At 42.5% G+C, this 69,469-nt stretch overlaps 1 protein-coding gene and 3 long non-coding RNA genes across 6 annotated transcripts; 2 read left to right on the forward strand and 2 right to left on the reverse strand.

The window, feature by feature from the left end:
* The first annotated feature begins 26,366 nt into the window (after positions 1 to 26,366).
* Positions 26,367 to 45,865, forward strand: LOC132453773 (uncharacterized). The gene is made up of 10 exons (XM_060046710.1): positions 26,367 to 26,648; positions 26,780 to 26,958; positions 27,033 to 27,123; positions 27,590 to 28,363; positions 28,698 to 28,789; positions 28,966 to 29,083; positions 31,472 to 31,576; positions 31,789 to 31,989; positions 45,351 to 45,527; positions 45,641 to 45,865. Exons 4-10 carry the CDS (start codon positions 28,189 to 28,191, stop codon positions 45,844 to 45,846), a joined length of 1,074 nt encoding a protein of 357 aa, XP_059902693.1. The 5' UTR covers positions 26,367 to 26,648; positions 26,780 to 26,958; positions 27,033 to 27,123; positions 27,590 to 28,188; the 3' UTR covers positions 45,847 to 45,865.
* Positions 38,594 to 41,312, reverse strand: LOC132453772 (uncharacterized). 2 transcript variants are annotated; one of them, XR_009524797.1, is made up of 7 exons: positions 41,204 to 41,312; positions 40,967 to 41,089; positions 40,601 to 40,871; positions 40,243 to 40,348; positions 39,971 to 40,076; positions 39,719 to 39,804; positions 38,594 to 38,869 (listed from the first exon to the last, which is right to left on the reverse strand). It is a non-coding gene; the product is annotated as an uncharacterized LOC132453772 (long non-coding RNA). The 2 variants fall into 2 exon arrangements; XR_009524796.1 differs by having other exon boundaries at positions 40,188 to 40,348; positions 40,967 to 41,306.
* LOC132453652 (uncharacterized) lies at positions 42,988 to 43,629 on the reverse strand. Its single transcript, XR_009524751.1, has 3 exons — positions 43,499 to 43,629; positions 43,145 to 43,347; positions 42,988 to 43,059 (listed from the first exon to the last, which is right to left on the reverse strand). It is a non-coding gene; the product is annotated as an uncharacterized LOC132453652 (long non-coding RNA).
* Positions 45,866 to 55,327: 9,462 nt separating the features above from the next.
* On the forward strand, positions 55,328 to 57,847 carry LOC132453654 (uncharacterized). Of its 2 annotated transcripts, XR_009524753.1 has the most exons (4): positions 55,328 to 55,673; positions 56,166 to 56,324; positions 56,437 to 56,629; positions 57,095 to 57,847. It is a non-coding gene; the product is annotated as an uncharacterized LOC132453654 (long non-coding RNA). The 2 variants fall into 2 exon arrangements; XR_009524752.1 differs by lacking the exon at positions 55,328 to 55,673 and having other exon boundaries at positions 55,911 to 56,324.
* Positions 57,848 to 69,469: the final 11,622 nt, after the last annotated feature.

Genomic DNA, 69,469 nt, shown 5'->3' on the forward strand with positions numbered 1-69,469 from the left:
GAGAAGTATTTCCTGAGATGTTTAAACTTTGCAAAATTGCACTTGCACTACCTGTAAGTACTGCAGCTTGTGAGCGTAGTTTTTCTGTTCTAAAATTGGTCAAGACTGTCTTAAGAAATTCGATGAGTGATAAGCGACTGAGCAACTTAGGGGTGCTAAGTATTGAGTCAAAAAGATCAAAGGCCATAAATCTTGATGACTTTGTGGATGTGTTTGCAAAAAGACACAACAACAGGAGAATAATCCTACTTTGAAAAGAGTCTGACAGGTGCAGGAATATTAATTGTGAATAGTTAAAATGCAAAACCCTCTCTAAGTTCATCTTCATGAATATGAAAAAATGTAGTTGGTTTTTATAATAATTTCCAAGAAATCTCTATCAAAGTGCAATCTTAATTTTATTTTCAAGTAAAAACAAAGCAATCCAATTTCTGTAAATTCATTGCAAATGAATGTATCTGAACTGTTCATGTATTGTCCATTGTTTTTTCAATGTTTCATTTCTGTTCATACAGATTTTGTTGAAAATGGCAAGCTTGTGAATATATTTAGGCAATATTCTAAGATGGAACTGTTTAATTGTTTTAATAGTTTAACTGGACCTATTATAACCTGTGCTGTAAATCTGTGCACTGCACAATAAAGCAATATTAAAAATATTTTTGGGGTGTTTTCAAATGTATTGTTCATTTAATCAAAATTAAACTACAGTAATTGTCAAGGAAAAGTACAGTTATATAAATGGTACTACTATTTAGCTACTGTGAGATAGGCGATAGTATACGTACACATGTAAAACAAGATTGCTTGTTTGAGAGTTGCCATTAACAGTCAAGAGATCAAAATATGTCTGTATACACCATATTACTTAGATATAGATTTATCAGAATAAATAGTAGATTATTAAATTGGGTTATGTTTTTTTTTTTTTTTAGCATGCCACCCTAAGATTTGCTGTGGCCCCCACTGGCCACCCCTGGAATAATTTTCTGGAGGCGCCACTGGGACAGTGGTACAGTCTTAAATTTGTTAGCCACCTGCGGTCCACATAGTATTTCAGCCATTTTAATGCAAGCAGGTTTAATCAGTGTTTCCCCAATGTTGTGTGGCTTTTTGGCTTGCGCAATAAGGAGAGAGCACTCCAAATATGCAACCGTTGCCTGCTTCTGGTCGCTTCCTGCTTTGGCAAAACTGTCCTTAATGTTTTGGGGCCTGTTTGTGACAACTAATTCCCTTTTTCTGAGGAAAAACTCTTTTGGTTTACCCACCGTCTCGGGGTGTTTAGTTGTCTGGTGTCGCTTCAGCTTGCAGGGCTTCAAACTTTCATTCGCCAGTTTCTCAATGCAAAAGATCCATTCTGCTCTAATTTTGTCCATTGCTTCTATGAAGCCAAACTCAATGTAATTTTCTTGGTACCCCCTCTTTTTCTTTTTTAGAGATTCAGCTTTCTCTTCTACCTGACGTTTCGCCATTTCTTCATCAACTCTTTGTTTATGTTGCAAGGTTACCACTGTGTTTCAGCGGGAGGGATGTTCAGGTTACACACACCCTTACTCTCGCGATATATATTTTTAAACCTTTTTTTTAAAAAAACCTTTATTTGAACGTAGAATGTACAAGAAATCTGCTTCTATTTCCTTTAGTTTTAAACTTTTCTATCGGGGCAGACGGACACAGTGTGCTCACCTGTGTGTGCACGCAAGTGTCTGTGTGTGTGTGTGTGTGTGTGTGTGTGTGTGCAAGTGTCTGTGTGTGTGTGTGTGTGCGCACGTGTCTGTGTGTGTGTGCATCCGGGCGGAACTCCGCTGTGCGCCGTGATACAGAGACCAGTAGAATTGTAAACGTGCGACTATGTAGAGACAGAAATGACATTCCATCCTGTAAATAAGATGAAAAAAAAAAAAAAAAAAACTTGGATCTTTGGCGCCCGGTTGGGAATCACTGATTTACTTCACACATTTCTATCAATCTTCAAATGTTATGAGTGTATTTGAATGGACATTTGTTATATATTTTTCTGGATAACATGACTGAATCAATATAATACATTCATTCAAGGGCACCACATAACTTTTTCTGTACTTTTTTTCACATATTTAAAGTACATGGAGAGTTCCAAGCACATGGACAATATATAAACTTACAACATAGAATACTATGAAAGGACATGAGTGGCAGAACATAACACATTGCCTTTGTAACTGGTATGCATGTCAGGTAACTAGTTTGAACTGTAATGTAGATTATATTCAGTGAATGTATAAGCAACGCACATTTTTTTAATCTTCACAAAAACCATGAATGAATTTGCAAAACAAATATATAGAAAAAAGAAAATGTGAACGCATAGGTAAAAGATGTACCTGTGTGTGTGTGTGTGTGTGTGTGTGTGTGTGTGTGTGTGTGTGTGTGTGTGTGTGTGTGTGTGTGTGTGTGTGTGTGTGTCTGTCTGTCTATGTGTGCAGTCATATTAGTGGGAGCATCCGTGCATGGAATAAGATGAGCCTTTAAGAACAGCAGACCAATACAACAATAAAAAGAGTTTGCAACATGTAATAGGTGTGCCTGTGTGTGTGTCTATGTGTGCAGTCTTATTAGCGGGTACATTGGTGCATGGAATTAAATGTGAAAGACCTGCTTAGGTTTGATTCACACAATGTCCATTACCCAAACTGAGCTTCTCAAAATGAGGTCAAAGTCTTTACGGAGGTCTGGGTAATTCTGATAATTGATCGGCAACATTAGCTGGCACCCACACGTGTGCCCCTGTGGGCGACACTGGAAATCAGACGTTTGAATAAACTTCACCTTAATTCTCTGTCCGAAAAGGACATCTGCTCCTGTGCAGAATCTAAGAAATGATTTTAGGGTTGGGTCATCGCATTCCCCTACATACCTTTTCAAATTTCTTGCTGCTGAGTTTTGGACGGCCGTCATTTGTGTTGGGAATATCAGGAGGTCTTTGACTCGTTTTGGAGTTGGGTTATGCATGTCAATTACTCCAGCAAGTCTCCGTGGGCACAAGGTGTCTGCCAGCGTTTTTAAGATTGGTCTCCAACATTTGATCACAAACATCGGCGTCTGGATCAACGTCTTGTGACCCAACTGTGAGATAAGTACTGTAATGCTATCTTCAGTGGCCAGGTGGTGGCAATCGTGCGCATCCAACACATCTAAAAGAGCATCACGATCAACTGATTGGAAGGAGCTCAGTGCTTGCTGAAGTACTCCTCTCTCCTCTGTGACACTGCTGTAAATGGTTCCGTACAGTGCTTCTTCCAAGAATGGGAGTGGGAAATAACTGACAGATGCCCATTCTTTGTCCAGGATCCTTGCGATTGCTTGCCATTCCTCCGCTTGATATTCATGCCGAATGTAGGGTGTTTTGACGTTGGTGCCCAATGTACATTTGCTGTAGAAGTCTCCCCAGAATTCTGTCAGGCAGTCTCTAAGTACACCCGAGCCCTCACCTTCTTCCAGCTGTCCATTTGGGAGTTTCCTTTTCACATGAATGTCTTTATTCATTACTTCAGGGTCCACAAACGCCATCATTAGGTCTGCAAGGCAGTGACCCCTACGCACAACAATGACAAGGACTGGCTTTGAATCCTCCCACGGCAAGGTGTCCTCCAAGAGAACAGGATCTGTCATTGAAGCTTGTCCCATAAATGTTACTTCACGATCATCCTGGACATCGGTGGGGTTCTGCACATCTGAAACTGTTGTTTCTTGGTCTGGTCTGTTGTTTTGGTTGTCGTCTGTTGTGTTGGTTGTTTGATTTTCTTGTTCTTGATATGTAACTTCACTATCATCCTGGACATCGGTGGGGTTCTGCATCTGCACATCTGAAACTGTTGTTTCTTGGTCTGGTCTGTTGTTTTGGTTGTTGTCTGTTGTGTTGGTTGTTTGATTTTCTTGTTCTTGATATGTAACTTCACTTTCATCCTGGACATCAATGGGGTTCTGCATCTGCACTGTTGTCTGATTTTCTTGTTCTTGATGCATCACTTCGTGTGACTGCTGCCTTGGTGTTGTTCTCTTGTTGCATAGGTACAATCTAATTATCTTTAGCTTATTTTTTTCATATAGTTCTTGAATTGAACACTCTGAGACAATCTTGTTCTGGGCAAAGTCACACATATGCCGGACGCATTCTGTCAGTTTAAGAGATTTGCAGGAACCATTTGGAAAAAAAGTATCTCTGCATCTGTCTGGAGGTCTCAGATTGTTGCAAAACTGTCTGCACAGACATGCTGGGTCCCACCCCCTCTTTTGGTTCGCCCCTGTTTAAAGGCATTCTCATTTTCAGAGAGGTGAATCCAACCAATTTCTACTCTTCTGAGTGTTTTCTTTGCATTTTTGTTCCCCTTTAATGGCCCCCAAGACAATTGTCTCTTCTTAGTAGGCCTATCTGGGGAAGAGAACTTTGCTCTTACTCTTTCTAGAAGTCCTTGTGTAGATGTTCCAGCGGCAGGTTGTGAATGTGTAGATGTTCCTGCGGCAGATTGTGAATGTCTGCGGCAGAACGCGACAGCAGCCAGTCTGTCCCCATAATGGGGGATGAACTTGGAGAGATTATCCTCTGACATCAATGTCAGTACTGAAGAATCAATCTGCAAAATACAAAGTGATATGTTAAAAGGATTACAATTCTACTGGCAAAAGTGCAATGAAACCTGCTGCGGGACGAATGAAACATGGCTATAAAATCCCTCCTGGCTGAACTAAAGAAAATCCAACTTCAAACATGGAAAACTGGTCAGTAAATATTACAGTCACAGATTCAGAGACAACTGACCAGATATATTGAGGAAATAACTTCCACATGATATCAACAATCGACAATGTCATCATTCTTACAGTACAAACATTATATGAAACTATTAAAGCAAGCATGATTTTCCATTTACATTCCTAGAAAATAGCATATATGTATATACACAATTTGTTCTTGATTACCTTAAAGATGTTGGATGACGTAAATGAGAAATGGGCCACTTTCAAGAGTAAATCGTAGCATGTGACTTTCAAAAGTAAATCGTTCTATGTGACATGTAAGTTTTGTACGTTCTGGCAGTAGAAATATTTCATAAGCCTTTTCTATTTCGAGGACGACAGGTCAAAAATAAAAAGGTTTACCACTAGATGTCCTCCGTATACTTTCTAAGACTTTGTTAGTAATTTAACAGTTCATAAACGTAACAGAGAAAGCAGTTTATTTATTTACAGTTTGGTCCCAGAATAAATTAACATTTTCTTCAGAATACCTTGTCTTTTTTCAGTTTATCCAGAATGTCTTGTTCAATTCCTCTGTCCTCCAGAAACTCCAGCAAGCCATTTTGTCCTTCCATGTTCCCTGAGTCCAAATGTCCTCAGACCAAAAAACAATGGCTGTTAGGGAGGTGATAGGATTGTGCAGGTTCAGGGTAGGGTAATGACACTATACTAGATGGTATATCAGTAAGAATATATGAAGGAGGAGAGATGGGATTGAACTCTGTATTTTTTCAGCATTGATATTCAGTGTTGCAATACAACAGGTAGATAAATAGAAAGTATGAAAGGATAAATTAAAAATATGCTCTTTGCAGTTGTGCACTTATGTATGGGACAAATACACTTAAAACTATTACTATTATAGGAAGGTAATAGGTTTGCGCTGGATCGGGAGAGTATATACACTACACAGGATAGGATAAAATACAAGAAGGATCTCATTTTCTAAACACTTAACATTTCCTGTAGTTTTACCAACTACAGGAAGTAGCCAAATCTACATACGAAAATATTTATTTATATAAATGCATTACTATTATCATATATTTATGATACATATTATCACATTTTGACTAAGCTGATATCAAATACTGGAAAGGCACAAAACACACAGTGTGTTTACAGCTAGATCGGATTAAGCCATATACAGATTTTGCTACTCGAACGGACCGTGTCACTTGTCTGAATGTACATGGCCTTTCAGAGAATCGAATAATGTCCGGAGCTTGGCTGACTCCGCTACGCTAGTTGGCACTGTAGCCCTTTCAACAAGTGGTAGTAGAGCCATGGGCTGACCGCTTTACGTCACCAGCAACAACAAACTCAGCATTCGAGAAAGATGTTTTCAGTAGACAGTTGTAAATTCATGTCATTTCTCCAATGATCCATTGTTCGGACCGAGGTATGCGGACTCCTCTGGCGGCGGAGCAGCGGGAGGAGTCCAGCCAGAGGAGTCCGCATACGACCCAGAGGCCGGAACTCCGGTAGTGAACTGACAGCTGTCCCGCATACGACAACAATCCCTTTCTCCTCCATGTAGTGTTTCAATCTGGACTTCAGAGCAGTAGCGTGCGGCGCCCCTTCATTTCGGTGGGGCAGAAGTTACTGGCGTATGACCACACCCACAATATTTTTAATGTATATTTTGAGCTACTATTGTGAGTAATAATTAAAAATAAACTAATAGCCTAATGTTACTGCATGCTTTTGAAGTGCCATCTGCAACACTCGTCATATGATGTCGGGCTAATTAGAATAGCCTATGTGCAATGGAAACACCAGTCAAGGACAAATTCGACATTATAGGGTTATTTCCTATACATGGGTATCATGTGACGTCACAGCGTAAAGCCGGCGCCATCTTTAGGACCGCCCAGTGACCGAAAGTAAACGGTAAAAATGCCTTCTATCTGCTGTGCCGTGGGCTGTGATAACAGCAAGTCAAAAAAAACGGGACATACGTTTTATAACATTCCCAAAAACACAGAAAGGAGACATAAGTGGTTAGCTGCCATTAAAGGGGTCACTGGACTCCGACAGAACACTCCAGGCTGTGCAATGAACACTTTATTTCGGGTAAGTTAACTCCTTAACTGACGTTAGCTATCAAACCTAAGATGATACAATGACATGCCACACAACAATGTTGATGATGACAGTGATTCACAAAATAAGATCAGTCACAATTATTTTATCTATATTGCATTATTAGATTTTTGGTTGAGTAACATTACTTATTTCTGGTAGAGATGTAACAAGGCTACACGAGGCACGTAACTGAAGTAGTCCGTTCGCGTTGCGTCTGATGTAACAATTACCTTCTGCTATGATCAGATGTGATGAAACTAGTTTTCTAAAACTATTTTTTGCGCGTTGCAAACGTTCACTTACCCTGTGTAGCCCACCTGTTAGTCTCACACATGGTTCATTAATCTGTCTAAGGGACAGATACAGGAAATCGTTCCTGCCACATGCCATCACACTGTACAATAACAGCTAAAACTCTTGTCATAATAATAATAATAATAATAATACTACAGTCTCAAAGCACCTTATATGTTTTATCGGTTCACTTTCACCTTATATTTCTACTTTGCACTACATTTATACTGCTTATTTATACATTTACCTATCTATGTATCTATCTAATGTGTCACTATATCTCATTCTACCACTGTAGGTCAGAAGAGTGAGAATCCATTGCACCCCGACTATGTGCCAAGTTTGTTTGATTATCTCACACCTGAGCAACGCAAAAGAAAAAGAAATAGCTACAGCAAATTTGAGCAAATCCAAGCTGTCAAAAGAAAGAGAAGGACGCATGATGTTGGACCTGTGGCACCCTGTGATGACACCTCAGCTCAGGAGGGTAGAGGTCAGACAGCTGATCACAACTACTGTAACTCCACAGTCGATGCTGAGAGCAGTGTACCATGCTCCAAAGAAGCCTGCCAAGAAACTGTGAGGAAACTGACAGTGTACTGCACTGAGGTCGGAAGTTTATCAGCTCAGGGAAAAGGTTAGCAAGTTATCCTTCAGCCAGGATCCCTTCAAGGACAATGATGACATGGTGCAGGACTTAACTGGAATTCCATCCTTTGCCATGCTGATGGTTGTCTTCACTTTTGTGTCAGAGATCCTCAAGGTGGGACCTGGACTGTCTCCCTTTCAAAGCTTTTTAATGACTCTAATGAGAATGAGACTGAATTTACCACTGCACTTTGTTTCATTTATATTTCATCTGTCAAAGCCTACTGCGGGCCGAATTTTTAACAGTACATTCAATGTCTTGCATGATAGGTTGTCTAGATGCATACTGTGGCCCAGTAAGGAACAGATTCAAATTAGTTTACCCACGTGTTTCAAAAATAGTACTTGCAGAAATTGTGCATCCATAATAGACTGCTTTGAAATTTTCATTGAAAGACCTAAAAACCTAAGAGCCCGAGCACAAACATATTCACAATACAAGCACCACAATACTGCGAAGTACTTGATATCAATAACTCCACAGGGAGTCATATCGTTTGTGTCTCGTGACTGGGGAGGGCAAGCAAGTGACAGGCACATTACAGAGAACTGTGGCTACCTGGCAAATCTGGTACCTGGTGATTTGGTCCTAGCAGATCGAGGTTTCACAGTAGGAGATGCTGTGGGATTGTAGTGCTCATCTCAAAATACCTGCCTTCACTAGAGGTAAAAAGCAACTGCATCCAAGTGAACTTGAGTATTCAAGGGGGCTAGCAGCTGTTCGAATTCACGTTGAACGGGTGATTGGTCTTGTGAGGAACAAGTACACCATTTTACAAAGCACAATACCCATTTCTCTCTGCCAGACTGCAACTCCAGGAGAGCTTACATCTCTTGACAAGATGGTCAGAGTGTGCTGTGCTCTGTGCAACATTTGCCAATCTGTTGTCCCCTCGCAATAGCATGGGTGTCAGATTGTTTTCCTTAGTGTCAAAAAGTTAAACAATTGTGTACAAATGTAAATATATCTCAATCTTTGTTTTGTTATACAAGCCTACTTATGAGTTTCCTGTAAAATTGTGTCTAGTTTTGCGAAGTAAACTATCAAGTGTGTGTATATATATATATATATGTATATATGTGTATAAACTTAGTTTGGAAATAAAAAATATTATTCATTCAAATACAAACACTTGTGATGTTTATTGTACATGGTCACATTGTGGTAACAATAAATGTGCAATTACAATGCATACATAATACATTTTCCCATCCCATTGGCTCCCCTGTCACAGACTGGTAATCCTAAACTTGTTTTCTACACTCCACACATCTCCATGTCTTAGGTACCCTGGTCAACTTAAGGCAGGTCTTGTGAAAGTGCTTTCGCCTACAGTTTCCAGATGTGCAAATTATGACATCTGTGCCTGCAGGTTGACCGCAGTAGCATCCCGCTTCATGTGGCTGTTTTGTGGCTGTGGTGTCTATGGGAGTAAGGCGTGGTGCTGTATACCATTTCCCCATCAGCTCAGGTAGCACTTTGTAGCACTTCACAAGTGCAGGAAACCACACCATCAGGTGATGCTCCAATCCAGGGGAGTTCTGGGTTGATGATGAACCCTGATGCCCTCACCTGGAAGTCGTCATGGTGGTCTTGCATCATAGCAACATAGCTTTCCCTTGCTCTTTCCTTCTTTTGTTGACCCCATCTGACAAAGATTGGAATGTAAGATGTGTATTAAAATGTGAGCATGTCTATCATGGCCTATCATTTACCAGAAGGTGTTGCATTATGACAATTAAAAAAGATTGATTTACTGGCTTATAAACAAAGGCTTCACAAACTTGCAAGCACTATTGTATGCAAGCTGTAAACCTTAGAACAAACTAGGCCAATTAATTCAGCTTTATGCACGGTTGTCTAGCTTGAAATTCTCAAGAGATGCACAGTAGGCCTATGCATAGATCTCCTATGAAACTGTTCTGTAATCAATGTACCTTGTTGCCTCAGTGGAGAACTGAGAAGCACGGGGATAGCAAATTATTTTGATCAAGGATGCAGATGTGCCTGCTCTGGATGCCTCACTGAAAACTGACGCTGTGACTCTTCCTGCCCTCTGATCAAACCATACTCTAGATTTACTTTGCTCCCTGGTCTCCTCCTCAACTATCAAACACTGGGGGAAAAAAGTTAGTGACACATGACTATTTAGAGATTAACCTACCACTGATGTGTTCATATTGACTAAAACGTATTACGTTCAGGAAAATCATCCATAGGACTACTTTCAAAATGGAAAGGCTTATCATTTATTTCACCTGAACTGATGGAAATATTAAGAGGTGTACCAATACACAGCCTGACCATTAAGGATATTACAATACAATGTAATAAAATTGAAGTAGGCCCATGGCAAACTAAAAGGAGAATGTTTATATTGTATACCTGTTGCTTTCGTTAGATGTAGATCATCAAAGACCTTGGTACTCTCAACCAGCAGCAAGGAAAAGTCCATCTCCAGCTGGGTGCTTGAGTACAGGATGGAAAGAGGAGTTGGCAAGTCCAGTTGCATCACCTTTGGGATGTGCCTGTGAGAGAGAAACAAAAACAAGACATCTTAAGTGACAATATAAAGTGTCCAGATTATTTAAACTGACCAAAGAAAAAGTGTGCAATTAAATATTCTAGTCCTGTACTAATTACTCATTATAATTAGCCCATCTGTTTTCCCCCTGTCATAACTAAGATGAGTTGTTAAGTTGTATGTACAAGCCACTAAAGAGCTTTTAGAGAGTCTTTCTGTGGAGCAGAGTATCTTACCTCTGGGAGTGGCCCTCAATGACAGAGAGGATGGCACTCTGCTTTGGTTTGGACTCCCGCAAATCACTATTATGAAGCGCCTCAAAGAATTCCTGGCAGTCTTTATCTGATGGTCTGATATCAGGAAGACCAGGACCTTGATTTTGGGAGCTTGATCATGGCTCTTGTTTATGAGAGAAACTGATGTTGCAGATCTCTTCATATGGGACCCCTCTGACAGAGTTCATACTTCATACTGACAGAGTTCATACCAAGCACAGGGCTTCTCTGTGCAAGCCTGCCTGTTTTTAATATCAGCAGCAGCCAACACAGAGTACAGAAGAGCTGCTGCATGAGAGCAGACCGCTCCTAGGCCTGCCTTACAGGTGCAATGAGCCATGAGTACTGTCCCATCCTCTTGGACTGTGATCCAGGGATGTGTTGGGGTCACAGAAAGGTTTTGTGAATGCTTCACCTTTAGTTTGGAACACAAATCGGGAATTATAAGTTTAGCAATATAGCCAGATCAATGATGTTTAAGTTATACATAGCATTATCTAAGTAGGGTGGCCTTTTCCTTCACATAAAAAAGGAGGACACTTTGCATACATGGGGTCACGCAAGCAGATATTTGTTTGGTATGATCCGGTTTTAAATTTTAATATGTTTTTACACCAGATTAAATAAAGGTGCATACACATACCACATAGCTAATAATTAATATACAAGATATAGCTCATGAAAACGAGCACTTCCAATTCAGATTACATAGGTCTAATACACATCATACAGAAATTGTTCTTAATGTTTTTATCTGGATAGTGTATGTAATATGTTTTCGCTAACAAACGTAAGGTCAGTTTTAAAAAACGAAACACCATTGGCAATTGTTAATTATAGAGAGATCATCTGATTAACGTTAGCAGAGCCCGTTTCTTTGACGTTACCGGTAGCCAATGCCATTTCCCCTGGAATCGGTTGTTGGCGCTATGGTCCTAAAGATGGCCGCCACAACAAAAAGGTCACGTGATTGATACCCATGTATAACCCTATAATGTGGAAGAAATAAGTTATTTCTTCCATATTTTATTTTAACAATCTAACAACAATTTAACAACAGGCTTAACAAGTGCATTGCAAATACATGAAAAGTAGAAATACAAATCATCAATCAAGCAGACCTTCGATTTCGAACTTGGCCCGACGATGTGTGCAAATCACTCAATAACAACACTTTTGAAATCAGGTATGAAATCAGTTAAACCATTTTAATACCTGCTGAAATAAATAAACAAATAGGCTTCAATGCCGAAAGATACAGGCGGAGTAATTCGATTTTAAACAACAACACTCCTAGAATATGACCATGGGGCAGAATACTTTACGACCATATGGGCGTCTTATAGAGCTCGTAAGTCGCCATTGCTCATGGGACCTATGAGACCGAAAAAAATGAATGGGAGTCAATGGAGAGAAAGTAATTATTTTCTGATCCCAGTCTTTATATGCCCCGTATTACACATATGTTGTTTGTGGATTTAAATGATAATTTTTCATGCAAAGAAAACTATAATTTAGCGGGTAGGAGTTTGATACAGTTAGTTTATGTGTGGGGCGCTTTGTGGACTACAACTCCCGCTGCTCTCGACGCGTATGATATACGTCACCACCACTCGCAAACAGATCCCGCAGTCGGAACATGGCTGTGTCTTTGGTGCACTTTACCACCTTCTTTCACCTCGATCAAGGCTTTTGTGCTCTCCTTGAATGACAAAGACTCCAAAGTGTCTTGAGAAACGATAGCGTCTACTAAATACATATCGTTAGCTAGCTACGTAGCTACCCCATGTGTGCAGGGGGCGGACGTGGTATTAGCCTGCAATTTAGGCTACACCAAAGATCCTTAACTGACTCCTTTCTCAATACTCCCTGCCTACACACTTACTTTAATAGCATACCGGTATATCTCCTAATGTCTCGTGTTGTTTAGCCACCATTCAGCCAGGTAATACTAGTAAGACCAACCTTGTACAGTCGTTTCCAAACTCCAGTTCTCCACGTGTGGCCGCCCGGTATGACTTCACTTGATGGTGTGGATTAGCCTACTCAATCGTGGCCATGAATTATTATGGTGTGGCCACAAATTATTATTTCGTAGGCACGAATTATTAATGTGTGGCCACGAATTATTATTTTGTGGGAACGAATTATTAATGTGTGGCCACGAATTATTATTTCGTGGGCACGAATTACTCTCATAACTTTTTGTCATTATTAAAGAGAGGCATGATTCTCAGATATGCATGTTGGATGGCTAGGGTGTAGGTCTGGGAAGAGCTTCAGGCCAAAATCTTGCAAGCGAGCCGCTGGGTGAGGTGCAACGAGATGGAGCACTTGCTGAGTCAATTCTGATAATGATATGTGATAATGATATCAATTCAATTTATGTATTTTCAACACTGGACTGGGCCTGTGAGTCAGAGTTCAGGAGTGGAGAATACTTTGGTGCATCTATGCCTTCAGCTCAGCCTTAATTGATGGCCCATCAAGGGGAGGCCCTGCACCTGGACTGCTGCTGCCTGACACAACAGCGGTCTCTTAAAATAGCTGAATCAATTCATTAGTCAATCAGAAGTATGTAAATATCTTCCCGGTGGCGGAAGAGGGCAAACAAGGTGTCCTTCAACATCTACGCTTCCAGGCGATTGCAACGGTGCCACGCATATTCAAACATGTTTAGTGGTACTAATTAGCTGTCTGAATAAATAATGATCAGCTATTGATTTGCTTCCCGATAAAAATTTGTGACAAATGACATGTTATTTAGCATCTACGTGTTGAGTTGAGTCCAATGGCACCAAGCATGACACTCTAGCAAAACGGTACATGTATTTTACATGGTACACCTATGGTCTAGGACATGATCTCGGTGTGGCACAAGGTCAAGCTTGGTCTCATTGGACTCAGCTCAACGTGTACATGCTAAACCACACGTCATTTGTCAAAAATCTTCTTTGGAAAGCAAATCTATAGCTGGTCATTATTGATAAAGGCCTCCAAAATCGACAGCTAATTACTACCCGAAACATATTCAGATATGATCATGTGTGGCACCGTTGCAATCGTCTCGAAACGTAGATGTCAAAGGACACCTTGTTTGCCCTGTTACGCCACCGGGAAGATATTTTCATACTTCTAATGGATTAATTAACTATTTTAAGTCACCACTGTTGTGTCAGGCAGCAGCACGTGCAGGGGGGGAGGGCCCCTGGCCTTTGCGATGCGCCCTCCCTAGTTTGCAACATTGTTGCGATTCCATAGCCGAGGAGAAGAGTCGACATTACGTTGGGACTGAGGTCTAGAAAGGGGGGAGGGGAGTACGGTCCACATAGGCTATGTATTAGTGGTGGATTTATGATTCGTTTCCGTGACCCAGTTCGCGTGATTCAGTTCGCCACGAGATGTCGTTCGCGAATAGTTTGTTTGTTCGTTCGTTCAGTCGAGTTTCCGGTAGCACTAACTCCACTGAGTCTGACTGACTCAGCTGAGAACCGTGCAATGGGGTCCATTCCATGATGCGATTTACCACTACCGGAAACCAGGCTGAACGAACATGCGATTCGTGAATGACTCCTCCCAGTTCAGTCGAGTTTCCGGTGAATCGATTCACCGGAAACTCGACTGAATGAGGAGGAGTCGTTCGCGATTCAGCCTAGTTTCCGGTCACGGTGAATCGCATCATGGAATGGAAGGGAATGGAGCGTTCCCTCTTCGTCATAACTATCAAACCAAATATCCTTTACATTCACAGAGTGAACATTATGAAAGTAAAATGCACATTTATCGCTAGCATTTTTTACCTAAACACTTTTAATGGTGTTACTATGTTACTATTTCCACCAAGAATAAAGACTAAGATGTCTGCCTTGTGCTTCTGTGCCACGCGTTACTTGCATTAAAAGTGCAATTTTGAGATAACAAAAAGTGAATGTGCATTTCTCTCATAACTTTTCTCTCATAACTCACTAATTATTAAAGTGAGGCCTGATTCTCAGATATGCATGTTGGATGGCTAGGGTGTAGGTCTGGGAAAAACTTTCAGGCCAAAATCTTGCAAGTGAGCCGCTGGGTGAGGTGCAACGAGATGGAGCACTTGCGTAGTCATTTCCTGTAGGGCTGGAGCCATGGGTTGAAGCGTATGCGTCCTTTGAGACCCCCTTTGATATATAAGAGACCCCAAGGTACAGCTTACTTAAATGTTGTAGACTCAGTCACCAATTGCATCACTTCCTTTAGGGCTTCGGGCCTCCTAATTCATCATTGTAGTATAATTGAATGTCCTCTTTCATATATATGATACCTCCACCACTGAGACGTGGCAACAATTCTCCAAATCCATATGGGGGGGGGGGGGGGGGGGGGGTTGCTTGTGGACATTAGGGGTGTACACTAGACATAAATAGGAAGCAAACTCAGGAGAAGGAATGACCTCTCACAAATATTTATTTAATAAATTGTTTCAAATAACCCTGCCTCGTTAAATCAATCCTCCGGCTCCATCCTCAGCAGGCAGCACGGGATGGCCACCTTTGTCAGGTCTGACCTCAGCTGGACAGCCACAGGCCAATCCCCTCCAGGCGCTAGTCTCGAGTGGATGTCCACGAGGATACAGACAACAACGGTTGTGAACGTGTACAAGCCCCCACCATCTGTACTGTCCACATCGGCCCTCCCAATTACCCCGGCACCCGCCATCTACGCCGGGGATTTCAACTGCCAGCACACCGACTGGGGATACTCCCACACAACACCGGATGGGGAGACGCTGAGCGAGTGGGCCTCCAATGCCAACGCCCATCTCCTGTTTGACCCCAAAGAGCCACCAAGCTTCTACTCCTCCAGATGGAACACCTTCACCAACCCAGACCTCGCCTTTGCTGTGTTCCACAGTAAGGACCCGATGCCAGAGAGAAGGGTCATTGACAGGTTCCCCCGATCACACCACCGACCGTCTGTCATCAGAATACCATCACTGGTGCAGCCGGTCGCAGGGAAGCCTGTCAAAAGATGGAATTTCCGGAAGGCCAACTGGCATGCTTTTTCTGTTGACACAGAGAGAAGATCTGTCACCCTCCCGGACCCAGACACTCCTAATGTGGATGCTGCATATGCAGCCTACTGTGAAGTGCTGACAGAGGCAGCGAAGAAAACCATACCACGAGGCTACAATGCAAACTACATCCCGGGTTGGAACGAGGAGTGCAACCACCTCCTGCGAGCCCACCAGCAGGCTAGCTCAAGAGCTGAAGTGGATGCGACAGCAACAGCACTGCTTGAGAAGCTGGACGCCACTCGCAGGGCTAGATGGACAGAGGTCGTCGAGTCGATTGACTTTACCCACTCCAGCCGTAAAGCGTGGCAGACCATAAACCAGCTCTCAGGAAGAAGTACACCGCCTCCCAAGTGCCCTGTGACAGCAAACGCCATCGCAGCCCAACTCCTGAAAAATGTCCGCTTCCCAGACGCAGACAAAGAGTTTGCCCGCTCAACATCCCACGAGGTATCCAGTCTCTCTAGGGCGGCCAGTGTCAATGCCAACCTGTCAGGAGATTTCACACCAGCTGAGCTCAAGGACGCTATGGCCAAACTCAAACAAGGCAAGGCACCAGGCTCCGACAACATCCACCCAGAGTTTGTGATCCACCAGAGCGAAATAACATCTGCCTGGCTGTGTGCTTTCTTCTCTGCGTGCCTCCGGAGGTCCAAGCTCCCAAGGGCATGGCGACGGGCCGCTGTCATAGCCCTCTTGAAACCCAACAAACCTGCGGATGACCCCAAGTCCTACAGACCAATCTCGTTGCTGTGCGTCCCTTTTAAAATCCTGGAGAGGATGATACACAGCCGAATTGAGCCAGTAGTTGACTCACAGCTACCGAGGGAACAGGCTGGCTTCCGCCGGGGCAGGTCTACAGTGGACCAGGTAACCCTTCTCACACAAGATCTCGAGGACAGCTTCCAGGCCAAAACCAAAGCTGGGGTGGTACTACTGGATCTGACTGCTGCTTACGACACCGTCTGGCACCGCGGACTCCACCTGAAGCTGCTGAGAACAATCCCGGACCGTCATATGGTCAACTTCATCATGGAGACGCTGTCAAACCGCAGCTTCATTCTCCAGACCAGTGACGGCCAGCGCAGCAGGCTCAGGAGGCTGAGAAACGGGGTCCCACAAGGGTCTGTCCTCTCACCGATGCTCTTCAACATCTACATCTTTGACCTACCGGTGACGACATCTAGAAGGTACGGATACGCGGATGATCTAGCCATCATGCTACACCGGCCCACATGGAAGGCGGTTGAAGAGGGTCTCAATCAGGACATGGACATCCTGGCTGCCTACCTTCGAAGCTGGCGACTGCAGCTCAGTAAGGGAAAGACTGTATCAGCAGCATTCCACCTCTGCAACAGGGAAGCAAGAAGGGAGCTGGAGATCTCAGTGGACAACAAACCCCTGGAGTTCCAGCAGGCCCCAAAGTACCTGGGCGTACGCTTGGACAGGACACTGTCCTACAAACAGCATTTGGATGAAGTGAGGGCTAAAGTAACAGCAAGGGTCTCACTCATCCGGCGCCTAGCTGGTACAACCTGGGGGGCCTCGGCCAAGGTTCTACGTATCTCCACACAAGCCCTCGTATTCTCTGCAGCTGAGTACTGTGCCCCAACCTGGAGTAGAAGCCCACATGCCAAGAAGGTCGATACGGCCATCAACAATGCCCTCCGGATCATAAGTGGCTGCCTGAAACCCACCCCCGTGTTCTACCTGCCAGTCCTAGCAGGAATAGCGCCAGCCGGCCTACGGCGAGAGGCCGCTACCCTCGCCCTGGCAAGGAAAGCCCAGGAACACAGCTGGCACCTCCTCCATGAAACCACCACCATGGCAACACCTCCAAGCAGACTCAAGTCCCGCCACCCATACAATCAGGCCGCACAAGAGATGCTTATTTCCATCCCGGAGGATTCGACAACCAAAGCCTGGCTGGCAGCGGCATGGAAGCAGGAGTGGGAGTCAGCAGGACAGACACGCCTACACCATTACATCCAGGATCCTGGAGGTGGCGTTAAGGGAGAAGATCTACCTCGCCGGCAATGGACCCTCCTGAACCGCCTTCGCACAGGGGTTGGCTGCTTCAAAGCGTCCATGAAGAAGTGGGGCCTAACAGACAGTGCAGCGTGTGAGTGCGGGGAGCCTGAGCAGACTGCCGACCACATCATCACCACCTGTCCCCGGCATAGACCACCCTCAGAGGAGGGCCTCTTCCAAGTGGGACCTGAGACGAGGGAGTGGCTACACGACACGAAGTTGGACATATGAAGACGATGCACGAAAGAGAGAGTTAAATCAATGAGCTTGGTGTTTTGCTTTCAAAAATAGGTTATAGAAGAAGTCTAAACTGCAGAAAATAAAAACATCCAAGCTGCCTTTTAAGGATACCTTGGAATATCTGTCTATCTTTTAACCATCGGACCCTAGTTTACGACAAAAACGACACAATTGACGGCAGCTCCTTTGCCGCGTGATTTTTAGAGCCATGTAAGGATTAGAGGGGGCGGTAGATAGCAACCACCATAGCAACCATGATGGTCAAGTGACTGGATGCAGCCCAAGCCCCAAGGAACAGTGCACACTTTCGCAATCCACCAGTGCTCAGCGGCAGTGACGAAACTTTGATTTCAGAGGTGGGGGGGACACAAATATTTTTTATAAAACTCTTCAGTTCACTGTGTTTTCTAGTAGTTCTTCTAGTTTTCTGTTGCTACTTTTAAGTTTACTGTTCCCTTTTTTGGTTTGTCTGGTTGTAAAGCATGTAGCAAAACATTATCACCCAATTCTGTGTTTCACCTTGTTAGTCAACTTCACTCCATCTCAGTAGCACCAATTTTACACTTATTTTTGGAATATATGGTAAACAGACCTCATTTACATAGTACTACCCAGTGGTGGGCAGGTCAAACTGGCAGGAATATCACAGGTGGGGAGAAATTGAATAAAATGCGCCTAATTACCAAACACACACACACCGATTCAAACGTTAATGTAAATGAAACCTCTGATATTACAATCCTTCCAGCTGACGTGGCCCAGGCAGAACAAACGCCCAACTTACAGCGGAAGATTAACACGGCCTCCTCCCCAACTGGCAGACCGGTGTGCGTACTGGTGCTGTTTATAACCTGATGGAGTGACAGCGGGGACGGCCAATCACACAAGGAATGCAGAGCCAATGGAGGAGCTTGTGGGCAGGTCTAAACGAAAGCAAACTGGCTTCAGCTCGAGCGGCCGTTTCCGCTTGGTCCTAGTGCCTGACGAGTCTCTGTTTACCATAGCGTAACATGGTTTCCGGACGGTGAAAACTGCAGGGGACCAGAACGGCCTTTTGAAAAAGCGCAGGGGACATGAGTCCCCCCCCCAAATTACGTCCGTGCTCAGCGGTCAAGCCTGGTATTGCAGCTGTTTAACACGAGAACAGCCGTCGAAGGGGTCAAATGACCCCTGTGAGTTAAAATAAAATATATCTTTGCACTCGATCACATTCCAAATCCCTACTTTCTTGACTTTTCCTAAATATGTCTGTTGTACCACCCTGTGTTCATACTTTTTTTTTTTCAGACCGGGAAAGCTATTATAGAGCATTTTTTTATGTGTTCCTATGAAATTGTTTTTTTTCCAAGGATGCAATGCTCTTTCTTTGTCAGCAGAGGTCGCAAGGGGACATTCTGAAGTGAATAAGATTGATATCTATAGGTAGATATACACAGACAGACAGACAGACAGACAGACAGACAGACAGACAGACAGACAGACAGACAGACAGACAGACAGACAGACAGACAGACAGACAGACAGACAGACAGACAGACAGACAGACAGACAGAGGTGGCCAATACGTCGACCGCGATCGACAGGTCGACCGCGAGAGTAGTGCGGGTCGATTGCGTGACATTAAAAAAATTATAAATCAAAGTTTATATACTTTTTTATTTTATTAATATAATTAAAAAATAAATAAATAAAAGGATATAAAAATATAGAAGGATAAAAAAATGAGTGGACACACTGTTCAAACTATTGCAATATATCATTTGCTACTATCAAATGCAAATTGTTACATTATTTTTGAATGAATAGATAAGTAAGTACCCTAGCATAGACAATAGACACTGTGGGTGTGGCTGAGACATCAAAATCCATGTATTCCATTAATTGTGTGAACCAGCAGTTGGATGAGTGGTTTAGCATCTGCCTTGCAATACGTGAGACCCGAGTTCGCGTCCTGGGTACGTCATTTAATTCTTGCCGTTGGCTTATTTTTGTAATTTCCTTTATATCAGAGAAATTAGGCCTAACAATTTACTTTTTATGTAATAAATATGTCTTACAATATCCCTTTAACCCAAATATACCTTGCAATAACTCATGGTAAAGTTAATGTTAATATTAATGTTACTGATAAGCCTTTGTCACAATGACAAAGACACTGCATGGGAAATTGCAGCCACATAAATTCCATTCAGGTGAGTTTCGCGGCAGGGAGCCAAGAAACTCACCACTGACCACTGACCACTTCTGTTGAGAAAAAATACTATGGTCAGTCAATTTAGAATATTCAAAGAAATGGAAAATAAATGACATGAAAAGTTTTTTTTTATTTCTCCAGTATTCCTTCCTAAAACACTGATTCGGTGGGGATTGAACCCCCGGACGAACGGGTGTTAGAATAATTTGCGTCTCTCTCTCTTTTAGATGATGTCGGCGCATCACGTCACACAAATACCAGGCGCATTTACTGACGCAAATGACGTTTAGAAATGTTCAGCATAGTGTCCGAATTCTCGTTCCCTATTCCCTATATAGTGCACTATATCATGTACACTATATAGGGAATAGGGAACGAGTGTATAGGGAACGATTTCGAACACAGCTTGTGTTGTTCTACTAAGCGGACGCTTGATGGTGATGTATTACGACGTGATGACGTATGTACAAGAGCCTACCGTGGCCAGGCCACATTTGCGATTGCCTAGTGTGAATACAGGCCAGAGAACAATAGGGGCCAGTTGAGCACGATTAGGTGTGAAAACGGCCAACGGCCACGGCCAGATGGCCTGAAATCGGCTTTGTGGCCTCACTTATCTATTCAAATGCAAATGTACTGGCTGGGGGAGGGGAGGTGTGACAGAGAGAGAGCGATTGAGAAAGCAGTGAAAACAGACCATTCTCATGAGGCAGGAGCTGACCACACAAACATGATACTTTTAAGACTAAGCCATGCACAAATTATCAAATATATTTAAGCAATAGATCATGCCAGGCTGTGGTATGTGCTCATTATACCACTGTTAAGGGGCGTTGTCCGGCCCCGACGCACAGCGGAGGGCCGGCGACCCCCTTCACAGTGGTATAATGAGCACATGCCACTGACTGAAGTGATCTATTGCTTTTATACAACGGTTACTGTTATGGCGAAACGAAAGTCATAGACACACTACATTTAAAAAGAAACCAAGAAAGTCAAAGTAGCCGTTTTATTAAAGAATACAAATATGTAGTCCCTCCTGGCTGCCGCTATGCATCGACGGTCGCTATGCAACACACTTTAGCGTCCCTCCGAGAGAAGGCTCCGATAGAGCGGTTCGCCGGCAATTTATCCTATGGAGCAGTTCACTCGCCGTGTGCCTAAGCTTTCGTTAGTCTCTCCATCGCCTTGCTCACTCCCGGAGTAACAACATTTACACCCTCTCCATCATCCAACATATGTTTTACTTTGTAACTTTCTACTTCCAGGCGCGGAGTGATATGCAAACTTTCACAAAATGATCGGGCGTCATAGCAGTTATGTATACGCTCATTATAAAACAGTTGGGAACCAATCAGATCGCTGGATTTAGGTCCCCCGTTGTATAATAAAGAATAACAAATCATTACGCTTGGATGAATGAAATAGTATTTTTTTTATTAAACAATGAGTGAGCCGTTTCAAATGATTGGCGACTAGCGTTCTGGTGCATATTTACCGCTGCCACTGGACGGTGCCATGCCGTAATTCCGACGCCTCATTGTTCCGACGTCTCAATGTTCCGAAATATTTCCCATTCGATCGACATGCCACTATTCCGACGGTTCAATGTTCCGAAAACGAAACCCATTGGTCCGAAGGTCCGTTAGTCCGACTTTTCGAAAAGGAGGCGCATTAGGCCGACGGTTCAATATGCCGAATAGGAAAAATAGTTTTATACCTCGCTCGCTCCCCCTCTCTCTCACTCTCTCTCTGTCTCCAAAATAAAACCTAGGCCGACATATCACGTTCACGATGAATTTTGGAGGGCAAAAAGACAATGCTTCACTTCATTTCGACACGGCAGCACCATGGACAGAGAGCGGAGGTCTAATAATTCTCAACACGGGCACGAACACACACACACACACACACACACACACACACACACACACACACACACACAAACACACACACACACACACACACACACACACACACACACACACACACACCAACCCGGTATCACGCCAAGGCGTAAAATAGATACGTTTGTCCACATCGCAAGGCGTGTTCAGGGTCACGCTTTGCCTGACCAAAGCGTCACCCTGAACATGCGTCCTTCTCCATTCGAAATGAATGGGGGAATAGCACCAACAGGGGGCGATACGTTCTCCTAGCATTTGGTGAGATTGTTACGTAACCATATTAATCGTTATTATCTGAATGGGAAATGCAATATTACAGATACACCATTAAACGTGTTTCTAATGACATTTCTAGCGAGAAATGTACATTTTCCTTTCATAATATTCAGTCAGTGGTTGTGTCTGATCTTTAGTTTTATAGTTATTAGGAAGATTTTATCGGCTCGCTCGCATGTTTCAACGACGTCAGGTTACTAGGGACGCTGCTTTCGCTAAACTAGCAGCTCACGTGTTTCCTGCGTTTGTGTTATTAAACCGTTACTTTATGTAACTTTAAATGATATCATCTTGTTAGAAACACGTATATCTGAGAGCAGGGGTGAAGTATTGTTTAGATTGCTGTCAGGTTAGCCTGCTGCAGCCACATCCTCTCGGTACAGTTGTTATCATTTAGCATTAACTAAGCCTTGCCACCAGCGAAGAAGAAGAAGCCGGTCCTCGCCTCCGTTTCTATTCGCGTGCTTGTGCGTGCTCGTGTGTTCGTGGACTCGTGAAACGTCATCAGTCGTTGCCCGAGCACTGTTCCAATTCGAAGTACGCATGCATCGGAGGTGGCTCGTGTGTACTTGCAACCGCTATAAATCCCAGAATGCATTTCCCACATATATATATTTATATAATATATAATATAATAAATAATAATAATAATATAAGATAATATATAAATATATAATAATAATAATACATTTAATTTAGAGGCGCCTTTCAAGACACCCAAGGTCACCTTACAGAGCATAAAGTTATCATAAATCGTTTAAAAACAAGACATTGTGGAAAAATAATAATAATAATAAATGAATGGAGTTTATTTAACCCTTTATATATATAAAGTCGTGTGTGTATAGCTTATACACCTGCCAGGACACGCATATCTTTTCAATTTTTATTCATTCAGAATATTTACATTCCATTTGAAAATGAAAGAGGCTGGGATTTTGTTTTATATAATTTGTTTATATTGTTCAGTAGTATATGACTAAATGAGGCCGTAGCACAGTTTACGGACGAGCAGAGGTGGTGACGTCATCGAGTCCGCAAGTCTGTGCTTGAAGTATGGACTTGCCAAGTCATCAAGTCCGTAGTACGCGTGCTAATAATTGAGAAACGGCCTCAGTTTGAAGAGTACACCTGCTTAATGGAGGACTACCAACAGGGGGCGCCCATTAATGTCAATGTCAACAAAACAACAAGCAGCGTTGAAGTATTACCGTAGATTCCTCCGAACTCTGGTAAGATCAGCATGCTTCAAATTATTTTTTAATTTGTATAATTTCTTTGTTTGAAATGGGTTTTATAAGATTTATCATTGATGTCGTCATGCTATTTATATTTACGTAGCGGTTTATGTCAAATGTATGTAAAATATAAAGCAACTAATGTTAGTCTTAGTAAGAGCAGTGAAGTTAGCTTCAACAAGTTAGCCCCTATAGCCTTTTGCTGGATCGCTAACGTTAGTTGAAAGGTTAGTATTATTATTACTATTACTATTTTATTTTTTCATTAGTTGTATCTAAAAGCATTTCTATATATTGTCGGAGGTCGATAAACAAGTATAATATATAATGATGTGGATGAGCCTAACAGAGTATAAACAGTATTTTTACATTATCTATAAGGCTATTCCATACAGGAACATAAGGCACATATAAAGATAATTAGGTAACTTCAAAGGAAGGAGAAATACGTTCAAACACATGAAATGTAATTATAGTCAGCCCTAACGTTACAGCACCCCTTTATTCTCATCCATAGTTATCTGCAAAGGTAAAATCTTAATTAATGCACATTATTTAATGTTAGTGTAATCCATTCGGAAAAGGTCCATTTTAAAAATCGCTTTATGGTTGCTTGCATTTAGCCTAAACAATAATGTTTGTGCTATGGGGATTTTCTATCACTTAAGGCCATGTTGGCTTAACAATCATTAGATTTCATGTCAATAATTCAGCTAGGTTTAGTAGTAGATATCAACTGTCATTATGAATGTGACTAAACATTGATGGTTGAACACAAGGTCCATCAAGCATCCTTTTACATTATTTTGTTTCTTCTAACAGTTCTGCTTTTCTAACATAATAAATCCTGTAAGTCCTGTTGCAGGATAAATTAGTGTTCTTATTTTCCTCTGTCTTACAGATCCCGTCTTTTCCTGCCCTTCATTATCCATCTCTTTATTTAAAGCAAAACAACGGCTCTTTTAAGAGCCACTCTTTTCTGTACTACATAAACACACAGGCATATCACTCACTCACTCACTCACTCACTCACTCACTCACTCACTCACTCACTCACTCACTCACCCACCCACCCAATCAATGTTTGTCCGTCTGTCCGTCCGTCTGTCCGTCCGTCCGTCCGTCCGTCCGTCCGTCTGTGTCTCTAACTCCAGAAGCCACTGTCTCCAAGTAAGTATTGGTACTTTGTTCTCAATCTTATATATATTCTATCCTTAAGCCAACTCACTGTCCAAACATACATGCCCTTTTACTTTTACTGGACTGTGCCTAATCCTCCTACACTGTGTTCTTATTTTTCTAATCAAGCTGTTTATGCTTTTGTTATTTAGTGCTGTTGAAATGGCTAATCAACAAGACAGAGGCAGGGCAGAGCAGGCTATATTCCTTGCTGATATGCTTCTTGCTCGAGAAAAAGTGAGTGTCAGGGTTTATTGAGACAGTTATCTTGCATTAATAATGTTTATGCCAATGTTTTTGTATAATGTTTTTCTTTATACGGCTTTTGATAAATGGCTAAATTAAGTGTCATCATACAATGATCACTTTCTCTCAAAAAAAGAAAAATGACGCAAAGGGCAAAGCAACATCTAGTAAATGTGAAGTTGAATGGGTCGAGAGGGATTCGGATGGTCGTCAAATTCCCAAAAGGTGCAGAATTGGAGAAACACGGATGCAAGCCTCAGCTACAGGTATTTTATGTCTTTCAAGATTATTTGTTGTGATTACCCACTTGCATCATCTCTCTTAAAGGCTGACTTGTTGGAAAATTAATGGCTGTGTTTTGAAAACAGTATATTTAGACATCACCCTATACAAATATTTCTAAATTAGTCTTGTTTCCGGCATGAAAGTCTTCCAGACTTTAGCCACCATCAGTGGTTGATAGGTTGATTATTCATTGTGAGAACTTGTTTTCTTTGCAATTTAATGTGACTATTTCTTTAGTCGCTATAATAACATACAATTTTTAACAAATTAAACTCATCTCTACTTTTCTGTCTGTACATTCTTTCAGTTGTTTCTCAGGATGTTCGTGAGGACTCTGCCCCTTTTGAGTCAGCTGGGGAGGATCATGCAGTGTCCGGGTGCCCTCAACAGTTACTTTGTAGGATGACAACTTACTCTAATTAAGCAAGTTAGCAAAAAAAGTTAAATGGATTTAATGTATAAAGAAAAAATGTTATTCAGAAAATGAGATGCAGAAACTGTTGGAAATTCTAACAACGGACATTGAGACAAAGGACCATCCGTCGACGTCAGAATCATGGTCATTGCGTCAATCGGCAGCTCAGGATGAGTGGCGTAAAGCAAGGCTGTATCATTTGAACAGTTTGCTGTCATGCAATGAAGTTCCCATAAAAACATGCTGCAACTGCTCATCTCAAGCAGTCATTCGTTGCAGAGACTGCATGCCCAATGAGTGGCTCTGCATTGATTGTGATGTGACCAAACATCAGTCCCTTGCACTCCACAATCGTGAGTCCTGCGTCAATGGAATGTTCAAGCCCATTGAGCCAGGGCTTTGCCTTGTGCATGAAAATGGCAAATATGAAGTTGTCAGTCAAGGTAGCACTTTTATACAAAGTTTATACATTTTGTTTTGTCTTTTGTGTCATTATTTCCTTTGATCACAACCTTAATTGGTTTTCAGCCCTCTCACTGATAATTGAGCATATTTTTTTCAGTACGTCTGTTGCCTACTATCAGACCGGAGTTGTGCTCCTGTGATCCATCAAACCTCGCGGAGTCAGCTGGCAGATCAGTCATTTTGGCTACCATGAATGTTTTAAATAAATAAATATTTTCATGTTTAATTGTGTAATAAATAATAATGCATCTACGGTTATAAATTTTTTTAACAATGTTTTTAGGTCGGTATGATCTACACTTGCCGAAGTTGGCATGCAAGTCATGTCCAGCCCAGTGGACACCTGACCGAAAGGATTTAATACAAAGTGGGTATTGGCCAGCGTCTGTGAAGAGTGACACATTGTTTGCAGCTGATCTGCTTGCAACATTTGAAGGGATGAAAACTACAGCACCCAATCTATCGAGACAGGGTTTTTTGCGGATGTTGGATGGGAGGACTTCTCACTTTGGAAGAGTAAGATTGGTTTTGACCAAAGTTGCCTAAAGTAGTGACAAGGATAGAACTATAGTTGTTTTAATTTACCACTTCCTGCTGTTCTTTCCTTCTATGCTTCCTTCTTTCGTTATCAATTGTAAAATGTACAGACTGGAAAAATACATGGAGACATCTTCCAAAGGAGCTTTTTGGAGTACACATTCTGTAACTACCAGTGCGAGAAAATGTCAAGTGTGGAGCACTTTACATGCGCAGCATGTACCCAAAACATGCTGGCGCTGTGTGCAGATGGCAACAGAAAGGTTTACCGATTTCGGCAGTCTAAAGGGTGAGTTATTTTTTGTTATGTGAAATTAACATATTATTTTTACTTAAAATAATATTCTTTCTTGTTTTATTAAGGTCTGAACAACCGCATTTTGATGGTGCCTTCATTGCGAAAGATGCCGACGTGCACAGTTTTGTTGAGGACATCATGAGCAAACAGAAAAGTGTTGGTCAAATTTTTGTTGCTTATAATACAGTGTCACCAATTTTTTTTATAAGAATGAGTTATGAATTATTATGTCCCTATTTAAGTATCACAAACTAGTATCTTCCCTTTCAAGAAGCCATTGGAGCAGTATGGAGCATCTCTTCAAAGCAATATGTGCTGATGAAATGTAATATGTTGGCATCCAGTTTATTAGTTTTATAATTATTGTAATAGATGGTTGGAATTAATGCAGCTTGTTGCCCTGCCTTTATTATTATCAGTTTACCTGGATTAGGAAAAGCAGAATAATAATTTCTCTGAAGCTGCTTCCTCCTCAGTAGTAGTTTGAGTAGTAAGAAAGTAGAACTTTTCTGTCTCCAATTGATGCAAAAAATGCCAGTTAGGCCTTGACTCAATGGTTCTGATTAATTGTACTAATTTTAGAGTAAGTCAGATCTTAACCAGGATTTTCCTTGTTATGCAGACGGCTGGCAGAGGAAGCTGCGGGGTCAGTCAGTGGTCCGCTGCCCGCGAAACGGCTAGAAAAGCCAATAGACTGGACGAGGAGGGGCTTGAAGTGGTCGTTTGCAGACATGGGTTGCTTCTCAAGGCAGTCATGTTCAGAGGTGAAATATTTGCCTATCCACTTTTCCTGCAGAAGGAGCTTCAGGCAGCCACAGGCGGGCAGTTCTATTGCACGGATATTGCCTGCAAGTACTGGCCCTACCTTGAGAGATTGGCAGTCTCCATGCTGGAACTGACCCCTTTATTGCAGATGAGACCATTCCTCTCCGTCATGCATGCCAAAGCCCACTCAACAAAGTGTGAGGTATTGTTGTCATGATACTGGAATTGTAATTATCAGGAATTGTAAGTATGGAACAAGGCTTGTTTATTGTGTGAAGAACAATAGTATGTAAGTTAATTTACTTTTGGAGGTGGTACTAAGTAGGCTTTACAGTGGTGCAATTTGACAACCTTTGTTTAAGAGGAGGGCGAAAAAAACGCAGTCAATACTGGTGTATTGATACTGAAAAAACCCGAAAGATAGAGTTTAAACCATTTTTAATATTCTGTATCGATATGTATTATATTTTAGCGCCTTTGACAATGCGTGTGTTTGTGTTTAAAACTGGACAGATAATCTGGAGTGGCAGAAATCAAGAGGGTGCTGGCACAACTGCAGGAGAAGAGGTTGAAATGGTGAACAGCTACCTTTCTCGTTGTGGCCTCACAACCAAGTACATGACCAAATCTGGTAAGCTTTGTTTGTATTTTTATATATATATTTTTGTGTAAGTGCTAATTTCATTGTAGTCATTAATTATTTTTACAAAAACAAAGCAATGATAAAAAGAATCTTCAAATTTCATAATGGACCCTGTTAGAGGTTTTTCTAATAAACCAGTCTTTAATCTTGTGCTGACATAAACTCCTGTAATCCCCCAGTTCACATTTTTCTCTTGCTTTGACTTTAATATCAAACCATTTATTTTTCACCTGAGCCACAGCCCATAACAGTCATCATTAATATGAGTTATGTCAAGCTAAGCACAGACAAGTAACATGGCATGCTTTGTTTTGCTAAAAAGCCAGGAATGACATGCTGACCATACATGCCATTGGGTGGTACAAGCGGAAGCAAGATGGTCTACATCTTGCTTTGTCTTGTAGATATGTCAAGGTATGTACCAAATTACATGAACAAGATCTGGTTTGCTGACCATATTAACAAACAACAAATTTCCAGAATGGGCTCTTAATCACACGTAACATTTTATGATATTTCAAAGTTGACAGTGAGAGTGTTGTTGAAAAAGTCAATGTCAATTTGTTTTTGTCGTCTTTCTTTGACTTTAGACACTGCAAAAGGCTGAGGCTGCGTCTCAGAAATTACGTGATTTGTGCAGTGACCTTGACTGCCCTGAGGACATGGTGCACCAGTGGGTAGAGGACGTGAGACAGTGGGCGAAGGCTGGTAAAGTATTTTCTTAACATTTTTCTATGTAGTTTCAGACTTAGACTTAAGCACTACTGTATCAAATAAGCATGAAAAAAATAAATAAAAATGCTATGAAAAAGATTGTGGTAGAATGGAAATTTGCAATAAAATATTGCCAGATGCTGTAAATCCTCTTACCAGAGGGCAGCAGAAAGAACTGTGACTATAGGTGGGTGTTTTCTGATGTTGAGGGCCCTGGTCGGACAGCATCTGTTCTCAAGTCAGTAGTTTTTCAAAAAAAACGTTTTTTTTATTTTTTTTTATTTAGAGTTAATTGTTAAAGGGACACTGTGTAAAAATTACTCCCATCTAGTGGTACAATTGTATATTGCATTCAAACTAATAGTGCTCGCTTGTCCAAAAACTACGGTGGGCAGTATGTGCCAAGAAGCTGTGACATGACACCTAGTAGGCTACCTCATCGAGTCATTCGAGTGATGATGAGGTTCGTGGACAACTGGACAAATTAGATGGACAAATCAGATCAGGTTTATTGACCAAGCATTCTTACAGACAACGAACTTGACTCCAGCAGTTGTGGACTTTCCAACATGACAAATAACTATACAGATGATAAATAACAGTAGGTCATTTAATGTCAGATTACATAAAATGTCATAACATAAAAGTTGACATAGCCTTTGGAAGTCTTGGAGTTACCGATAATCAAAACAATAATTCCCATAATGCGTGCGGCTGAGCACGCATCCTAATCAACGCATTGTAACCCGTTGATTTCAACAATGTAACAGTATTCTAAATACCAACAATTTACATTGTAACTAACGGAATCAAATCAAAATCAAATCAAATCAAATTTATTGTCATTTTGTTGATTGAACAACAAAACGAGAAGGCGTTTCTCACGGATCAAGATCAACATACATTTCAAACAAACAAACAAACAAACGTCCCAATGATGAATAAATAAATAAATAATAAATAAAGTCCAGTGAGAAGATCTGGGACGCTGGTGCATTGAGCATCCTGACAGCTTGAGGTAGGAAGCTGTTCCGCAGCCTGGTGGTGGAGCATCTTAAGCTGCGATAGCGTTTCTTGGAGGGTAGGAGCTGAAAGAAGCTGTTCAGTTTGTTTACGTCCACCCCGTCTCTGCTGCTTCCTCCTCCGGGCAGTTGCGGGCACGGTGTCACAGTGTCCGTTAGTATCCTGTGTTTGCGTAGTATGTCCAGATGCCAGCGAATGCCAGTGATGTTACTCGCTCTCAATGTCCTAATGTTTAATATTGTTTCCCTGTCATAAACTACGTTCGTCGTAGGACGTCTCACACTCAAACATTCAATCTCAATCTCACAGATCTCAAGAGGGGCCGCTGCGACTGTGCGCGCCGCCAGTTAGTCGCCCTGGCAACGAGTTTACTTCCTCGTCTCCTATCCTGTTCCTAATTCCTCCTCTCGATCTTCTTTTCCTCCGTATTGTCTTCTTTATCAGAGTTGTTGGTATGAAATCCAGTTGTTCGGGTGATAAATCAACTGTCTCGCAAGCGAGTTGAAGCTCCAGAAGGTCCGCTCTAGCCTAAGTGCGTCTCGGTGGATTTGGACGTGGTGACCACAGCAGAGAATAAACCTCCATAACTTGATGAAGAATGGCTTTTGAATTCCTCCAACGCATTTGACAGTATCCATAAGTCATAAGAATATTGTCACGATTTAAACTCGACAAAAATGTGAAAAAGTAAATTAATTATGTAATAAAGTAGCCTTTCAATGACGAGTCGCTCAAACATAGCGCCCCGCATCTCGTTGCCATGAAAAACCATGTTATACATGCTTTGCTTACACATCGTCGTTTTTTTGGCGACGATGATTCCTTCTCCTGTGGCGTGGCATAACTATGGTCTTTCAAAAAAATGCGGTGCATGTTCAAATTTTGCCGGTAAAACACGTCTCGCTAAACTAAGCTCTGTTCCACCGTCACGTTGGCTCAGAGTGAAAACGCGTTTGCAATTCCTGTACGACGTAGTGCTTTTTGACCCTCTCGGCAGCTCATAGACCGGAAGAAAATGGAAGCCTCCATGAAGCTTACCCGTCCTATGTAACCATATTGATATTAATATTAATTATTCTTCGCTCAGGAGGATAAGTGAGATTTTTGGCAGAGATAATTTTACACCAATGAGGACTTATTTATGAATGAATATGTTGATTTGAGGTAATAAATTACTCAAAATATTACATAGTGTCCCTTTAAGGTCTTGGTCTGTCCCTGTGTGAAAGACAAAATAAATGGACTTTGACTTGAACTAAAAACTGTTACCATACATTTTGGGCTCTAAATAAATAAACCTAAATGTTCATTTTTAAAAAACATTGACTTTGTTAACTTATATTGTAATGTTTTCTATAGATGCTGTAGGTTCCGGTTCTGATGACCAGCACCAGCTTCAAAAATCAATTGAAGAGATCTTTCTTGGGGTTCATCAGAAAAAAGCGAACCTTTACAATCAGACCGGTATGTCTGTATTCTTATATATATCTTTTGGGTTTAGAAGCTGTCTTATCTCAATCATTATGTTTTAATTTTCTTACCATTAAATGTAACAGATTATTATTATTTTTTTTATAAATGTGTTATGTTCGTTATATTTACATTACACATATTTCTCTTAAACCGAATTTGATCAAGTTTGTTGAACATGTTTTTCTGTGTTTCTGTAACTGCAGACGGCAACAAAATTCGTCATTTAAGGCGAAGAAAACTCTGGACAGAGAAGAAAAAACTCTTCGAAAAAATCAGGCTTTATAATCAGCAGGTGCCAGAGGAGGAGCGCATTGTTGAGGAGAAGGTGGAAGGAAAGCTGTCATTGTTGGGGGGAAATGATGAGGAAGACAGTCTGATCTGGCCATGGGAGATGCACAGCAGTGGTATGAAGAAATTTATGTTTTAAGGCTATTATGTGTGTGCATTAAAGTATTTACAGTGTTCATTTAATTTAAATATGGAGTCAACATAGTTTCTATAGCACAAGCATTTTAAAATATTTTCAGCTAATGAAGGTATAAGACCTGCACGGACAATGTTACAGTGAACAAACAAATCACAGTTTTCAATAATCTGAAACCATGGATGACAGCTGAGGTGAGGACACTGCTGAAAGCCCGAGACTTAGCCTTCAAGGCTGGCGACCAGGACCAGTACAGGATGGCAAGAGCAAACCTGAGGAGAGGGATCAAAGCAGCCAAAGTGGACTACAAGAGGAAGGTGGAGAACCATCTGGCTGACAACAACCCGAGGAAAGTGTGGCAGGGTCTACAACACCTGACGAACTACAAGGGCACCCCTTCGGATGCAGTAACTGCCAACACTTCGCTGGTGGAAGAACTGAATAACTTTTTCACCCGTTTTGAAGTTCAAAAACCCCACCTTGCTCCTGCTCCTCCTCCTCCTCTGTCCTCCCAGCCCCTGAGCACCCACCAGCTTGAGCTGCAGGAACATCAGGTGAGAAGAGTCCTGAAGGCCGTAAACCCACACAAGGCAGCAGGACCAGACGGAGTACTGGGAAAAGTACTGAAGGCCTCCGCGGACCAACTGTCAGGGGTCCTAACAAAGATATTCAACACCTCTCTGGAACAGGCTATGGTCCCACCCTGCCTCAAAGCAGCCACCATTGTCCCAGTTCCAAAGAAATCCACCATAGGCAGCCTAAATGACTATAGACCAGTGGCACTAACATCTGTCGTCATGAAGTGCTTCGAGAAGCTCGTCCTCCCCCACCTTAAGTCCTGCATCCCTCAAAACTTTGACCAGCATCAGTTTGCTTATAAAGCAAACAGGTCGACAGCTGATGCAATCGCCACTGTCCACCACACTGCAGCAAGTCACCTGGAAAAACAGGGGAATTATGTCAGGATGCTTTTTGTTGACTTTAGTTCGGCGTTTATCTTGCCGAACATTCTCATCAGGAAGCTGACTGACCTGGATTTCCCTGCCCCAACCTGTAAATGGATTTACAGCTTCCTGACGGACCGTCCACAGACAGTGAGGATGGGGACACAAACATCTTCCACCCTGACACTCAGCACGGGCTCCCCTCAGGGCTGTGTGCTGAGCCCCTTCCTGTATTCTCTTTACACGCATGACTGCGTCCCCGCCCATCACTCCAATGTCATCGTCAAATTTGCGGATGACACTACAGTGATGGGTCTCATCTCCAACGGTGACGAGACAGCATACAGGGAGGAAGTCCAGAGGCTCACAGCCTGGTGTTCAGCTAATAACCTTTTGCTGAACGCCAGCAAAACCAAGGAGATGATATTTGACTGGAGCGCGACGAGAGGTGACCTCACCCCACTCCAGATAGACGGGGTCTGCGTGGAGAAGGTCTCCTCCTTCAAGTTTCTGGGGATGCAGGTCAGTAAGGACCTAACCTGGCACACCAACACGGTTGCGGTGGTCGGAAAAGCTCAGCAGAGGCTATTTTTTCTAAGACTGCTGAGGAAATGCCAGGTGGGGACAAAGCTGCTGCAGACCTTTTACCACTCTGCTGTTGAAAGTGTACTGGTGTATGGCATTACGGTGTGGTACGCAAACTGCACAGCCAAAGACAGGAAAACCCTGCAGGGGGTTATTAAGACGGCAGGAAAAATCATCGGCTGCCCCCTGCCCTCCCTGGAGAACATTGCCACCTCCCGGGGGCTGAATAGGGCAAAAAGAATTATGAGTGACCCATCACACCCCGGCCATGGCTTCTTCCAACTCCTCCCTTCGGGTAGGAGATACAGGTCCCTTGGGAGCCGGACAAACAGGCTGAGGAATACCTTCTACCCCTGGGCAATTCGTCTACTTAACGCCTGACCCCCCCCCCCCCCCAATCGACATGTGAAATCCTCTACCATATTTATTTATTTAAAAAAAAAGACACTTATGTTATGACTGCATATTTATATTTATTGTGCCTATTGCTGTTGTTTGTGTTTGTATTTTTGCACTGTTTTATTTTGCACTATGGGTAGTGAGCACCACCCCCAATTTCATTGTACAAGTTTGCACAATGACAATAAAGTATAAAGTATAAGAGGTGAGTAAGAAACCTATACTTTCATTTCTAAATATAATTTATTTTCACTTGTTTCTCAGATTAGAATTACTTGTGTTTTAGTTACTGAAGGTATTCCTGCCCTTGAAATGTACCTACGAGAATTGTTAGAGGGATGTTATTTAACCCATGTATGCCTAAAACGCCTGCTAAAAACGCCTGCTAAAATCCTATGCTATTCTAGGAAAAAGAACCTCATTTCCTGAGGGTTTTCTGAGAAAATAGTAAGAATTGTCAACGTCTACATAAACCTTAATATCTAAGCCTCTGGAGCACCCTGAGCACAACCATAACAGCAACATTTTAAAAACATTCTCAAAACAAGATTAAGAAGAAAAAACTGTATAAATCAATGATATAAAATACAACAAATAACATTTTAACCAAAGCATTGTAAAGGCACACCCCTGACCTGCAGATCCAGCAACAACTTCACGCTGGTGTAAAAGTTGTCCATGTAAACTGTGGCAACCCGCCACGTTGAGCGCACCAACTCCTCCCAAACAGGACACAATTGCGTTGCGCAAAAGCCAAAAAAAGGCATGTTTATTTCCAAACATAAAAGTCTCTCCAAAATACAAATAACATAAACCTTGGGAGGAATCAACGGTCCCCTCCATCGTGGGTGGAATCCCGTCACCCACGAGGACCGGTCTCTCCGTGCTGGAGCTCCAGGGCTGGGTGAGCCCCGAATGAGTGGAGAAGCCGGCTATTTAAGCCCTGCTTCTCCACTTGTTCCTCAGGTGCTCTGAATATCCCTAATTGGCCCAGGCCGGGTTGCCACACTCCTCCACCCTTTGCTGAAGCCTCGGGTGGCCTTTCGGAGGTGGCAGCGGTCCGGCGCGCAGCATGGCTGCTTCTGCTGCCGGCGTGGCTCGTTTCGCGGCCTAGTCTCCCGCAGTCTCGTCTCAGCGGCCTCGTCTCCCGCGGCCTCGTCTCCCGCGGCCTCGTCTCGGGCTGCGTCGTCTCTGGCGGCGTCGTCTCTGGCGGCGTTTCGTCTCTGGCGGCATCGTCTCTGGCGGCGTCGTCTCTGCTGCGTCGGCTCCGGCTGCGTCGGCCCCGGCTGCGTCGGCTCCGGTTTGGGGGTGGCTTGAGGTGGGCGCTCCCACCCAAAATGGCCCGTAGCTCGGTCGAGTTGCCCGCATTCTCCACCATATGTGGCAACCCGCCACGTTGAGCGCACCAACTCCTCCCAAACAGGACACAATTGCGTTGCGCAAAAGCCAAAAAAAGGCATGTTTATTTCCGAACATAAAAGTCTCTCCAAAATACAAATAACATAAACCTTGGGAGGAATCAACGGTCCCCTCCTTCGTGGGTGGAATCCCGTCACCCACGAGGACCGGTCTCTCCGTGCTGGAGCTCCAGGGCTGGGTGAGCCCCGAATGAGTGGAGAAGCCGGCTATTTAAGCCCTGCTTCTCCACTTGTTCCTCAGGTGCTCTGAATATCCCTAATTGGCCCAGGCCGGGTTGCCACAAAACACACAAGTTTGACCCAAAATACGGTTTAGCCAGGTTTGACACAATCCGGTAAGCCAGGCCTGTCTCGGTCTTGCCTGCAATGGCCCCTGTGTAAACTTGAAAATTGTTTACGTAGCCTGTATTGCTCTCTGCCATGACCCACACCTTTATCCCCCACTTCACCGGCTTCATGGGGAGGTACTGTCGGAAGGCAAGGCGTCCCTTGTATTTTACCATGGACTCATCCACGCTCACAAACCCATTGACCTCATAGAGGGCCTGGAACTGATGCAAGAGGAGGTCCATGAACCGTCGGATCTTCCACAGCTTATCGGATTTATCCAAGGCAGGGTCCAAGTTATCATCTAGATGGAGATATCTGAAAATGCATATATGACAAAGAATTTGAGCCTGACATTTATTTCCATCATTGTGTTTATTTGTATTATGTTATTTATAGTATTTATATTTATTCATAATTGTATTACTATTTATTCATTATTCCATTATAACTAACATTATTGAATTTATTCAATATCAACCATCATCACCATTAGTAATTGCTATAGCACCACTATCATTACTGGCCATTCCGTTTTCTAAGAGAAGAGAATGGAACTCGGAAGAGAGCACAAGAAAAGAAAACATAAATAATTACCTCCAGATCATGTCGAAACGGTTCCTTGACATTTGTTTGGTAGAGCCACTTAGTTTGCCTCCAGTAATCACGGCGTGCTGGTAGCTTTAAAATTCCAAATGTTTTCATTGTTTTCATTTCCGTTTTCGGGACCGGGGTCCACTTGAGGTCGTGGGCAGTGGCGGTGGGCAGTGGCGGGCCCCTAAATTACTGTTCGCCTGGAGCCCCCAAAGGGCTAAGTTCGCCACTGGTCGTGGGGGTCTCAGCTCGTACCTGTTCCGCGTACTGATTCGTTTCGGTCAATAACGTGTCCCACAGCTGATCGGTAAAGATCCTGGAAAACACATCGAGTGGGCTAGCATCCAAGGGGATCGGTTGTTTCACCCCCGGTGTGCGAGAGAATGTCTTTGTTTTCCGAGGCTGGTAATTGCCGGTGTTACACCGAATTCTGCGACCCGTCGAAAAGTGTGACCCCAGAGGGCGCTGTTGCTCATTTTCAGCAACATGCACGAGTTTGAAGCTAGACTCGGAATGGGTGCATTCGTTTTGTGACACAGGGCAATGCTTTCTTTCTTGAATGCGTCTTACTGACTGTAGCGTCTTATGGGGAAAGAAGCAACGGTGATTGACCGTACTAAACACCTTATCCATTCTATGGGTCTGTGAAATGAAAATGAAATCAAATGTAGCCTATTTATTAAGCACATTTTATGTTTTTGTTATAATGCCCACCGTTTTTATTTGTATGCCCACCGTTATTATTATTTTTTACTGCCGTTTATGAAATAAATATGAACTAATGCCACAATTATTCATGTCTGCGATCATCAAAGAGTCCACAAGCAACGCAGGTCACAATCAACGATGCCTCAATCAATCTAGCGCACCGTCGAATTCTGCACCCACACTATAAATGCAGGGAAAATGAGTCAAACCCCAACCAAATGTTTTCAGGTCATTTGTCGTCCTCATATCTGTATGTGCACACAATTATTCATGTTTGCGATCATCACAGAGTCCACAATCAGCAGGTCGCAATCCACGATGGGTCACAATTCATGACAGCAGACCGTCGAATTCTGCGCCCACACTGTAAATGCGGAGAAAATGAGTCAAACCCCAACCAAGTGTTTTCAGGTCATTTGTCGTCCTCACATCTGTATTTGGACACAATTATTCACGTTTGCAATCATCACAGAGTCCACAAGCAGCAGGTCGCAATCCCCGATGGGTCACAATTCATGACAGCAGACCGTCGAATTCTGCGCCCACACTGTAAATGCGGAGAAAATGAGTCAAACCCCAACCAAGTGTTTTCAGGTCATTTGTCGTCCTCATATCTGTATTTGGACACAATTATTCACGTTTGCGATCATCACAGAGTCCACAAGCAGCAGGTCGCAATCCACGATGGGTCACAATTCATGACAGCAGACCGTCGAATTCTGCGCCCACACTGTAAATGCGGAGAAAATGAGTCAAACCCCAACCAAGTGTTTTCAGGTCATTTGTCGTCCTCATATCTGTATTTGGACACAATTATTCATGTCTGCGATCATCACAGAGTCCACAAGCAGCAGGTCGCAATCCCCGATGGGTCACAATTCATGACAGCAGACCGTCGAAATCTGCGACCACACTGTAAATGCGGGGGAAATGAGTCAAACCCCAACCAAATGTTTTTAGGTCATTTGTCGTCCTCATATCTGTATTTGGACACAATTATTCATGTCTGCGAGAACGGGGAACGGCCCCATTAAAGTTTTAAATGAATTAATTTGCCTTGTAGAATTCATCAAGATTAAAAGTGCAAATACATCAACAAAATTCATATAAATTGGCAACCTTGTGTGGTTGTTCAAGACACACTGAAGGCATGATGCCACCATAGGTTTGCAGAGAACTACATACAATATGCACAGTGAAGACATGATGCCACCATAGGTTTGCAGAGAACTATATACAATATGCACACTGAAGGCATGATGCCACCATAGGTTTGCAGAGAACTACATACAATATGCACTGTGAAGGCATGATGCCACCATAGGTTTGCAGAGAACTACATACAATATGCACACTGAAGGCATGATGCAGCCATAGGTTTGCAGAGAACTATATACAATAGAACTATATACAATATGCACACTTGAAAGGGGTGGGGTGGTGGTGGGGGTTGTGAGGGCCGCTGAAACCCCAGTGTCCATCCTCACGGGAAGGGGGTGGGGGTGGGGGGTGGTGATGAGGGTTGTGAGGGTCGCTGAAACCCCAGTGTCCGTCCTCACGGGAAGGGGGGGGGGGGGGGGGGGGGGGGGGGGTGGTGATGAGGGTTGTGAGGGCCGCTGAAACCCCAGTGTCCGTCCTCACGGGAAGGGGGGGGGGGGGGGGTGTCGATGAGGGTTGTGAGGGTCGCTGAAAGACAGTGTCCATCCTCACGGGAAGGCGTGATAATCATGTAACATGGTTATCAACATTTTCTTTTTTTGGACCGTTTTGGACGGCATCGACTCATTTGAGCCTGGTGGCATGCAGGACAGCTGTACATAGGATCTCTGTCAGGTCTCCCAACACAACCCTCGTGGTACCACCTTCCACAGGTGTCACACTGGATCTGAAACACAACAATTCCCCTCAGGATTAATAAAGTAAATCTTATTTATGTTATCTTAAACCGAGGTCATATTGAATGGGAAAAAAGTTCAGTCTAAATATCTGCGTAAAATGTGTGTCTTCTCCTGTACCAGACTGAATGAATGAATGATCTTTATTTGTCAAAGTACAGGTACAGGTACAGGAACCTCGAAATTTGGGAGAGCTCCCCCCTGGTGCTTAAAGAAAAATAGGACAAGGAACATACATAAACAATATATACAGTATGATAAAAAACGAACATACTGTATATATATCTAACTAAAACTGATACATCTAATATAAATCTAACATCTAATATAAATTGAACTAAAACTGACACATCTAATATAAATCGAACTAAAACGGATGCATCTAATGTAAATCTAACTGAGGTAAAGTGCAGTTGAAGTCCTTAGAAAGTCAGTGAGGCAGGTAGATAAATAGATGGTTCGTAGGGAATTGCACAGTTCCCTAGACAGGTTGGCATAAAGAGCAGAATAAAGAATAAATATATTGTTGATTTATACCATGGTTTATTATTTTTTTGTTCATTTAATGCATTTATCTACTTAATATAAACTAAGACTGTTTTAACATACGCAGTCATGCAAAGACACAGGCAAGGTTTGTATATTTGTCAATAAGACATGGTTTATGACATAGTTATATTGACATCCATGTTACATGTGCATGTACAGCTGCTGTTTAACATTCAGACCCTAATTCACATGAATTTAGGCAGATCTCCCTGGTACTTGTTTACATCATGCCTTCTGCAAACAACCTGAGCCAAGAACTCGAAAGCGGTGGTGTTATAACAATAACTTACCCAGTCAGTGGCATCAGGTCTGTCTTGAGACCCCCCTCGCGCTTCTTCTCCCTCTCCACAGTGGTGGCACAGCTCACTGAGATCATCTGGTTAAGATATGGTATTGATTGCATATAATATTTTCTTCTTATTTCCATGGGAAAATACACCATAAGTGATACATACTAACTTTCTAGACTTTTTTATATTCATTGAATTAATGATATTGAAATCCTCATGGTGTTAATAGAAGTTTGAAAATGGTTAACATACCAGTCTCATTGAGAAGTGCTACAGCAATTTCCCTCCTGTAATTAACCACTGCCCCTTCAGAGTTTGGGAAAGTAGGAGACTCCTCTGCCAGGACTTTCTCAGCATACTAAGAACATGTTTGAATAAATGAATATTCAAAACATACTGGCCCAGTTTAACTTAATCAAAATTCATCAACTTTATGTCTCTCTAGGAGTTTAAATGTTGAAAAGGAGACCTTTTCAAAATCTGCTTCATGTTTCCGTAAAGAAATATGCAATTCAAAAACTTACTTTGATGGCAAATATTCCACATGAAGTGGAATCCTGCTGCAGGCTATGTGGCACAGTGTTGGCTTTCCACCTGGACACCGTACAGCCCCTCGCTCTCATGAATGCTCTGAAAAGTAGACAAAAAGCAGCAAATTATTATGCAATTCTGAAACATCCAGTCCAGCACAATGGACAGGTCCCAGTCACCAGAGCACAAGGTGCACTCCTGCACCACCATGGACAGTACCACAGTTCTCACACACCTGCACTGCATCATCCCATCAGTCAAGGTCATTCCCTTCACCTGTTTCACCCATACTCCAATGGTTAAATAGCAGCATTCCGCCTGCCGGGCCAGGCCATAGAACCCAACTGTTACCTTGTGGTCTCCAGACATCTTGTGATCTTGGAGGCATCGTTGCCGAGTGGATCCAGCACAAGGCTCCTCTGTTCTGAGGGGACCTAGAGAAATGTAGATAAGCACATTGTGCATGTGTCACATTCACATATCCTAATAAAATCATGGATGTGCCTTGGAAATTTAAATATGAATACATAGCGTAAGATAATGTTTAACTTACTGTGAGTATCCAATGATTTGGCTCATTCACTACCCCCAGAATGACTCCATACAATGAAGGATCACACTTCTAAAATAACACACAATTTACTGTTAAAAAAACAACCACTATATACAGTAAATCGTAAACAGTAAAACAGTAACAGTAAAAACCTGTGCCTATACCCTTAGAATTGAAGTCTTCCTGTTCCAAATTTGGGTCATGGCATATGTATCAATGCAAAGTGCCTTTTTCCCCCCTTGGCAATTGTGCTTCTGGACCATTCTGAACAGGGTGGCATTGATCACCTGGGGAAAGCAAATCCATTTGAAAATGAAGTCAGTTAACTTATGGTGTACTAGCATTTGGAGATTTCTTTGTTATATGAGTTAACTAAAGGAGAATAAAATACTGAAGCTTACCTCACTCTCAAGTTCCTGACCCGGAGTTGTCCTACAGATGTCCCAATAAAACAGCTTGTATGGTCCGATTCTGGACAGCAGAACATGAAAATCTTTGCCGTCCCAAGCCATCTTACATGAAGAAAAGAAAATGTTATAATTATTAAATCGATTCAATATCTTCTCTCCTGAACAGCTGTTTTGTTTGAGTTACCTGAACTTTTAAGGTTGAACATTTACATAAAAGTTTAGAATATCAGAGTGAGCTTCATAGCGTTACATACATTTCTCTGAAGTGGAGGTGGCAGCAGGTGGAGTGGAGGTGGCAGCAGGTGGAGTGGAGGTGGCAGCAGGTGGAGGTGGCAGGTGGAGTGGAGGTGGCAGCAGGTGGAGTGGAGGTAATGGAAGAGACTGGGGGAACTTTCAACCTCCGAGGAATTCTTGGGGTTGGGGTAGTGTGCAGCTTCAGGTGATCAGTGTTGACCTTGTGGATAGATTTTCCTGAACTATCCACAAGGTCAACACTTTTCTCTTCAATGTTCACCACTGTGAACGGCCCAAGAAACTCCGGATCCAGCTTTCCCCCTTTCCGCTGCAGGCTACGGACATTCTTCCTCCACACCATGTCCCCCACCTTAAAGCTTGCTCTTTTTTTCAGGGATTGCAGTCTCCCTCTGGTTCTCTCCTGAACCTTCTCCACTTTTTGCTGGACAATGTTGACAATTTTGTCCTGTCGCTCGATGTCCATGGCCACCTCCTCTTCATTGAACTGCTCCTCAAAGGACCCATCGACCTGTAAAAAACAAAATTGCTTATTTAATTTGATTACAGTTCATAACTATGTAACGTCATTCACTAATTGTTCAAAATAGTTTTTTGAAGAGAATATATATAAACATTCCAACTAACCTTATAGTTTTCCTGCACCTGAGATGGATACCTGGCTTCCCTCCCAAACATCAGGTAAAATGGAGAGAAGCGGGTTGTGAGCTGCTTTTTGGTGCGCAAACCAAACATCACAGCGTCCAGGTATCTATCCCATTTGTTGGGTTTTTCTCTTGTGAGCTTCCCCAGAGCTCTAGATAGTTGAAAAAAGTTTAATGTTACCCTTTTATATGAGTATGTTAAATGCTGTTTCTTCGATTTTTAACAAGGTAATTTTGTCAATTGATGTAGTTGTAAAATGCATCTCTTAACCTCTGTATAGTGCCATTTAATCTCTCCACCAACCCATTCGTCTGGGGGTGGTATGGGGCACAGAGACTCCTCCTTATCCCCAAAATTTGACACACTTCGGTGTTGATCTGTATGAATGGTGCAGAGAACAAATTAACCCCACTGTAACATTGAATAAATAAAACAGTAATTTGAAAGTTCAAATATTTGCTAAAATAGCGATAAAAATACATACTTGGTTGACAAATTCTCTGCCTTGGTCAGTCAGTATTCTCTGTGGCACCTCAAATTGGTATACAAATTTGAGAATGCACTGTGTGACCTCGGCTGCAGATTTCGACTTGATGGCATAGGCCTGTGACCATCTAGTGAAGTAGTCCACCATCACACAGATGTACTGATTTCCCTTGTCATTACTTGTCATTACAAGTTTGTCATTACAAGTTTGCCAACCAGGTCCATGCCTATAAGTTCAAAAGGAACTTTGGTCTGTTTGAAAACAAAGAGAGAAAGACAGAGAAAGAGGTAATTGCTATGTTATTCACACATGAAATATGTTGAAAATATGATGAATGTTCCTCCCATCTATAGGAACATGGGTTAAAAGACACAAAAATGACATGTTATAACTTTATTGGTATATACTCTGTGGCAAGCTTGAGGTCATGTCGACTTTGCTGACACACAGTGCATTGTGATACCTATGGAAGAGATTTTCATGTGATTTGCCGTTTTTTTTGTGCTGAATAAAGTAGAAAAATATTAAATATGAAAGCAAAAACAAACCCAATTCTCAATGTCGGTGGACATGCCAGGCCAGTAGAACCTCTGTGATATCACACTCCTGGTACGAATTTGGCCGCAGTGTGCACCAATGTCACTGCAGTGAAATTCTTTAAATAAGGCGTCGGCCTCAGCTGCCCCACAGACCACTTTCACCTTTTCCTCCTTGTCCGAGCCCCTACGTCTGACATAAAACAATTCGCCGTCTAGAAGATAGGATGGCAATTATTGATAGGCTACCCTTTAAGCCTAGTTTAATTTGGCCTACAGACTCACATGAGTTGCAAAGCATAACTGCATAATTTATTGATAAATTATTTATTGCAATAATATATTAAATATCTACTTTTGGCCTACCATCGATCAAAAAGTTGGAGGCTCGTCGTCGAAATGTCCAGCGCTGTTTCTTGTCCAATTCTTTGGGAAACTCTTCATTGATGAGAAACTCCCTCAATTGATCAAACATTAGTTTCTCCATAATATAGCCTATATATATATATATATATAATATATATACAATATAGGCTACAATATATTCGAAACTGCTGTTGAAACTTGTCTTTTGAACTGCTGCAGATAAAGTCTACGTTGTGGTGGTTAACTTTCTGATAACGGTTGTCAATCTGTTTATATTCACGGAATTCAAATTGGATCCAATCAGACACATCCAACGTCATAATTGTTTACATGATGAAGCAGGTAGGTTAAGTGACCCATCGTGGATTGCGACCTGCTGCTTGTGGACTCTGTGATGTTCGCAGACATGAATAATTGTGCACACATACAGATATGAGGACGACAAATGACCTGAAAACATTTGGTTGGAGTTTGACTCGTTTTCCACGCATTTACAGTGTGGTCGCAGATTTCGACGGTCTGCTGTCATGAATTGTGACCCATCGGGGATTGCGACCTGCTGCTTGTGGACTCTGTGATGATCGCAGACATGAATAATTGTGTGCACATACAGATATGAGGACGACAAATGACCTGAAAACACTTGGTTGGGGTTTGACTCATTTTCCCCGCATTTACAGTGTGGTCGCAGATTTCGACGGTCTGCTGTCATGAATTGTGACCCATCGGGGATTGCGACCTGCTGCTTGTGGACTCTGTGATGATTGCAAACATGAATAATTGTGTGCACATACAGATATGAGGACGACAAATGACCTGAAAACATTTGGTTGGGGTTTGACTAATTTTCCCTGCATTTATAGTGTGGGTGCAGAATTCGACGGTGCGCTAGATTGATTGAGGCATCGTTGATTGTGACCTGCGTTGCTTGTGGACTCTTTGATGATCGCAGACATGAATAATTGTGGCATTAGGTCATATTTATTTCATAAACGGCAGTAAAAAATAATAATAACGGTGGGCATACAAATAAAAACGGTGGGTATTATAACAAAAACATAAAATGTGCTTAATAAATAGGCTACATTTGATTTCATTTGCATTTCACAGACCCATAGAATGGATAAGGTGTTTAGTACGGTCAATCACCGTTGCTTCTTTCCCCATAAGACGCTACAGTCAGTAAGACGCTTTCAAGAAAGAAAGCATTGCCCTGTGTCACAAAACGAATGTACCCATTCCGAGTCTAGCTTCAAACTCGTGCATGTTGCTGAAAATGAGCAACAGCGCCCTCTGGGGTCACACTTTTTGACGGGTCGCAGAATTCGGTGTAACACCGGTTCTCCAGTCCACCTGGAATCCCCGAAAGTCATCCTCGTCCTCTCCTTCGGTGTCCAAAAATTCCCACTTCTGTGCCCGATCCAGTGGATCAACCGGCACAAAATCATTCTCGTCCTCATTCTCATACTCAAATCCCTTGAATTCTATGTCAATATCACTGCCATCGCTATCAAAATCCTCCATGTTCATTGCTACTTCTCGGTCGCCAGCTAGACGCGTCGCTAAAAACAAAGATAGAAAATCACGTGTATATCTGATTGATTGACGTGATTTTCAGCCAACCAAAGTGCATTTTGGTGGTCACCAGATCTTTACCAAAGCCTTAAGACCCACCTCATGTTTATTTTAACCAACCAGAGTGAGTTACTTGCTGCATTCGTCATGAAAACAATCACGTGTACAAAATGCTGCGCCACGCAGCAGCCGGCAGAAGAGCTAATGTTGCGCTACGCAGCTCCCGGCAGGAGGGGCCATGTTGCGCGACGCAGCATCCGGCGCCAACTGATTTCAGGAATAAGCAATATCGCTAAGAAAAAGAGGATATTCGATGCATGCATGGCCAAAATGCGTGTCCAAGAAGAAAAAGTCATCCTTGTCAGAGAGATGAGAAACCACTGCGCCTACCTGAACCAGCTGGCTGGGAGCATCAGGAAAATGACAACAGAAATGTCTTCTGGTGAAAGCAGAGGTACGATCTGTTTTTTTTAACATTATATTGTATATGCTAATTAGTGTTCCAAAAGTGTGTGTAAAGCACAATTGAGTTACAACTTTCTCCTGCCTACCTTTTCTTCCTTCTAGGAAATGTAAGTGAAGAAGGCCATCGGGGATTGATTTGTCTTCTTCGAAAAAGGCTTTTAGATCTGGAGGAAAAACTCCAAGCTGTGTCTGCAAGGTACCGTCAGGCTTTGGGACCAGATGCTAATTCCCTGCTTCAAGATGTCCCCGAAGAAGACATCCAAGAGCAACACGATGACCTGTACGAAAGCACAGACGACAGTGACTAAAATTAAAAAAATAAAGCGGTTCCGGGCAGGGATGGACTGGCCCAAAAATTTGGCCCGGGACTTTGGGATGGAGAGGCCTTTTATGAGACCGCATTTTATTTGCCCCGGTGTAAAATAATAAAAATGAGTCCTTATCCGTGTATATGTGCATTGCAACTGCATGTCAATGTTGGGATGTGCATGTGTTTAGAATATTGTGAAGATCACTGGGAAATATTTTATAAGCAATCTTGTCCATGTACAAAATATTAGAAATTGCATGTGCCTAGAAAGGTAAATCAAGGCTGAAAATGATCTAAATAGTGCAAGATATAATTATTTTAGTGGAAAAAAATTGTCATTGACACATACACAGGGTTTGGGAGATGGGGGCGGGCCGGGGTTTGTTGTCCGTTGCTGTGGTTACCGGTGTTGAAGTGTTCCAATGGTTTATTAGCGGTGGTATCTAATAAATCGCTCTCTAATCAATACTTCATTCACTGCCTCTTCCGTGGGCATTACAATATTATGAATAGTTCTCTGACGTCTCTGGTACTTCCATAATTAGTTTAAGTCATTATTATATTGCCAAACATGCTCGCTAGTGGCGTGCACCTGTCATAGCTATGTTGCTGTGTCCTGTTCCCGCCTCACCAATGGACTCGCTGACAGGGGCGTCGCCGTCAACCTTGGCTTTTCCACGGAAATGGTCGGTTAATTTAGCACATTTGGCTGCGTCTTGCTCTAACATTTTTTTCCTTTTCAACCTCAACTTCTGAGTGCCACCCAATTATTTTTTCTCTCCACCACCTTTTTGACATTTTCGTATTTCGGTGTAACTTCAGTGAGATCAACGAGAAGTAAGTGACCCGGCCGTGTGTCAGGCTGAGCCAATCAGAAATGACAGACCGCGGAGCAGTCCAAGTTGGGAGGGGCCGTTCGGCCGCTCGCTTTGCCCCCATACACTGTGGGGGTGCTCCCCCCTCTAAATTGACAGTAATACATCGGCCCCGTTTCACCGTCAGGCAAGAGCTCCGTTTCGCGCTGTAAGCAAATATCCGGCCGCAGGCCGTCCCAAATCACGGCTTACTTAACTTTTTCATTTTTTTTTTACATCTTTTACAACAAAAAAAAATATAGAAATATGTAATAAAAAAAAATAAATAAAAAAAAATAATAATAAAAAAAATCTAAAAGAATTACGGCCGGTCGGCTCGGCCTGAAATCGACCGGCCGTTCGGGAAATCTCCCGAACCTCCCGATGGCCAGTCCGCCCCTGGTTCCGGGACTCCCTCCATCACTTTTTCTATTGGTTGAATCTCGTTCGTAGGCAATTAACACTCGCATGGTGATGCTTCATAACCCCTAATCCTACACCCTCGAGGTAAGTGGGAAAAAAAAGTGTGTCATAAAAATGACAATACCGAAGTTATTTTCCATGCCATCACTTCAGGTAACAATCAAACTAGATTCTGCAGTGTATTTAAATTGCCTCCCTCATGATGTAATGTTTTTGTCTGTCTTCTTGAAAATAAAAAGTGAAATTGTTAATTTTCTCCTTTTTTACTTAAGCCTCCAAAACGTACACCATCAGCCTTCTCTCTTAAGCTAATATTTGCCATATATTGTATTTTTCGTATTTATTTTATAAGGATTTACCAGAAAGAGCTTAGTTATTCAAATACAACAATATTTACTCAGAAATGAAATATAAAGAGACAGACCCATATTTGTGATGGACTGGTAAAATATAAACCATTAATTGTCCAGTGAAAGTAGGCCTACTGTGTCTGGCACAGGACTACTATCTTTTAAAAGTTAATATCTTGGTACATTTTTGGAATCCAAGAGTTTTTGGAATCCAAACTGGTCCAAATTGAAAAGCATGACTAAGGATAAGGTCAACATCAATATGTTGAACCCATTTGCCACTAAATAGGGATGTCCCTTAAAATATGTTCCAGTGATTTTATCAGCTTGGCTCTATATAGGCTGTGAGAAACTACACAATGAAGAGCCTTGACATGGAGCAAGTGTTAGGGTAGATGGTGGTGCGAGCAGGCAAGTAGGACCCAAACGCAGACGGTTTCAGGAAACGGCACTTTATTCAGGCCTAAAGGCTAAGGCACAGGAATCAGGGAACTCGGGAGACAACTCGGAACTCGGGAGACTACAGGGAACGCAGGACTAGCCACCACAAACAACCACAGCAAACCACAACTAACAACCACAATGACAGCACAAGGAACAAAGGAAAGACGAGGGCTTAAATAACAAACACAACGAGGAACAGCTGAGACACATTAGGGGAGGGAACAGTAATCAACACAGGAGGGAAAACACAGGGAGACACCCACACCCTGACAGTACCCCCCCCTTAAGGGTCGACTCCCAGGCGACCCACGACAAGCAAAAAAAACAAAGAAAGTCAAACCCAAAACGGGTGGGTGGAGGGGCGCCAGGAGGGGGGAATCAAAAAAAAATAAATGGACTGGGGCAGAGCCGAGGGACGTCAAGCGGGCGGCCAGAAAACTGCCCCAGGGCATGGCAGGGAGCCTCAGGCGGACGGCCTGGGGGGCAAGCAGAGGCAGAGTGAAGGCGGAACCCTTCCGGAGGCCGGCGGCAAGGACGATGAGGGCTCAGTCCCTCAGGAGACCTGCAGTGGCGCAGAACCCCCTCAGAAGGCCGGCAGCGGTGAAGGCGGAACCCTTCAGGAGGCCGGCGAAGGCGAGGTAGAGGGCGGGTCCCCTCAAGAGGAAGGCCAGGTAGAGGGCGGGTCCCCTCAGGAGGCAGGCCAGGTAGAGGGCGGGTCCCCTCAGGAGGCAGGCCAGGTAGAGGGCGGGTCCCCTCAGGAGGCAGGCCAGGTAGAGGGCGGGTCCCCTCAGGAGGCAGGCCAGGCAGAGGGCGGGTCCCCTCAGGAGGAGGGCCAGGCAGAGGGCGGGTCCCCTCAGGAGGAGGGCCAGGCAGAGGGCGGGTCCCCTCTGGTGGCAGGCCAGGTAGGGGGCGGGTCCCCTCCGGTGGACAGGGTAGAGGGCGGGTCCCCTCTGGTGGAAGGCCAGGCAGAGGGCGGGTCCCCTCTGGTGGCAGGCCAGGTAGGGGGCGGGTCCCCTCTGGTGGCAGGCCAGGTAGGGGGCGGGTCCCCTCTGGTGGAAGGCCAGGTAGAGGGCGGGTCCCCTCTGGTGGAAGGCCAGGCAGAGGGCGGGTCCCCTCTGGTGGAAGGCCAGGCAGAGGGCGGGTCCCCTCTGGTGGCAGGCCAGGTAGGGGGCGGGTCCCCTCCGGTGGAAGGCCTTGAAGGGGAACCCCCCTCGGGAAGGAGTGGAGGAGGGCCCCCACAGGCCGGAGCGGGGAGCGTGCCTCCCCTGGACGGTCTGGAGGGCGGACCCCCTCCGGCAGGAGCAGAGGCCGGTCCCCCTCTGGAAGGAGCAGGGGGCGGGCCCCCTCAGGCAGGAGCGGAGGGCGGACCACCTCAAGCAGGCGAGGAGGGCGGTCCCCCTCTGGAAGGCTAGGAGTGGGCTCAGGAACCGGACAGGGCTCGGGGACCGGAGTCAAAGCGGGAGCTGGAGTGCCAGGAGGAACCGGGTGGTACCCCAAACTCTCCCAGCGAGCTATCGCCTTCATAAAAAATGAATCCTGCAGCTCACGGCTAACCGGGTGGCACCCCAAACTCTTCCAGCGATCTATTGCCTTCAAAATAAATAAATCCTGCCGCTCACGGCTAACCTGATCGTCCGCTGGGTCCATTCGTGGTGCTGTCATTCTGTTAGGGTAGATGGTGGTGCGAGCAGGCAAGTAGGACCCAAACGCAGACGGTTTCAGGAAACTGCACTTTATTCAGGCCTAAAGGCTAAGGCACAGGAATCAGGGAACTCGGGAGACAACTCGGAACTCGGGAGACTACAGGGAACTCGGGAGACGACAGGGAACACGGAACACGCAGGACTAGCCACCACAAACAACCACAGCAAACCACAACTAACAACCACAATGACAGCACAAGGAACAAAGGAAAGACGAGGGCTTAAATAACAAACACAACGAGGAACAGCTGAGACACATTAGGGGAGGGAACAGTAATCAACACAGGAGGGAAAACACAGGGAGACACCCACACCCTGACAGCAAGATGAAAATGAAACTTTGTCGTATGATAACAATGAAGACATTGTTGGAAAGGTCCTGATCTGCATTGTACAGATATGCCACTGTGAACATTCTGGGTGGTTCCTGCCCCTCAGGAATGCCATTGGAACCTTGAACCTGAGGCACTTTTGAAGGCTTACAGAAAAGCAGCACAATGTGATACAATGGGATTAACATTTTTGGAAAGCTCTTGACCTCTTCTATCGTGACAACCCAGTCACAACCATACGTTGACAGTGTACGTTTTTGTGAACACTGGATTAGGTCGCAAATCAACGTCAAATAGCGTGTTATACCGACAGTATCCGCGCGCAGCGCTTTGGAGGCGCCTGACTAAAGCATACGTTTATATAATACATAAATTCCTTGTTATATACAATTATAATGATTTGTAAACTTCCATCGCTGTCAGTACGGCGAATGTGACGGTGATGCAGGGTTGCAAGCTTCACGGGTTGTTTTAACATGTGTTTTTACAGTATAGAGTGTTGGAGGGATGACGTATGTTGGCCAACCCGGATGTTGGCCAACCATGAGCGTCGCCCTTGACAAAAAAACAACGGGTTTTTCCATTGGATTCTGGATTATTGCAGAAAAATTAGCATCGTTGAAGCACCTCCTCAAAAACTGAAAATATATAAAAATAACCGTGCTCCAAAGAACGAAATGTAAACCAATGCAAACCAATGAAAGAGGGCATTCAATTATAGCCTACTACAATGATCAATTAGGAGGCTGAAGCCCTAAAGGAAGTGATGCAATAGGTGACTGAGTCGACAACATTTAAGTAAGCTCTACCTTGGGGTCTCTTATATATCAGGGGGTCTGAAAGGACGCATACGCTTCAACCTGTGGCTCCAGCCCTACAGGAAATGACTCAGCAAGTGCTCCATCTCTTGGCACCTCACCCAGCAGCTCGCTTGCAAGATTTTGGCCTGAAGTTCTTCCCAGACCTACACCCTAGCCATCCAACATGCATATCTGAGAATCAGCCCTCTCTTTAATAATGACAAAAAGTTATTAGAGAAATACAAATTCACTTTTTGTTATCTCATAAGCGGCGTGGTGCCGGCTCCTTTTGACCCCAGACTTCAAAAACGTGGCCACAGGCCAGCTGTGTCTACACACCTAAAGCCACAAATGTACACCTCCATCCCACAAAAAATGAGGACTAGAAACTAACCTCTGTCTTATGTACATTTACTGTACTGTTGGAGGTCACGCCCCTTTTCCGGCCTTTTCGAGATAGCTAGGGATGCTAAAATGTTTACACACATTTCCCGGGGCCCCGAGAACGACATATCCGAGATTTGGACTTCTAGCCCTTAGAGAAAAAAAGTTTTCCCAAATGGACTGTCATTTGGACAAAGCCCCTCAGAAGTGTTGCCTGCAAGACCTAATGGTTCAGAATGTGGTGGAAAAACAGTTTTTGAGATAGGAAGGTCCTACCGCCCTGAAATTTGAATACCTTATTCTAGGGCCTAACTGGGACCGCCGCACCGAAACTTGGCCCGGTCGGACCCCGAGGGCAGGAAGGGGGGGTCCTTCCTGCCCGAAACTAGGCCCAGTCGGACCCCGAGTTCAGGAAGGGGGGGCCTGGACTTTCATAATCTTCGCTCGGTGAATGTAAAGGATGTTTGGTCGGATGTTATGACGAAGAATCATAATGTGAATGGGAATATTCTATAAATGTCTTGATATCATCTTTCGTCTCAACACTTCTGCTGCAGCATCTTAAAGTCTCACTCCGAGAACCTTAAAATATGAATCAATCCATTAGAAGTATGAAAATATCTTCCCGGGGGCGTAACGGGGCAAACAAGGTGTCCTTTGACATCTATGTTTCGAGGCGATTGCAACAGTGCCACACATGATCATATTTGAATATGTTTCGGGGTAGTAATTAGCTGTCGATTTTGGAGGCCTTTATCAATAATGACCAGCTATAGATTTGCTTCCCGATGGAGATTTTTGACAAATGACGTGTGGTTTAGCATGTACACGTTGAGCTGAGTCCAATGAGACCAAGCTCGACCTTGTCCCACACCGAGATCATGTCCTAGACCTAGGTGTACCATGTAAAATACATTTTACCATTTGCTAGAGTGTCATGCTCGGTGTCATTGGACTCAGCTCAACGTGTAGATGCTAAATAACATGTAATTTGTCACAAATTTCTATCGGGAAGCAAATCAATAGCTGCTCATTATTGATTAAGGCCTCCAATTTCGACAGCTAATTACTACCATTAAACATGTTCAAATATGCTCATGTGTGGCACCGTTGCAATCGCCTGGAAGATGTTAAAGAACACCTTGTCCGCCCTCTTCTGCCACCGGGAAGATATTTACATGCTTCTGATTGACTAATGAATTGATGCAGCTATTCCCCCAGAAGTCAGGGGTCAAAAGGTCAAAAGGAGCCGGCACCACGCCGCTTATGAGACAAAAGTTAATGTGTATTTCTCTCATAACGTTTGGTCATTATTAAAGAGAGGCCTGATTCTCAGATATGCAGGTTGGATGGCTACGTGATGCTTGTGGACAGTAGGGTCGTACACTAGACATAAATAGGAAGCAAACTCAGGAGAAGGAATGACTTCTCACAAATATTTATTTAATAAATTGTTTCAAATAACCCTGCCTCGTTAAATCAATGAGCTTGGTGTTTTGCTTTCAAAAATAGGTTATAGAAGAAGTCTAAACTGCAGAAAATAAAAACATCCAAGCTGCCTTTTAAGGATACCTTGGAATATCTGTCTATTTTTTAACCATCTGACCCTAGTTTACGACAAAAACAACACAATTTACGGCAGCTCCTTTGCCACGTGGTTTTTAGAGCCATGTAAGTATGAGGGGGCGGTCGATAGCAACCACCATAGCAACCATGACGGTCAAGTGACTGGATGCAGCCCCGTTGAAAAAAATAGAATATTTATCATTGATCTCCTCAGGAGATGAATGAATCATATTTAAATGATTATGACCATGAAGTCTTTATTTGCATGGGTTTACATTTCGTTCTGTGTAGCATGGAAAATCTGAGAAACACTCCCATTCAGAATGCATTGGTTTACATTTCGTTCTTTGGAGCAAGGATATTTTTATTTATTTTCCGTTTTTGAGGGGGTGCTTCAAAGATGCTAATTTTTCTGCAATAATCCAAAATCCAATGGAAAACCCTGTTGGCTTTTTGTCAAGGGAACCCAGGGCGACGCTTCCGGGTTGGCCAACATACGTCATCCCTCCACCACGCTATACTGTAAAAACACATGTTCAAGTTGAATGATAATGCATGAATTTATTCCTTATTCTGCCATATTATTTATTTAAGGGGGGAGGGGGGGCATACAAGTCTTTTGGCCATAGTGGATCCAGATCTGTTCCGGAGCATTTCAGCACCTCGGGCAACAGCGCAGGGTTGCCAGGTCCTGCAAAAAACGTCCTGCCCACATACCGTTCAAAATCCACCCAAAATGTCCTAGAAGCAGCCCAAATAAAAAAGATATTCCACTTAGGCCAATGTTTTGAAAGTAATAATATTTGAGGGAATATTTTTTGTTGTTGTTTAGCAGCGAAATGCATTGTGTGTGTGTGTGTGTGTGTGTTTGTCTTTATTACTATTTGGGGAACAAGACCTGACAGCACACTCACGGTATGGGGAACAAAATTCTTGTGGGGAACAAAAACCTGGACCCCACCAGGGAAATCATTGAAATGGATAGGGGTGACGTTGCTGATATGACTAGTGCAAAAATTTGAATGAAAAAAAACAACCCCACACTTCACAAAAACCTGCAAATGTGTGTTTGAGTGTGTTTGAGGCTGGCCCTCTACAGACTAAAAAACGGTACTGCAGGTTCACTTTTTCGCTCTAAAAACACACACTCCACCAATCAAACGCTGACCTGCCTGTCACGTGAGATGATCACTTCGTCCACCAATCAAACGCTGACCTACCTGCACGTCAGATCATCCACATGAGAAGCGCCATACTTCGACGAAAAGTAAAGACAAACGGGAGATGAGAAGCGCCATACTTCGACGAAAAGTCAAGACAAAGGTAGGCTAATACGAAGATATGTGCAATTCTAACTTGATTAACGTACAATTTATTTAAATGTTTTGAAGGTAGAAGAATCAAATATTTAACCCGTTTAGCCCTAGGGTATTTTCTCAGTCATTTTGCTGCATTGTAACGTTTATTTATACATTATATAAATAATATATTTATAAATGTAATATTATAAGAATGTATTGCTTATTTTTCATAAATGTGCAACTCACTGAGTGGTTAGTGGTGTTCGTTGATGTTACAAATCAAGTATCCTAGCGAAATCGTGTTTTATTTGGCATTTTATATATCCATTGAACTTGTACTTGGGGGGGGGGGGGGGCTGATTACGTTCGGTTGTAGTCTTTTCGCTTGGTTCTCCGTATCAACAGTAGAGGCTAGAACCGAGCGAAAGGACTACAACCTGCACCCCTTTCCGTTTCCGGTCATCAAGCAACGAGTCTTCCAACAGAAATCAATGGATTTAAAAAATGCCAAATAAAACACGACAGAAACTTTATTTCGCTACGATACTTGATTTAGAACATCAACGAACACCACTAACCACTCGATGGGTTTCACATTTCTGAAAACGAATGTTTAGGGTTGTTTTAAGGACAGGGTTGTGCATACACGTGGCCCCCATTTTGAAGCAGGCTGGGGCGATTCTAAGGGTGGGTTGCACCAACGTGGTTTAGGGTTAATAAATGGGTTAGTAAATCTAGGTTTAAACTGGGTTTTAAATTAACCCAAAGTGCGTAATTTTAACACTGGATTAGCTAAACCAGTTTAAAGAAAGATTAAAGTAAGATTAATTCATTTTCACTGTCCGCCATCTTGGATTTTGAACATCTTCTGCGCCACCTTTTTAATTAAATCGCCGTTTCTTGGTTTCCGACGGCGACAACCATAAACATACTGTAACGTTCTCAGATACAAGCCAGAAATAATGTTACCGAAAAACATACAGGCAATGTTTTCTGAAAGGGAGGGTGGTTATAAGTTAAGGGGACAGTTAAACTTCAAGGTCGGCCGCACACGCACAACCAAAAAGAGCTTTTGTATCAGCATCTACGGAGTTAAATTGTGGAATAAGTGTGGAAGTACAGAAAAGCCAAAACATCAAACCGTTTTAAAAACAAATATAAAGACATCATCTTCACAAAGTATAGAAATTTAGAAGAGCCTCTGTAACATGTAGTCGTTTTGTAATATATGGTATTTATTATATATATATATATATATATATATATATATATAGTTAATATTCATATCATTATTTTGATAGAACTCTGTAAATATAGTGATTATAGCTTTTTTTATTATATATACTGACATGTTAATAATATAATATTAACTATACAGGCTAAATTGATCTGTTAAGGGGTAGGACCAGATACGTTTTTTACTTCCTCCTTCCCCCTTTCAAGCATGTGGCAAGTGTCTGTTTTTTGCTTTTGTTTTATTTATTCATTTTCTATTTTAACTTTTTTTATTGCTTACATGTTCTAAATAAAGAAATCAAATCTATTCTCTACAGGCAAAATGGCGAGAAGGAGGGCAACCCCTCAGCATATTGCAGAACAACATGCCATCAGTGCCACAGACCAGACTGCCATGTTAGAGGTGAAATACATAAACTCCACCAAAGGCAAGTGTGTCTCTGTAGTGTTAATTGCACTTAGTACTGAAGATATCTGCTTTTGATATTTCATAGTGTCTTAGTACTATTACGTTAAATTATGTGTCATAGGTGAATTCAGAGTTTGTTTTATTCCCTGCACTATGTTGCCAACGTGGGCAATACATTTGTTTACTAAAGGTGCCATGACATGCCACCAGGTGTGCTGTGATTAGCCGTTGCAAGCCGTTTTGGAAATCTGATAGCCGTTTTGGAAATCTGCCCCATATGACATCATATGGGGCAGGAAGTGGGCGTGCGTCCACCTAGATGTGTGCTGGATAAATCAGTCCACCAGCCTACCCAGTGGACTGAAGCAAATGTTGCTCTTCTATCCGTCACACATCTAGGTGGACACGCACACCTAAGGGGCTGATTTCCAAAACGGCTTGTAACGGCTAATCACACCACACCTGGTAGCATGTCATGGCACCTTTTACTAACTCTTACTTCTGTCAACAGGCAGGGGTGTGTTTGCTCTGTCCCCTTTTGAAAAGGGGGATTTTGTAGTTGAATACAGAGGAGAAATTATTGACTTTAAGGAATCAGAGAGAAGGAGGAGGATTTATCATTCCAAATGCTTGGTGTTCGTGTTTGACTTCATGTGGCATGGCAAAAAATGGTGGTAAGCATTTACTGTATGGTGGCTGGTAGCTTGCAATGTTCAGTACATAATCTTGGCCTAATTGTCCTGCTTGACTAAGCCATTAGCGTGATTCTTTTTGTCTCCTTTGAAGCATTGATGCTGCGTTGGAAGATGACTCATTTGGAAGACTGGTCAATGATGATCATGTCCATCCTACCAGCAGGATGAAAAGAATTTTAGTTGGTGGAAAACCACACCTCTGTCTGTTTGCTGCGAGAGACATAAACAGAGGAGAGGAAATAACATATGACTATGGAGATAGCAGTTGGCCATGGAGAGAAAAGGTTTGTCAGTGACTATATGCCTCTGTATAGTATGCTTTATCTATTATATACGTCAACATCTTTTGACTAACTGCTGCCCTTTTGACCAGGTGACCCTTGTAAAGGAAGGTTTAGATGTTAACCTTTTTTCTGGGTTCAATGAAGGTGAAAAAAGAGACAAGGCATTCTGTTCAAGCAAACACAATAATAAATCTGATCACTAGCATAGTTGTGATTACCATATGATATTCACATTGTGGAAAGGAAGCCATTTTATATATTTATATATAAGCCATCAATCGGTTGGTGATTACTCAATGTGCTTGACTGATGATTGCTAAAATTAGTTGCTGACTGGCCATTGGTCTCATACCAGTAGAAGACGCATGCAACTGTATAGCTGTTGTGTAGACTATATGCTTGTAATCAAAATGGTGACTGCTACACAGACAAATTCTGAATAACTGATTCAAATTCATATTTTAGGGTGGTGGTGGCGATTCTCATGACATATCCGTGGACAATGGTATCTTGCCATGCAGCTCCAACCCAGTGATGCAAGAAGAGGTTTCACCCTCCAGCTTGCAGGTAAAGGATTGTGGATGGATGGATTGTGTTTTAGATACTTGTCAATGTGTTTGTGATAAGGAGCCATGCAAACATACACACTTACTAGGTGTAATGAGGTTCAAGTCCATGTCATAGAGTTTTGCCAGTTGTGAGGATTTTCATTTGTGAGGATTCGTGTGCTCAGATACGGTTCTTGCTTATACACACTGGCTTTAAATGGCATGCTAGATACTAGAATACGCACTGACCCAGGATCAGGATTTTACTGAGAACCAATCAGCACAGCCTGTTGTTGAGAGAGGAGGGAGTTACAAAAATATCAGACCAACCTGGCGGACATCTTGATGATGGAAACAGAATATCATATGCTTGTTTTAAAAGCTCCTGAATAGAAAAATGGAATAGCTGTACAAATGTCCCACAAACTTAGTTGGGACATAAATATTGCTGCAGTTGTTAGTTTAAACCACTTGAATATTCTTAGCTAACTGGTCAGACCAATGGGTTGCATTTTGTCATTTGATATTGTAGGGAGGCTTGCATGGCAGATGAAGGCTACATGAAGTGGCATAATGCAATGAATAAAACACACTGTCTCAGGTGCAGCCTTGTGGGGTATCCGTACCCAGCTGCCACTCAAAGCTGCCTCCCTTCTTCTGTCCTCTCACCATCTTCCGGCTACGCCTCACAAGAGCTGTACAGTGTGTATGCTATGACCAGGAGGAGAGTGAATATTAGCTAACTGGTCAGACCAATGGTTTGCATTCTGTCATTTGATATTGTAGGGAGGCTTGCATGGCATATGAAGGCTACATGAAGTGGCATAATGCAATGAATAAAACTTCACTAAACAGAAGTTAGACTGTCACCCAGGCAAAACTTAAGCTACACAAAACCAACAAAATCAGCTCACTACATGAGAAATTACATGTTGAACCGACATAATGTGTTGTCATTTACCATAGTTTGACTAACACTGATCCTGTTCCTGGGTCAGTGTGTGCTCTGGTCTGTAGTATGCCATTTCAGAAACGGTGTCTCTGGTGCAGCCTTGTGGGACACCTGTACCCAGCTCCCACTCAAAATTACTGATAATACAGCGGACACACACTGTCTCAGGTGCAGCCTTGTGAAGTATCCGTACCCAGCTCACCCAGCTCCCACTCAAAGTTACTGATAATACAACTGACACACACCGTCTCAGGTGCAGCATTGTGGGGTATTCATACCTAACCTGCTTTCACTCATAGTTACTTATAATACAGCTAACGCACACGCTCTCAGGTGCAGCCTTGTGGGGTATCCGTACCTAGCTGCCACTCAAAGCTGCCTCCCTTCTTCTGTCCTCAACATCTTCAGGCTACACCTCACAAGAGCTGTACAGTTTGTATGCTATGAACAGGGGGAGAGTGAGGATATTGAATTATCACTCACCTCTGACTCTAATGATAGCATTGGCACCATGTTGTGGCAACATCTAAAAGCATTGGTAATTAATTCAGGATGCTCACTTCTATGATAGCGATTCAGTGTGAACCCACTGTTTGATCCCTCACAATTTATTTTGGATTTGATTAGAAACATGCAGTCTTTATAATCTGAATTTCTTTTAATGTCTTAGGTTTGCAGTGCAGACTCATTTGTCACATATTTAAAGAACAGCTCCCCTGTATGCAGCTCCACCATGGTGTCACAAGACACAAAGTTTGCCAAAGAAGCCAAGTTAAGCTTGGTAAACTACACAGACTCGGATGAATCAGCCGTCAGTTCCAACGCTAATGAAGATGTTCCCTCATCCACCATACAGATATCTTAGTCAGATCACTTTAGTAATTTCAGCAACCTGTCACAAAGCAATGGACACACCCACTTTTCAACCTGCCACCATCTTGATGGAACAGAATTTTGAAGTGCTCATTCACTATTTTATTGTTATTTACTGCAAAAGATTTTGTGTTTTGAAATACATGAATGTGATTTGGCTTGGTTAGGCTTTGGCACCGCAGGTTGTTCCATGCTCTCTGGAATTGTTGCAGATGTGACTGGATATGCGGCATGTAACATCTATGTAAAGCATAGAGGTCTGTCTCCTTGTCTGGATTAAGCCATCCCTCAGCTTCCAGACGATGAAAAGTGGTATAGAAGAGATCAATGACATTTTCAAATACATCTCTCCACAGCCGCTCAATTCTAAAAACAAAACAAAAATAAAAACAGCTAGTCAAAAACATAAACAGGTCAGTTTCACCATTCACTTGTCATTGCCATCTTTTCATCGACATACTGCTGATAACAACGATTGGGATATATCATTTTTAATTTCAACTATATAGTATATAAAAGTTAACAGCCCATTGTGTGGTTGGCCCAGTCTTCCCACCTTTTTTCAAAAAAAAAAAATATTCTGTTTGGCCATGCCTCCAGACTCTCATAGTTTTGGTTAATTCATGGCAAACTTTTGTAAATAAAATCTCTTTTGTTTAAAAATAATCTTCAGGATGGCGTCCTCTGTATATGTTGCTGATCACAAGGTTGAGCCAAAAGGTTTCTTTTGTTGTGGCCGTAACAATTACTATAATGCAAATATCTAGAAACTCAACCAATCATATTACTTTATTTGTGTGTCAAGCACCTCTGATTGTGGACACTTCTTCCAGCAATGTGAGAGTTGCTATTGAGTCCACGACTGGTCACCATGAAGCGTGCCACCAGAATGTTTTCCCCTCCCTTATCCAGAGGGGATACCATACTGCTCTACTGCAGACAGGAAACTCTCCAGGACAGTTTGGGCTCTGTTGTTGGTCGCTGCAGTCAGGTAAAGGATGAGCCCAGTGCTTAATTTGTAAAGTGGGAGGTCCCGGAACGCAGAGGGGGGGTGGATCCGGCGACTTAGTACGGGGGTTAGAGGTAATGGAACAAAGAAAAATACACTGCCTACTAGGGTTGTGCCGATGAACGATGTCATCGTCCGTCGTGATGGCTGACTGACATCAGGATGGAGGGCCACCATCGTGATGGCATGCCCCCCCCCCCCCCTTTCAGACGCACACTAATCCTAGTCTCTTATAGAGTTAACCTAAATACTTTGCTGGGATTGCTCTGTAAATTAAATAGAGAATATAACTGATGCATATGCATGCTATTTTAAATACGGCAGTCTTTTCCAGAGACGTGACGTGTTAGTCTTCCGCGATCTGATCGCATTTCTCGAGTCAGATTACGCAGTGCCATGTCGCCAAACTAGGACTGTGCGGCTGGAGAAAATGTACAGCGAAGCAGCAGCCTCCCTCCGTGAGATCCTGTCCTTAGCGGAGAATGTTGCCATCACCACGATGCTTGGAAAGCGTCGGTTACGGAGTCGTGCTTGACCGTGACTTTTTCAACGACTGGGTTGTGCAGAGTGCGATCCTGAAGACCCGCTCAATGCCAGAGAGGCACACCGTGGGAAACATGAATTTTAGTTTCCAACTATTTATTTAAAAACTAAAATATCTGTTTTAATGTGTGTATGTTCAATCAAGTGTTTTTATATCTTAAACAAATTCCGTTGCAAAGAGGAGGCGCGGAGGTTCAATATCCTAATGAAAAAGAGTTAGTCGGCCAACGCTGGCACATTTTGCCGATTGTAAATTGACAAGAGAAATTGTAAACGTTCACAATCCTGCTCTGTGATATTTAATTTATCGTAATTTCTATTAACTTGTGCGTGGCGCACATGCATGTGTTCATGCATCGTTTTTCCCTCGCTGCTTGCTTGCTCCTCAGATGCGGCGAATTTCAAAACTGTCGGGCGTGGTAAATGTTGGCCCGCTCCTTTCAGTGCGTCAACAGATCTCCGACATTTTCAAATGACGTTAAATCTTAATAAACAACATGAAATTCTTAGGATTTGTTCTGTAAATTTATGTATGCATATTATTATTTTAAAAATTTTTTATTTTTTATTTTTTATGAGAGGTACCGGATCTGCCCAAATAAGTACCGGAACACAGGGAGGCCAAAATTAAGAAGTGCCGGATCTTGTTCCGGCAGGATCAAATTAACCACTGGATGAGCCGTGAAAACCCATCAATACCACCATGCACAACCATTCGCCATCTACAAATATGAAAAAGAAGGTCCTTTTAAACCACTTTCTGGCAGAGGTAGCATTGAAACACACACAATGTGAAAACAAGATTTAGATTAAGACCATAACTGAACAATGAAATTTCAGAAAATGTCATCTCCCAGGAATGATGCAGAACCCCTTTAGATAATAAGGATGCAGAACACCCTTCAGATAAAGACAATGTGAATGAAATAGCATCTGGTGCAAATGAGAAAGCTAACTGCTCACCTTGACTCACTGGCTCTTAAAACTAAATACCAAGCCGTAGCATAACAATTGATTCAGGATTTTTTTGCAAGCAACAGATCAGGTCAATTAAGAAGCACATTACGATTTTTGAAAAATTTGATCAGATCAAGGTGTCGTAAAACTCACTGTGCACCCACTGTGTATGAATTATGTGAAACAAATAAACATGCCATGCCTTATTGTTGATTATGGGACCAATGTTTTGTCATTGTTGGGCCAGTGGTGTTTGAGACAATGCAGATTACATACAATACACAGGTAATCAAATAGGATAAAGGATTGCACTAATTGGCAGGGAACCTAAATAGTAAATAGTGCCTACTGGTGAACTTGTTGCTCTTCAGTATTTAGAAACAAATGAGATTCCCGAGTTGTTGGAGAGTCCACACTACACATGCACTCACACCCTCCTACCAAAAAACACCATGATCTATATAGTCATCTCACTGCCATAAACAGAAGTTGTGAAAGAATTGCAACTGTTCTACCGTATAAACTTATGGTGGCCATCAATATGCCAAAGGCTGTTGGGAGCTGGAACAGAGTAACATCTTCGCCGTAAGGTTCGTAGTGACAGCCTGCTCATCAGTACCCCTTGAGGATCCACACGTCTTAATGATGCCAGCACACGTCCCCCTATAAAAGAAGAGTTACATTAACACATGATGTAGCATACATTGTCCACAATGAGATCATATTTGGACAGTTTATCATAAATACAGTTGTATACATTACTTTACAGTTCATATAAACTATGAAGATGGGCTATTTAAAGGCATTCTGAACAAATCAGTCAAGTGCTCATACTTTTGAGAAAAAGTTGCCTTGATCTCAAGTGACCCAATATCATCTTGTAGCCAGCGCTGGGGTAATGGCGATGAATGTTGTTGGGAAAAATAACCTGCTGAGTACATCACATGTACATTATAAATATAGCTAACTCCTACCCTAGCCTGATGAGCACATCACATGGCAGACACATTACAATATAGTCAACTCTTGCTCTAACCCAACGAACACATAACACAAACATGATAATATATAGTCAGGTCAAGGCCAGAGCCAAGGCCCCATTTCCCAAGCAGGCAAATGGTAGACACTCAGACAATGCACCAGTCATCCTCAAGAACGGGAGAGCCACATTAAATTATCACACAGGAGACACTTCGGGGGGGCGCTCCCCCGTTTTAATTTATCACACAGGAGACACTTTGAAGCTCTCCCCCGTTAGAAGGAACTAAGAGAAACACCTGCCCATACCAGGGGCCTGAGAGCCACACTAAATTATCACACACAAGACACTTCGGGGGGGCACTCCCCCGTTTAATTTATCACACCGGAGACACGAGGAGCTCTCCCCCCCGTTAGGAGAAGATCCAGGGCCTGGGAGCCAAGGTCCGGCAAAAGCACACAGAACCACACACATCTCAAACGCACACACCTCATCAAGAGGAGGATACAGCATATAACTGTATCACACGGGGACTCTTGATCTTCTTCTGAAGCAGACCTTCCACGGAGGCGAAGCTCTGGACGAACCATCAGCGCTGATTAGGGACTTAGACATATTCGATCTCTCACGCTTTATGACTCTGTATAACCGTTGCCACTTTACTTAATAAATCCAAGGTCCTCGTGCCGACAGACTTTATTACCTCTCCGTCTCATTTCATCTGGTCCAGTAACTAGACAGACCGTTTTTCCCCTCAATGTCAGACACAATCACGTCCAACTCCTCGTCACTGATACTGTTGTTCAAGTCATCTCGTCTGAGTGCACAGAAAGTTGCACACTATTAGAACCACAGTTAATAAATAATAGAGTAAATAAACAATATTTAGTTAAATTTCTGCTGAAACCATTTTTTCAATGTATTAAGTATGAAAATACAGTCAGCTGTTGAGAAATGTAGCCCCTGAAGATTCCATAGCATTACACCTAACATTTATCAGGACTTGAATAATAATAATAATAAATGAAATTTATATAGCGCTTAATATGGTACTCTAAGACGCTGAATGTAACGTTATATTTTAATATGCCTATTCAACTAGCGGCCCGTGGGCCAAATGCGGCCTCTCTTAATTTTTTTCTGGCCCGCAAGAGGTTGCATGCAAAAAATTATTTTAATAAAGGAGAAACATAGTTGCATGCAGATCAGGTTTCTGTGTGTAGCCAGTGATACTAGCCAGTATCAGTACCCCACAATCAGGAACTGGCATCACTTATTCTGACAATGTTTGGCTCAACCGATACATGTGAGTCTAGCTTTTCTCATATGAATGCCATCAGAACAAGGGCACGTTGCTCCATGACCTATGAGAAGCTGCATAAGAGTCTCAGGATGAGCCAAACTAGGCAAACAAGGCAGTGCAACCTTTCTTACTGACTCACTGGCTCAAAATGTCTCATATGTACAGTAGTTCTGTTTTGTGATGATTCAAACAACATTGTTGAATTCTAAACACGTGTCCAAAATATGTGAGAAAAAAATATTTTATAATGATACGATTAAAAGTGAAGAAGGAAGGAATGCGTCTGACAAGTTTATTCCATGTAGTAATACTATATATATTAAGTTAACACTACTTTAAGTACGATTGATTTGCAGCGATTCATTCACATAGTTTTACTCTGTGTGGCCCATGAACCCCAGTGGTTTTCCTTTTCGGCCCACTTGTTAAGGAGGTTGAATAGCCCTGTTGTATACGAACAAAACATGCTCTAGTGACCAAGCCTACAAAACAGGAAAGGTAGCTATCACCGCTTGTCCCATCTATCCTCGGTCAGGGAAAATTATATTATCGAAGGACTACCCGCATGGGGTGACAGTTAGCGCTAGATGTCGTTAGCCTTAGCTAGCTAGTCAACTGGAGGTTTCCCCCAGGGGTCAATTTTGGGGCCACTCTTATTTATCCTTTACATCAATGATTTTGTAAATTCCACCAATATCTTTCATAAAGTAATTTTTGCTGACGATACAAATCTCTTCACCTCACACAGAAACCTACTCACTCTCCAAGACACTGTAAACACAGGGTTAATCAAAGTGGATGCAATGTTAATAAAACTAATTATATGTTATTTTGCTCAAACAGAAAGAAAATCAATACTGAACTGGTACATATCAATATCGACAATCAGGAGATCATAAGGGTAAGCTCCACAAGATTCCTGGGGGTCCACATTGATGAATTTGTCAACTTCAAATATCACATTGATCATCTGACAAAGAAATTATCAAAATATGTTGGTCTTTTCTACAAACTCAGACATTCTCTACCATTATCTGCTTTACTCACTATGTACAAAACCCTTTTTGAACCGCATCTGAATTACTGTAATGTCATATGGTCCAATACCTTTCCCAGTTACCTTTTAAAACTTGAGAGTCTACAAAAGAAAGTCATACGTGCTATGTCCTGGGCTGCAGTAAATACTCCAACTCGCCCGCTTTTCCACTGCCATGGTCTTCTAAGACTCACTGAATTCAATCTCTTCCATAATGCTTGCCTAATGTTTGAAGTCATAAATGGCCTAAACCCCAGACTGACCGGCCTGCTCCCTATCTGCTATCCCCAGCACCAACACCGAACCAGGAACAAACACCTGATAACGGTTAAACAACGGCGTTTACATTGTACGGGTATGAGTGTTGCCTGCAAGGGGCCACAGATCTGGAACAGACTTGATGAGGATCTAAAGAAGCTGTGCTCTCTGTCCGCTTTTAAAAAAAAAATAAAAACATATTTACTGGCTACCTATTTATAATGTACCCTAACAATATGATGGATGTACTGGGATTACTGTATGATTGATTGTATGTATTTGTATGTTTGTTTGTCGGCACTGTTAAGTTAAATGTACTGTATGATTGATTGTATGTATTTGTATGCTTGATTGTCTGCACTATTTATGTTTTCTTGCATGGTACCACATTGTGCATCGCTAAATTGATTGATATTGCTTTCATTAACCTTGGGCCCCCGCCCAAAAGCTTTCAATTGATTATTTTGGGGGACCCCTTCATGCATGCATGCATGCATGCATGCATGTATGTATGTATGTATGTATGTATGTATGTATGTATGTATGTATGTATGTATGTATGTATGTATGTATGTATGTATGTATGTATGTATGTATGTATGTATGTATGTATGTATGTATGTATGTATGTATGTATGTATGTATGTATGTATGTATGTATGTATGTATGTATGTATGTATGTATGTATGTATGTATGTATGTATGTATGTATGTATGTATGTATGTATGTATGTATGTATGTATGTATGTATGTATGTATGTATGTATGTATGTATGTATGTATGTATGTATGTATGTATGTATGTATGTATGTATGTATGTATGTATGTATGTATGTATGTATGTATGTATGTATGTATGTATGTATGTATGTATGTATGTATGTATGTATGTATGTATGTATGTATGTATGTATGTATGTATGTATGTATGTATGTATGTATGTATGTATGTATGTATGTATGTATGTATGTATGTATGTATGTATGTATGTATGTATGTATGTATGTATGTATGTATGTATGTATGTATGTATGTATGTATGTATGTATGTATGTATGTATGTATGTATGTATGTATGTATGTATGTATGTATGTATGTATGTATGTATGTATGTATGTATGTATGTATGTATGTATGTATGTATGTATGTATGTATGTATGTATGTATGTATGTATGTATGTATGTATGTATGTATGTATGTATGTATGAATAAATAAATAAATAAATAAATAAATAAATAAACTTGAAACTTGAACTCTTACCTTAATCCCCACAGGGCAATCCTGCGATTTCAAAGACACACCAAAACGTCTTGCTATCTCCCTGCGCGGGATTCCGAAGGAGATCTGCAGCTGAAACTGGTCTCTTTGTAAATCAAGACAGGGCTGAATCTCTGAAATGTTACCAATTTGGCGAATTAAATGCTCCACCTCATCAAACTTGGCCCGAACAGCGTCCTCTAAATGGCAGCTGGATGCTTCCAAGTTTTCCCATAGCTGAAGCTACCTCGTTAGAGCATAGTGATAGTCAACTGGAACATTACTGTCGACATAGTCAGCCAAATTAATTATGGCATTTATTGTGTTAGTCCGTGTTTCTTCCATTAAGTTCCACCTAGTGCTTAAAAAACCCCCACCTTCTCCTTCCCACATCGATGTCATACGTCTGCATATGAGATGCCAGGTGATAGCCAATCAGAGAGCTTGTTACATGGCTAATTTGCATTGCTTTACCTCGTTTTACCAGCGCAAGGACCAAAGTGTCATGGAAAAGCTAAATGGAGAGGCTAATAGGAGAAGCTAAATGACTAAGCTAATCGAATAGCTAATAGGAAAAGGAAAAGCAGCGGGGAAATGGAAATGCAAATGCCAAGGAAATCGCCCATTTAAATGCCGGATTAAAATCTGTATTCTTAATTCAATTTGTGAATCCAGTTGTTTATTTCTCTCTCTAAACGGCATTTTCAAATCGATTTTTAAATTGCATCATTTATTTATGAATTCATTAATGTATTTTTAAATGATGTACTTATTGACTGTTTTATGTTGTTTTTGTAAATCCCTTTTTAATTTGAGTTATTTATTGATGGATTAATATTTAATTTGCAAATAAAAAAAAAATAATCCTCTTTTATTGCCCATTAAAAGATCAAATAATGAATTACTTTATAATTGAGTCTATTTCTTTATTACTATTTCCGTGACACTTGTGGTCCTCCATAGCAGGGGGCCAGAAGTGTGTTTTTTATGGGAATGTAGATAGAAGATATCCATTCCCATCTAGGTCTAATGTTTGTACCGTCTGGAGACAGATTACAGCGGTTTATTTGTTAAATAGTGAGGGGACGGATTACTACTCCAGTAATTACTTTGGTGACCTTGGGTGTCTTGAAAGGCGCCTCTAAATTAAATGTATTATTATTATTATTATTACTCACTATTAGAGGTGTGACGAGATCTCGTGCCACGAGATCTCGCGAGATTAAACTCGACGATATTACCCGTCGCGTTAAAAATCTGTCTCGCGAGATTTCTGAGCTATCCAAGCTTCTATTTGTGGCCTGTAGGGGCAGTAATGCGCCTTTGCTACGTCTAGCCTGCCAGAACCTTACGAAGGAGAAGGAAAAGAAGAAGAGGAGGAGAAGGAGGGGAAGCAGGGGAAGCAGCCATAGGCAGCCAGAATGACGTCTGAAAATAGTACCCGTATTACCGTCGAAGATGCCCCTGCCACTTTTAAATGATTTGTTTGGCAGCATTTTGGGTGCCCGGCCGAAATTATGAATGGCAGTAGAATGACTGATAAGACACGGACAATACCAAGTTGTCAGTGACATACTTGGTCAGACTCTGTTTGCACTATTTGCACTCTGTATTGATGGAGTAGAACTTTGATTTGGTTTTGCACATAATATTGTTTGCACTTGAAAAAAAAGAGAATTATTTAATCAGGGGTCCAAGCCAACAGGTTGGATCCCTATTGTTTTTGTAAGGATTATTATTTTTATTAGGGGTCCAAGCCAACAGGTTGGATCCCTATTGTTTTTGTAAGGATTATTATTCTTACCTCCCTAAAAGTGCGACCACAGCCCAAACCGTAAATGGTGCCGACACGCGAATTGCATGACTAGATCCAGATCTCTTCGGACTACGCAGACGACAAAATCCAGACACGCCGAACACTAGGTGGCGCTATACCAAGGGAAAACGCGTTTGGGGCTATAACTCCCACACCGAACCTCCCACAGTCAAAAACTTGTACCCACATATTCACTGGAGTCTGCTGCATCTTTTGGCATAGGCCACGCCCATTTGCGTCCATAATGTTTTTTCGCAAAATCGCGAAAACCGCTAAACTGCCTTTTCCCAACTCCTCCCACATTTTTTGACCAATTGACACATAACTTTGCACACGACATCTTCAGACGCACACGAAAAGAAATAAATGAAAAAAATAAATAAAAAACTTATTTGATCCGACCATCGATGACGAAACTGTAGCGTTTTGAATATTTGTTTATTAGCTACGTTTTACGTCGAAACGCAAAAAATAAAAAAAATACCAAATTTAGACATCGGATCAAGTCCAAATTTTAGACACATGTCGGTGCTGCCCTTAAAGGGCAACTTCACCCATTTCACATAAGCTTTGCATTTTTAGAACCCCCCGCATATTTTTGAATGGTCTAGCATCATTTCCTTATTTTCTGGAGAGACTGGAGAGATCCGTATCGATCTCCAACACTTCCGGTTTTTTATGACGCAATATGACGATTTTTGCGTACAAGAAAATAGGAAGTGTAAGAGGGGATGATTCTCGTACGACTACAACCACTAGTCCCACCCCCCTCTAGGGGGTGGGACCCACTGACGCTACAGACCTATTAGAGCAGTGCCAGTGGGTGGGACTTCACCAGCAGAAACTAACATCCACAGCGTCTGAAGCTAAGATAACAGAGGCTGTTTATAAAAATGAAGTACATTGGCGGAGGGTACTGGATCTGACATAGAAGATGGCTCCATGCAAAAGTTCACCATTTCGAAAGAAATACAAACGAGGGCTACCGTATTTTCCGCACTATACGGCACACCGGATTATCAAGCGCACCTTCAATGAATGGCCTATTTTAGAACTGTTTTCATGTATAGGGCGCACCGGATTATAAGGCGCATAGAATATAAGATACTGCAGTCAAACGTTTGACTGGGGTTGCGTTATGCATCGACTAGACCGAGCTGTGCTAAAGGGAATGTCAACAAAACAGTCAGATAAAGTCAAACTTTATTAAGCGTTCTGACAACTCCGGTCACTCCCATGGTAACGATGTTCAAACGTTAATGTGCATATTAACAATATCTCATCAATATCAATATCTCTTA

The sequence above is a fragment of the Gadus macrocephalus genome, chromosome 3, assembly GCF_031168955.1.
Source record: "Gadus macrocephalus chromosome 3, ASM3116895v1".
Lineage (NCBI taxonomy): Eukaryota > Metazoa > Chordata > Actinopteri > Gadiformes > Gadidae > Gadus > Gadus macrocephalus.

Coding starts and splice junctions, on each gene's coding strand:
- LOC132453773 (XM_060046710.1), top strand. CDS start 28,189: ATGTATTATATTTTAGCGCCTTTGACAATGCGTGTGTTTGTGTTTAAA. Junction 28,790..28,965: donor TGTCTTGTAGATATGTCAAG/GTATGTACCAAA, acceptor CTTTGACTTTAG/ACACTGCAAAAGGCTGAGGC. Junction 45,528..45,640: donor GTCTTCTGGTGAAAGCAGAG/GTACGATCTGTT, acceptor TCTTCCTTCTAG/GAAATGTAAGTGAAGAAGGC.